At 45.2% G+C, this 54,710-nt stretch overlaps 3 protein-coding genes across 26 annotated transcripts; 2 read left to right on the top strand and 1 right to left on the bottom strand.

Annotated features, from left to right (window-relative positions):
* The first annotated feature begins 2,645 nt into the window (after positions 1 to 2,645).
* On the top strand, positions 2,646 to 12,233 carry LOC127342956 (proline--tRNA ligase, cytoplasmic). Its single transcript, XM_051369021.2, has 12 exons — positions 2,646 to 2,850; positions 2,958 to 3,043; positions 3,527 to 3,619; positions 5,053 to 5,169; positions 5,992 to 6,179; positions 6,972 to 7,038; positions 7,720 to 7,842; positions 7,958 to 8,110; positions 9,840 to 10,124; positions 10,869 to 11,087; positions 11,721 to 11,814; positions 11,946 to 12,233. The coding sequence occupies exons 1-12, from the start codon at positions 2,811 to 2,813 to the stop codon at positions 12,008 to 12,010; spliced, it is 1,530 nt and encodes a 509-aa protein (XP_051224981.1). The 5' UTR covers positions 2,646 to 2,810; the 3' UTR covers positions 12,011 to 12,233.
* Positions 12,234 to 13,826: 1,593 nt separating this feature from the next.
* Positions 13,827 to 16,818, bottom strand: LOC127342955 (uncharacterized). 2 transcript variants are annotated; one of them, XM_051369019.2, is made up of 6 exons: positions 16,521 to 16,818; positions 15,859 to 15,941; positions 15,699 to 15,776; positions 15,276 to 15,326; positions 14,163 to 15,150; positions 13,827 to 13,996 (listed from the first exon to the last, which is right to left on the bottom strand). In XM_051369019.2, the coding sequence occupies exons 1-5, from the start codon at positions 16,636 to 16,638 to the stop codon at positions 14,212 to 14,214; spliced, it is 1,269 nt and encodes a 422-aa protein (XP_051224979.1). In that variant the 5' UTR covers positions 16,639 to 16,818; the 3' UTR covers positions 13,827 to 13,996; positions 14,163 to 14,211. The 2 variants fall into 2 exon arrangements, with proteins under 2 accessions (XP_051224979.1, XP_051224978.1); XM_051369018.2 differs by having other exon boundaries at positions 13,827 to 15,150.
* Positions 16,819 to 45,149: 28,331 nt separating this feature from the next.
* LOC127342952 (glycosyltransferase family 92 protein Os08g0121900-like) lies at positions 45,150 to 51,966 on the top strand. 23 transcript variants are annotated; one of them, XR_007876985.2, is made up of 6 exons: positions 45,150 to 45,421; positions 48,343 to 48,392; positions 48,473 to 48,524; positions 48,638 to 48,722; positions 48,855 to 49,056; positions 50,620 to 51,966. XR_007876985.2 is itself a non-coding variant. In XM_051368998.2 (6 exons), exon 1 carries the CDS (start codon positions 45,867 to 45,869, stop codon positions 47,616 to 47,618), a length of 1,752 nt encoding a protein of 583 aa, XP_051224958.1. In that variant the 5' UTR covers positions 45,428 to 45,866; the 3' UTR covers positions 47,619 to 48,221; positions 48,343 to 48,392; positions 48,473 to 48,524; positions 48,638 to 48,722; positions 48,855 to 49,056; positions 50,620 to 51,966. The 23 variants fall into 23 exon arrangements, 19 of the variants coding, with proteins under 19 accessions (XP_051224958.1, XP_051224964.1, XP_051224963.1 ...); XR_007876983.2 differs by adding an exon at positions 48,150 to 48,221 and having other exon boundaries at positions 48,473 to 48,722; XR_007876984.2 differs by having other exon boundaries at positions 45,156 to 45,421; positions 48,623 to 48,722.
* The last annotated feature ends 2,744 nt before the right edge of the window (positions 51,967 to 54,710 follow it).

Here is a 54,710-nt window from a genome sequence, read left to right as displayed (position 1 = left end):
AGCCGGAGGATCTGGTGCGCCGTCATGAGGCGGTCCAGATCCGCCGCATCTCGTCGCCGGAGTTGGCCGGAGACGGCCGGAGGATTTCAGCGAAGGCGGCGGCGACCACGGCATCGCCAGAGAGTCGAGGAGGGGATTAGGGTTCTGCGCGAGGAAGAGAGAAAGGGGCGAGTGGGACGACCGAGCCCAAGTGTGGCTCGGGTTAGGGTTAACCCGCTAGGCCACCCTGACAAGTGGGCCCAGGGGCAATATAGACTTTTCACATTTTCAAATAAACAAGAAACTTTGGAAATAAATAGAAAATGATTCAGAGCTCTAAAAAAATAATTAAAAATATGAAAATTGATCAGCATAAAATGCTCTATCTGAATAAAATATCAAAGTGAATTTTTGAAGACAACTATGAATAAGTTCAAATTTGAGGATTAAAATAATCATTCAAATCACATATATTATTTTCAATAATGAAAATAAGTCCCTCAATTCATTTGGACTTTAAAAACACCTTGACAATATTTCAAGGTTGTATTTTACTTTAAATAAAGTAATCCCAAATTATTCTTAGTATTAACCTCTCACATGAAATAATAAGACATCGGAAGGGGGGAACAAACCCTAAAACTGGGATCATGCATAATTGCTTCTTTAACCATTGCCCTTATCGGACAATGATGCTATTTTTCAGAAACATAGGACAAGGGTCAGTCCACACCATCCAACTGCAAAACTTTGCAGTGTTCAGGCAAGTTCATCACTTGCTCATGTCATTTGAGTATCTTTATCAAATTACTTGCAAAGTACTATGATTATCACTATTGCATAAAAACCAAAACCACTACTTTCATAACTATGAATATGACTATGTGGTGGGCAATGGAACCATGGATTGTGTTGATATGGTGGAAATTCCATTGCAAGGGTTTATATCCATCTAGGATTAAACAACAAATGTCGTCCAGTGATTCTTGTGCCGTAATACCCGTGTTAACCATAAGATCTGAAATGGGACGGACTAGTCAATCGTATTTCCACCTCTTGTACATCAACGGATGCGCTTACCGTAGCGGTTGCGGCTTGCGGAACAACTTGAGAGTGGGGATCCCACTCTAATTCCCCACGGTAATGTGGTCTACGATGGGTTGCAGCTACCGGCGAAGGAGTTTGGTTCGATCCCAGACTGTTGTCGTGGTCGGGGTCCGTCCTTAAGTGGTGTAAGTGGACCGACGAGGACCTAGGGTCGGGGTTTGCAACAAAGGGTGGGTGTGCGAGGTAGCGGAGGAATATGATTGGCTATGACCTTATACCGGGCCTCACACCATAGGAAGTGTGGACGGGAAAGCTGCCCGGTTGGCACCAAGGTTAAGATCTCTTATGGGTAAAGCAACACACCTCTGCAGAGTGTAAAGAACCGTGACCTGTCACTCCCTGTTCCGGGATATGGAACTGCGAACGCGGCCGGAAAGGAGCTCCATGAAGTTCTAGTAAACCGGTGAAGGCTGACGGACATATCTCTTTGAAATAAAAGCAACCTCTTGAAGAAATGTTTATCAAAACCTGCATTGGTATTAGACTTTCTGGTCTAATATCGTAGCTAGTGCATTAAACACTTCTTATCTATAATGAACTTGTTGAGTACGCTCGTACTCATCCCACTCTTAAATCCCTTGCTTAGATTGTCTGAATCGTCTGGAGGAGGACAACGACAACCCTGAAGGAGCCGAGATCATCGGCTATGAAGAACCAGACCTATCTGGAGGTGTTGAAGGCGTAGACTACCTTATAGTCTACGGAACCGGGGAGGCTTCCGGTGGAGAACAAGCTTAGACCGACAGAGAGTAGTAGTAACCGAGCAGTACGAACTTCTAGTACTTAACTGCTCGTTGAAATAAATGTATAACCTAGTGAAACTTCTATATTGTAAGTTAAGATGGATTCGCCTCGAACCCAGGAGTATCCCTCTTAGGACCCAAGAGGAGCTCCGAGACCATATGTATATTATGCTTTTAATAATAAATGAATGAGTTATGGACCTGCTATGTTCTGTTGTACTACTCTGAGGGATGTAATATTTGCGGAATGGTACTTCGTGAATGTTATATCAACGACTGGCATACTACAACATGAAGTGGTATGCAGGGTCACCACAGAGAGATTTAGGGCATGTACAATAGTGATATCTTAGCAGTGCCACATAGAATAAACGCTGATGTGAAAGAAAAAGAAAGATGAAAAAAGACGTTGTCTTCTCTTAGCTAAGAGATATCTCTTAGCCCAATCTCTCTCACCTCATATTTAGGATGTCTCGGTACCAAAGATAAGACGAAAAATAACTCATTGTACATATCTAGATTACGTGGCAGGATTAAGATAAGATGGTCCATTGCACATGCGTTAGGGACGTAAGTATTATATACTAATAAAAGAAATACTCCCTCCGATTCATATTACTTGATACTAATATAGATGTATCTAGACACATTTTAGTTGTAGATACACTCATTTTAGCATCAAATAATTTAGATTGGAGGGAGTAAAAAAACCCGGCTTGAGTAGAAGAAAAAAATAAAAGATAGAAAAAAACCCGGCTTGAGTAGCAGAAGATAAAAACGGGCGTCTGGATGCCCCACGAATGCAAGAACACCCGGATCCGCCGTTGAAATTGGGTCACCACCTCCACTTAAAACCCTAGCGCGTCGCCCGCAATCGCATCCCCCCAAAGCCCCATATCCCGCCCCTCTCTTCTCTTCACGGTTTCTCCGAGGTTATTTTGGTCGTCTCCTCGTGCTGCAGCGGCTGTTCGGGATCCAGCCATGTCGACCAACAAGGGCGGAGGCGGTGCCGGAGGCGGAGGTACGTTGCTTTCCGTCTTCTTCTAACGCCGTTGGCTGTGCTGGATTCGAGTTTTGATCTTCGGCCTTTGCGTTCTCTGAGCTGGTTTCTTGGTCCGAGGGTTGCAGGGAAGAAGAAGAAGGAGGTGAAGAAGGAGACGAAGCTGGGGATGGCGTACAAGAAGGACGATAACTTCGGGGAGTGGTACTCCGAGGTGCGTTTTCTTGCATCTCTTAATTTTCTTACCGGATTGGCGAAGGTTTACCAAATGATTCTGCGCGCATGGATGTGGAAACAATTAGTTAGGGGCTCATAGTTTCTTCCTCGGGAGAAGTTCTGTGGTGTGAGAAGCTTAAAGTTTGTTAATGGTTAGTACTTCTTTTTTTGCGGGTACAAGGGGATCTCATTAATCAGATAGGGTTGGTATTGACTTTCTTGTTAGCCTGTTGCATTTTTAAATTGTTAGGTCAGTTGTTATTATGGAAGAAAAAGCAGCAAACTTTCAGTATTTGATAGTTCACCTGTGCCCTTGTTACTTAATGTATAGTATGCACACTTATTGCATTTTTGTAGAAACGAAAACAAGAAACGCCAAGGATGTGCTGTGTGCTAGATGGGTGATTAGATTCCCTTCAAACTTCAACTTAATCCCGTTCTTGCTAGGCGCTCATTTGAAGCTTTATTTTTGTTCATCCAGGTTGTTGTTAACAGCGAAATGATTGAGTACTATGACATCTCTGGTTGTTATATCTTGAGGCCTTGGGCGATGGAAATATGGGAATTGCTGAAAGTAAGTTTTCTCAATACCTTCCGCAGTCTGAAATTTATCTAACCAATATATATTTTACTGTTTGTCAGTATTTTCCCTTTACAATTAAATATATCTTATATGTATCCTTTCTTGTGAGTTCTGTGTGTACTAATGTAGATGACAGTATTTGCGGTTCTAAGAAAACCATTACTATTTCTGGAGATGGATTTTGGTTGTCACCTGAAACTTATCTTTTGTTTATGCCTATCTTGCTTTTCTCTTTTCTTTTTGCAATTTCTAAACTTCTGTATATCCAATCAACAACTGATATAATGAGTTGCGAATGCATGGTCTGATTATTAATGCCCCTTTTTAGTTTTATACATGTAAGTTACATTTTTTTCTTTCATTAATGTGTTTTTATTTTCGTGGTGGGCACCTTTTTCTACTGAGATATGTCCTCCCCCTCCTTCCACCCATCCACACACCCTGAACTTAGTGTTGAGCTGGAAGTCTCAACTTAAAAAAGATATAATTTATCCCCTTTCCTTTGACAAAACCAGGATGGTTTTTGCCCTGATGTGTTGTACACGTAGATGAAAATATTTCTGTGAAGCTAAGGTTGGCACATCAAGTCCCCCCTCTTCCCCGCTTATGCCCTTGTTTGCTCAAAGGGTTGATGGCAAGGATTACAAATCGACGAGTCGTCAGGGAACCGACTCAAAGACTAGTCGTGACAAATATAGACTACTGCTCGACTAGTCGACATGTGCTTCAGCAGCGTACTTAGATGGCAACCAGATAGGTGCAGAACCAGCGGAGGGAGGGCGTCACAATGCTTCTAGCCACCTGGCGGCGGATGCTCAGTGGATGCCGGCAGCAGCCTGGTCCAAGGATTAAGAGTCGCTCGACTAGTCTATGAGTCGGTACTTGTGTTCCAACCAAAAACCTCGACTTGTCATGACTAGTTGCGACTGTTCCATGAGTCGGTACCCTAGCGGCTCGTCTCGACTCATCGACTTGTAATCCTTGGCCTGGTCCCAGGTGAGGTGGCTTGTTCTGGAGCAAGCCTGGAGATAGCTAGTGTTCAATGTTTCCATCCCGTGGGCTGAGCGCTTCACTTATTCATTCCCAAATTGAATCGATCGACTCAAATACCACAACTAATCTAGATTAGTCCATGACTAATCGCTCGACCACTCGAGTCGAACTAGCTAGTCAAAAGTCAAGTTAAGACTCATAGACTAGTCCTTAGACTCATAATCCTTTGGTTGACGATGGGTTCTAATAGGTTTTATACCTAAGTGTTGAACTTTAAACTTGGCCCTAAGTTCAGTGGGTAATTGGCACTTATCTTTTGTTTTAATCATCGTGAACCCATACTGTTAGTTTCTATTTCAATTATCAAGTAACACTGACATTATTATATTTTCCCTGTTCCATTTAAGTAACCGCTGTTTGATTTGATGCAGGAATTCTTCGATGCAGAAATAAAAAAGTTGAAGCTGAAACCATATTATTTCCCTTTGTTTGTTACTGAAAATGTTCTGCAGAAGGAGAAAGATCATATTGAGGGCTTTGCACCTGAGGTGTGCCTTTTCTTCCATTTTTTTTCAGGCTGCTCAAATTAATATATTGATTTAACCTGCTGTTTATCCTGTTCAACTACGGCAGTAACTGTTGGAAAGTTAAAAGTTGAAAGAAAAATAAACACTATTACAGTTCCCAAAATGTACCAAAATTTGTCAAGGTATAGCTATGAAGCAAACAAATCACTGTTTTCTTGGACCCTAGCAATCTCGAAAGTTGTGTTTTGCTTGACCTGCCGAATGGTTTATATATGAATTGATGACATAGCATAGAGTCAAAGATATAGGAATAATTTGGAGTATTGCACTGGAATTGGATGTAATATAGTGCGAATAACTCTACTCATTTGTGAAAATTCCGTACTTAATCCGCATGAAGGAAACCTATATGCCCCTGAATCCTTATGATTTATGGGGTCATTGTAGTTAGGGAGGGGCGAAAGGCTGATATTGCATAGTTATAAATTCAATTCAAGCAACTCTTATTGAATGATACTATCTTCTCGAAGAAAAACATAAATGGAATGAACAATATGCTTTGTCAACCTATCCGGACATTGAACCAGTTTTGTGCCAGCCATTTGGTTTGTTGGTGTTGGCAACTGCCTTTTGATGCAAGGTTATAAACCAATAAAATTGCATAATTGTGTGTCAGCCGGCGTGTTATCATCATTTCTGATAGGTTCTAGCCCCTTATGAGGCAGATTTTCGAATATGATTTTAATTAAGTTTCTCTGTGCTTTGGTCCTAATAATCTTGTGCAATATCTATCTATTTCTTGTATTGTTTTATGAACATACTAACCTTTTCACTTGTCTCCAGGTTGCATGGGTTACTAAATCAGGAAAATCTGACTTGGAAGCTCCTATTGCTATCAGACCAACAAGCGAGACTGTCATGTATCCATACTTCTCTAAATGGATAAGAAGCCATCGGGACTTACCTTTGAAGTGTAACCAGTGGTGCAATGTTGTTAGATGGGAGTTTAGCAATCCAACTCCTTTCATAAGGTAGCTCATTGTTTAGTGGCCTATTACATTTGTCTAGGCACTTCTATGAGTCTGCCTTGTTTCTTATAATGCCTGCATGGTCTTAATATTGTGATAGTGCCTAATGCATGCTTGATAGCGTATTTGCAAAATCACAATATTCATTTGTCTGAGGGAAATAATTACAATGGCAAGATGGCTGTTAGGTATTAAGCTTTTCAAGTATTCGATGGGTCAAAGGACACCAATCAGTCTTACCATCAAAATCATGAAATATCTCTGTCAATTTTTTTTCATGTCAACATTGCTAGACCGTCTTAAACAAAAGAACTGAAGGAAGTTTGGAAAGGAGGTTTTGCAACTTCCGGATTTTCACTAAATATTTTATTCTGGCTACTACAATTCCAACGTTTTTTTTTTGCGGGGGAACAATACCGACGTTGTATTTTTGTATGGTATCAATAACACCAACCATTCATGCTATTCATTTTTTCTTGGATCTTGTGTTGCCCGTTTCTTACGTTGTAGCAATTTGCTGCTCATTAACTCAAAATTTTGATGATTTGACATTTTATTTTCCCAATAGATGCATAAACAAAAAACTGCAAATTTCATGCACCTTGTTTCTGCAAAGCTGCGTCATGATGGCTATATCAGCTTGACCTTTCTCCCCCATAAATTTTCATCAGCTGTCTGGATTGAACACTCTGCAACTGCTGAAATTTTATTTGACCTTCTGCAATTGTTTGGGACTGAAAGGCTTGGTTGTTGTTGTTGTTGTTGTTGTTGTTGTTCTGCAATTGTTCTCCTCAGGAGCCGTGAATTTCTCTGGCAAGAAGGGCATACAGTTTTTGCAACTAAAGAGGAAGCAGATGAAGAGGTATTAATTCCAAAAAAGACTGCACTACCCCATATTTACTACACTTTTTAGTTTTAGAAGTTGATTGTTACTTTTGTAGTAATTAATGATGGAATTTGGAAATGACCAAATCGAGGGGTAGTGACGAAATGTGTGTAGATGGTAAATGACCAAATGGAGGGGTACGTAATCGGAAACTGGTCTAAATTTATCCCTGAATTTTATGTACAAACTTTGAATTCTAGAATGACACGTTCAAGAAAGAATGGAGTAACCACTTATCTCAGTATTTTAATTTGGTTCTGTTGTGAACTTGTCATATTGAATTGTTTTGGTGGTTGTATTGTGAAATAGTATTTTTTGGTTGGTTTTATTCATTATGAACTAGGGATGGCTAGTCTGAATCAAAGGGTGTATCAAGTTGTAAGCTATGAATCTTGTGCCATGGAACAACATTTTAACCTCTTGCGTAAATAGCAGAATGCTACACACATAATCTCACTATGATATCTGGATATAGGTGTTCGCCAATTTATTGTTCTGCCCCAAAACTATTTGAAATCAGTTATGTATCAGAGTAATACCTAAACAAATGCTGTACTATGGTATTTGTTCGATGCTGTGTTTGATAAAATAATTTTATGAATTTTACATGTTAAAACATCAAAGGATTGATTAGTCCTTTTTTGACAATGTCATCAGGTCCTCCAAATATTGGAACTCTACCGGAGAATATATGAAGAATTTTTAGCTGTTCCAGTGTCCAAAGGGAGGAAAAGTGAGATGGAAAAGTTTGCTGGTGGACTTTATACAACCAGCGTTGAGGTATTGATATGAAACTGTTTGCTGCATGTAGCTTTCTCAAAGCTGTACTGGTAAGAATACAAGTGATTTCTGTATTTTCCTTTGCTGCAATATTGAAGTCTATCGTTTTCTTCAGGCCTTCATCCCAAACACTGGCCGTGGCATACAGGGTGCAACTTCACATTGCCTTGGTCAAAACTTTGCAAAGATGTTTGATATCACTTTCGAGAATGAAAAGGGTGAAAGGTCAATGGTGTGGCAGAACTCTTGGGCGTACACGACTCGCTCGGTAATTCTTATATTTCTTTTACTTGAAATGGATTTTGTTGGAATTTTAGACTCGGCAGTGTCACTTTCGCATTTTAACTGATATTGTGTTAGTTACTGCTTAGACATCTCGCTGGGTGACGTAAATGTAATAATAACATTATAAGTTTGACGTTAGATTAACAAATGTTGGCAAAATAGATTCATAGTATATAATAGTTGGTTTCCAAGATGAAATGCTATTTTTAAAGGAAGTATGATGTTAACTTTGTCAAGGCTTTTAACACAATGTTAAGTTGGAAGTGGTGATGTGGGGAATACTTGTATACATCTGTATGTGTTTTTCCTGACAAGATACATAGGTTTTTGTATGAACAACAATAAAGCAGGAACCTCTGCAATTCCCTATACTAGAAATCAATTTGCCTAATTAATTAGGTAAAATAAGGCGATAACCAGTACAATGGGTCCTTTCAGGTCAATTACAAATCATAGTGATTGTATTCTGTTTTTATTCTGTACATACTACATAGTTTGCTGAGAACTTAATTTACCATAATCCCAAGCATATCGGAGCTAGCTTTACAGCGTGTTTGCTTGGGGGCGATTAGAACTGGGGAATGGGAGTTGAGGGGGTACGGGACTAGAATTCTCTTGTTTGATTAGAGGGCATGGGAATTTAAGTGGGAAGAGGATTGGGAGTTCACAAACAAATCCCCACCGATCTCATCCCAAGGGGAACCCTGGTAATTGATCGAGATGAGGACAAACGTCCATATTTTATTACCCACCTCCCGATGACAAGAAACGTGTGAAACCAGCAGAAAATGTGCAGTCAATGAACGATGATGACGAGCTCCATTTCTTTCTTTCTGTTGCTACTGGCGTTTATTTGCAATTTGTTGTTCGTCTGTGTGCTAGCAGGCCACAGCAAGAACGAGTTATTTGACTAGCTAGCTATCTAGGCAGCAATCTACTTAGTAATTTTGCTGGCTGGCCGGAGGCTAGCTTTTGCACACGGAGGATCGTTCAAATCTTTTAGGCTGCTCCAAGAGCAGTGTCCTGGCCGGCTAGCTTTTCATACGGAGGATTGTTCAGATTGTTCAGGCTGCTCCAAGAGCTGTGTCCACGCGTACGGCCAAGGCATCGGTGGTTGTCAGCGAGCTCTGCGCGTATGAGGAGCGGTGCTTCTTGCTGCTGGTGGAAGTTTCCATCACCAGCGATGGGACAACACGACAGAACTGATGAAGTTGACCTGCAGGGCTGTACCCACGGCAACACGACGACCGGGCAGGTGGTCAGAGTGGCTGGCGCCGACGCGGCGTAGTCGTGCACTCTTGCAGAGGCTGATGGAGATGGCAAAGGACACAGAGAAGCCATCGAGGGAGTTGACATGACCGAAAATCCAGGTCGATGGGATGGAGAACACAATCTACGAATAGAAAATAACTTCACGTCAATTCTCCTATTAATTCCCACCTCATACCAAACGTGGGGCTTAGACTAATAATCAGCTTCCCAAGCTAACTCCCCCCTTCAAATTCCCACTCCCTTTCCCCGGAGCTGCCTAACTCGTTGTTAGTGCTAGACCAAAGGCTTTGGCAATTGCCATGTGTTGCAAATTTTTGTTACAGTTTCCTTTCTTGCATAGTTTAACACATTGTATAGATTTTGTGGGATTTTCAGTCGCTGAATGTTCTTTATAGTACTGTTTGCATTTCTAATATTTAGCATTTTTGCTCTTCTCACAGATTGGGGTCATGATAATGACTCATGGTGATGACAAGGGCTTAGTGCTGCCACCCAAGGTGGCACCTATCCAGGTCATTGTAATTCCTGTGCCATTTAAAGATGCTGACACAACAGCTATTAAAGGGGCATGTGAGTCGGCCGTTTACAGCTTGAACCAAGCAGGGATTCGAGCAGACTTGGATGCTCGTGAAAACTATTCTCCAGGCTGGAAATATTCTCAATGGGAAATGAAAGGTGTCCCTTTGAGAATTGAGATAGGTCCAAAAGATCTGGCAAACAAGCAGGTAGTAATGTGTCACTTGCCAGCATTCAGTTCATGGATTATTCCGCTAGTGATTGAAAGTACTTGGGCCATTTACTTTTGATCATGCAGATAGTGTGCTTCACAAACTACTCCTGTTTCCATTTTGCGCTGTAGGAATATTCACAATAGTTAGTGCTGTTGCCTTTCATATCCATCATACAATTACTTGCAGCCTTATTAGTGGACATATTCTTTCTCTCTCTCTCTCTCTCTCTCTCTCTCTCTCTCTCTCTCTCTCTCTCTTGTATAATATTCTTTTTTTTGAGAGAGAGATAAATATGCTCCCTTTTGTTTTTCCTATTTGCTCGAAGATGTTGGATATTTGTCTTCTTTAACTTGTTCCTGGATCCTGAGATGTGTATTCAGTCCTAACAAAATCCGATTAAAACTATCATACGCTGGAGGTTGGATTGGACTTAACAGACTGTCGCTGTTCTTTTGTATGGGTGAAATCAAGTAGCTAGTGGATATGTATAACTAGCCAGAAGCACTGTTGCATGATTCCAGGAATTAGTTGCACTTACTGATTTAGATATTATTTTGTCTTGCCTCACTAACCATATGATGGCACCCACAAACTGGCTCATCTTTCCAGGGACTAGATGATCCTTTTAGATTTCTACAGAGTTGTAACAATGACCTCGTAGTCTTTGTTTATTTATCATTTCCTGAACTTCCATATGGCAGATATATGAAGTACTCAATTAATTTTATATCTTTTCAGGTGCGCATTGTCCGGCGAGACAATGGTACAAAGGTCGATATTCCTTCGGCCGACTTGGTAGAGCAGGTTAGAATGTTGCTGGATGGGATTCAAGTAAACTTGTTTGAAACAGCGAAACAAAAGAGGGATGCTTGCATTGCACCCATCAACACTTGGGATGAATTCACAGCAGCTCTCAATGAAAAAAAGTTAATATTGGCTCCATGGTGTGATGAAGAGGTACAAACCTACATTTTTTCCTATACCACCTTCCACCCTGATACTTCTCAATCACGAGTAACTTGGAGTGACTAGCTTGGCACACTTGTTCTTTTTCTAGTGCATATTCTATATCTTTCATTATATTGGAAAACTGGTGGGAGTGATGGGATGTGCACTAACGTCGATAATTGTTTCTGAGACTAGTATAACGTAACTAATGATAAACCTTCATATTCTGAAGCACTCTCTGCAAATAAATAAAAATTCTGAAGCTAATCCATGGAAGGATGTTATTGGGCTGGACTTCACTAATACATAGGCAAAAAAAAAAATCATTTTCTTGCTGGGCTGGGCGGGCCATTGGCATGTGTTTGCCCCAATGTAGCGCCGCCATTGGTTTATACTTGTATACATCCACTTGCCTGGCTCACTTCTTTGGGAATGTTGTTTTCAAATCATAAAAGTATCTAAGAATAAATTTTAACCCCAGGGTGACTTATTTGAGTGGAGGAACTAGCATTTAGCAGACGTACTCAACATTGTTGTGCTTGGCTTCATGAACCACTCACATACTCCTGGGTGCTAGGTGTTCAGAACTCCTTTGCCAAAAAAATATTTCATGTTTATCATACAATTTGTTCCCTTCTACAGGAAGTCGAGAAGGACGTGAAAGCTCGTACAAAAGGCGATCTCGGAGCTGCAAAAACATTGTGCACTCCATTTGATCAGCCAGATCTTCCTTCCGGTATGCTCTATGCAGACAACTAACCGTGCTTTTATTACATTTTGGGTTTCTCTTTTGCTACACTTCAACTGAGGGTTCTATACACTTGGCACTAACAACTGCATGATGTTCTGCGCAACAAAAAAATGCAGGAACCGTGTGCTTTGCTTCCGGAAAGCCTGCTACAAAGTGGTCGTTCTGGGGTCGCAGCTATTGATCTCCGTGACCTGGCATATTACTGTTTTCTTCATCCATTTGTCCTGGCACCGCCGTTTGTCGTATACATGATCTTCCATGGTTTTGTACTTTTGTAGTACTGCTTTCGCAGGTTGCATCATCCATTTTTTCGTATACCTGTATTGCAATATGAATCTAACTGTTTTTCAAAATCTTGCTGTTGTGACAATGCAATGTATTGATCGAAGTAACTTTTATCTGATGATATGTTATGTTTGTTGCTTTTTTTCCTTGACAAAACTTTGCAAGCACATACAGGAAAATTATTTATAATTTAGTTTTTTTAAAACAAAAATAAAGCAATTTGGGCTAAATAGACGTGTTGTGCTTTGCTTAACTTTTTTTTTGAAAAATTAAGGAGAACGATACTAAAGGCAACGTGGGGCTATGCCTACACACCACGGGGCCAAACCCATTCATCCATTTTAAACGTCAGTCCATCAAGACAAAGAAGATGGGGAAACACGAGATAGTTGAATGTAGATGAATAAGCCAACCTTTCAAAAGTTGTGCCATAGCGATGCTGATAATTAACATGAGGGAAGCCTCCTTGTTCGCAGCAGGAGGTAGTTGGCTATGCTGGCCGCAGAGGTGTTAGCCATGCAAATGATGAAGTGGTGCAGTGGTGCTCTGTGGTTGTCGATGAGAGAAGTTATACGACACATGGTGTTTTCCCTGTTCTTGTGGCGTGGAGGAGTTCCGGTCGAAAGCCTAGCCAACGGTGGCCCCCTGTTGGAGAAGTTTGGCGTGGAGCTTTATCTACACTCTTGGGAGGGTTTGGGCTCTCCTGGAAAAAATCTCTAGCTCCGGTTCCCAAGCGGACAATGGAGGCAGCTACGTTGCTCCCTTTTTGGAGGCATCGTCTTGAAAAGCTCTCATTTCGCAGCTGGTGTATGTTTCTTTTGTTGTGAGGACGGTGGATGTGAGGCAAGCGGCCCTGAGTGGATGATGTTGCGCATCAAGGAATTTTGAGTATGACAAAATGTCTCCAAATAAAAAAGTACACTCCAGATTGGACTCCCCCCAGCGAGGGATTTTGAGGTGAGGGTTGTCGGGTTTGATTTGGACCGGATTTAATTCTGAAGCAAACTTTACAATGGGAGAGTTAGGAAATAATGAGTAACACGGTTTCGTGAATAGGGGCTGTGAACGGCGGATGTTTTTTCTTCTTTTGAACACGTCCAGTCGTCTCATTACAGCATGACTTAGGCGAGTAAGTATAAGAGTAATTCCGTATATATATACTCCACGTCCCTTGGTTAGAGAAGTGCTTTGACTAGTGGCTAGGACAAAAAGTAATGCCACACCAACAGTCCTCGATCCTCATAGTTGGTCCGATCATTGCAAAGCCTATGGGGTCCAACTCCCCTTTCAAGCCTTTAAGAGTCTCTCTCTCCTTGAGTTTTATTCAAGTAAGAACGAATCCCACTGGGACAGGGGGAGAGAAATTAAATTTGGTCCACTAGTCTATGGTGAAGTAGATAATCTCTCCTGTTCCCTCCACCATGGTGTGCTTCTCTTATCTTGGCTAGTTGAGGTAGTGTTGCTTTGTGCAGTTCTGACGCTCAGGGGACGCTAATCATTAGTTAAGTGAACACCCTGTCAAATTTTAGGTCAAGGAACGCTTCATGTTTGAGACAGAAAATTTGCAAAGTGAAGCTCTACCAAATATCTAAAAGGCACTTTATTTTCAAGACCACTGCTGCCTGCTGGCACATGGCTTACCACACCAGGGCGCAGAACATTACAGTATACCAAATGTAACAGAAACTACAAGAATATTCCTACTCCAAGAGGGAGATTAATGTAACGTTTCATTAATCGAATTTATATACAAACAAAAATCAAACTTGTACATCAACAGACTAATGCCTAGAAGTATTTTTTTTCTATAGCTGGCACACAAATATTCCTCTTTTGGTTATTATTGTGCTCCTGACGCTCCTCTTCCCACGAGTCTTGAGATCTATGCTTGCGTCCATAGCAATCCAATATAAAGCACAAAGTCAGGAATGCTACTCTCAATCACCAAGCATCTAGTCAATGCTAGATTAACACAAGCTTGCCAGATTTCTTACTACATCGGTACTGCATAGAGAAACAATCCTTACTATCTCTGGAAAGTTTCTCACCTTTTGCATGATCCAAATCAGGGAAGCACCAAACAATTGTAGACAGTAGTCATTCCTCCCACGCTCCAAGAAACTTGTCGACCAACTCCACTGTCTTCGTAGACTCTGGCAGCTGCATGGTCTCCTCTAGAGCCCACGCCTCCTCGATCCTTGAGTCCTGCAGCATCGCATCCCGCACCGCCTCCTGCAGCTTCTGTGAGGGCCGAACCCCATCCAAGGCCATCTCCCGGAGGGTAACAAGCACACTCTTGGTGTCCTCGATCCTGCAGAACCCCGCGACAGCAATATCGTAGGTGGCGTCGTCTGGTCGGCATGAGGAGTCAGGACGGCAAAGCCAGCGGAGAACGGAGGCAGCGTCACGGGCACGGCGCATCGATAGGAGGTTGACAAGGAGCGGGGTGGCAAGGGGCAGAGCCGAGGGACGGACTGGGTGGTGGCGGAGGGTGGTGAGGAGGGCAAAGGCCGGGGTGAGTGTGGGCAGGGAGGCGAGGTGCTCAGCGAGTGGGGAGAATAGAAGGCGTTCTGGGGAGCCGGGCAGGAGGAGCACCGCAGAGAGGAGGCGGCCAGCGGCAGGGACATGGCCCTCGGAGAGGAGACGCGGGATGAGCGACGAGATGGTGTCGAGCTCAAACAGGGAGATGGGTTCAGGAGGGGCTTTAAAGGGTGCTTCCCCTGTGCAGAGGCCACGAAGGGCACGGTGGAGGACGGCTGCGCCGCCATGCTGCGACACGAAACGGAGAGGTGAGCAAGGAAGAACCTTTCGGGCTTGCAGGAGTTGGGCCGGGAGAGAGCCCTTGGACAGTGGGAAATGGCTTCCCTTCTCATTCGAGTGTTGCCGGATCAATGATTGATGCCTCCCATTGAGCAGGGGGGCAGATACATCCTCAGTGTTGAACTCATGCCCACCAATTGTTCTGTCCAGTTTAATCACATCAGCTGGTCCATCCATGCCATCCACCGCTATCATCGCAACAGGCTCGATGCAGTCCTATATGGCATTTGTGATGTGTGGCACAATCTTTAGGTAAATTTTGGTTAATGGTATAAACATACATACACTAGTTACCGAGACAGACAAACAACAAAGATAAATGTGCATGCGATGATCCTCACCTGCACAGTCTTTCCCAAGTATTCCCCTTTCCTCTCCTTGTCAATTAAAGACTGCCATCAACACAAGCAAAAGGTAAAATAAGAAAAGTCAGAACAACTTGTTATGCAGGAACATCAAGTCAGCAACTGTATATTTACAATGTCACACACATTTGACAACCTATTTCTCTTGTATATCCCTGTGGTTAAAGCATACTAAAAATTCCCTTGCATTCTTAATCTACTAGACAATCTAGTACCACACAACTAAAAATCTTTTTCCTTCCTATCAAATGCAAGTATGTCAACGTAAGCATCAACAGAAACATCTCAAGGCTGTTGTGAATGCAAGCATGCCAAATAAATGATGTTGGACATTTCTGTGTCAGTTTGAAACTTGAAAGTGAGAACTTAAATTTTAAAAGGTGAAAATAATTAGCTTACCTGAAAGATCTTTCCGCTGTTGTTTCGGGTGAGTTCAATATCAAGAAACCTCTCACAATTCCCAACATCTAAGTCGACCTGCAAGATAAACAGCCAACACTTAATGAGGTGAGCAAACATTTTAGGCTTTATAGAATTTGATTTGGCCCTGTGTCGGTACCTGACCGCCACTGTCATCTAACACAAACGATTCACCATGTTTGAACGGGGACGTGGTCCCAGCACTGGCGTTAAGGTAAGGATCTGCATATTCAGATAACACAAAGAGAAGATGTGAACCTCATGAAGCCAAACCAAGCAACTGAGCATTCGAGCAAGCATTTTTCCTACAAGGCAAAAGGTACAATCAAGCCCACAGTGCCGCAATGGCACAGGAATCAACAAGGCTACAAGCTTACAACAATGAATCAGGTCAATGATTACAATGGATATTAGAGGATGTTTTGTTCAGATATTTGGTAACTTATCCATGCATCACAAATCTTGATCCCATATTATTGGCCACACGGATAAATGCTAGCCAGTCTTTTGGAACACTGGGCCAGTAGGCCACAATTATTCAGACCTCAAACCTTTACTCCTCGAGCAGCAAAAAATACCCGAAATCGCCACCCCATAGTAGATGGCAGTAGCACCCCAAAATGGTCCTACACTAAGTAGTGTAAGCAGGGGAAGGATTTCCCTTTTGAGAGTCTTAAAACCTCTCTTCTACCAGGTCAGTAACGAAGCAATCTTCTCAAATGAAAAACAGTGTAAATAAAATCTGCTTCTCACGGCAAACCAAGCCAAGCACCACATCACACGGCGGCGGCGAGCACGTACCGATCTTGATGGACGTAATGCCGAGGCCGCACGCCTTCAGGATGACGCCAACGCTGCTGGCCCTGACGCCCTTGCCGAGCCCGCTCACCAGGCCGACGGTGGCCGGCACGTACTTCATCTTGCGGGGAATCTCGGGCCAACCCGCCACCGCCGCCGCCCGAATCCTGCTGCACCCCAAGCCGTGCTGGCGCACTCGTTCTAGGATTTGGTCCCTCTGAGCGCTCGCATGCGGGCGGAGGAAGATTGGACGAGGGGCGCACGGCGGTCTGGGAGCGGCCGGACAAGGAATTGGGGGGGGGGGGGGGGGGGCGGAGCAATGGAGTACTGTTTTTTTTTTAGGTGTTCTTCTTCTTTTCTGTTTATTTACCTGAGTTTGGACTCTTTTTCTTTCTTGGAGACACCGAGCTGTGCGGTGGGCGCACCACGCCGCACACCCCCAGTGGGCGTTTTGGGCCGGCCCACGGTACTCACTACTTTTTTTTCCTTTTTATATTTCTGCCTTTTATGCGTATCTGTTTACATTTTTTTTAAAGTTAAAATAATTTCAAAGCCGAAGTTTCAAATTTTGAAAACATTATTTTCAAAAATGTAATATTTTATATGAACAATTTTTGCATTTGAACATTTTTAAAATATGAACAATTTTCAAATTGAACAATTTTTATATTTTGAATAATTTTTGAATTTCAAAAATTTCATACTTGAACAATTTTTTAGTTTGAACAATTTTTATATTTGAATGATATTTTTACATCTGAACATTTTTCAAAAACATGACTTTTAAAATTTGATTTTTAAAAATGTTTTTAAAAAATATGTACAAATTTTAAGATGAACTTTTTTACGTAATTTTTAAAAAATTTAAAATTTTAAAATAAACGTTTTTTAAATTTGAAAAAAATTAAATTGAATTTTTTTAGGTTTGAACATTTTTTGAATTTGAACATTTTCTAATTCGAACATTTCCCAAATTTGAACATTTTTTAAATTTCAACATTTTTAATGTATTTATATTTTTCGAATCTGAAAATTAAAAGAAACAAAAAAGAAACAAAAAAGAACAAAAACAGAAAACAGAAAACAGAAACAGAAAAGGAGAAAAAAAATGAAAAAAGAGAAAGCTCGCACCTAACTGGGTCAGCCCGTGCCGCGCGCGGGGTGTGCGACGCACCGACCTGATCGGTGTATAGGGTTTGCCTCTCAATCTCCTCCCACTATTCCTGCTCATCCTTTTGTCTGGGCCTAACAGAGCCCGATGCAGTAAACCCAGGCTTGTCTGGCATAGTCATCGGTCTAAAATTTAGGCCCAGGTCCAGCCTATTGAAGGAAAAAAGCCAGCAGGGCCTCGAGCCATGGGCTGGATCTCTTTTCTATTTCGCATATTTGTGAGCCTAAGCTTAGTCCCCATGTATTGTTGGGCTGAACCAAGCCCGGGATTTTAGTTCCGGATTGGCTTCCCATGCGCAGATATGTTTTCTATAGTGAAGTAATATTTATCTTTACAAGATGTTAAAGTATTAAACCTGATATTTGATTCCTCATTTGAATTGTTGTATTTTTCCTCTTCTTTTCTATTTACTACCACTCTTGCACTAAAAATTGTTGGCAACCGTACTAGTGGCAAAACATAAATTAGAGGGTGCATTTGTCCGCGCAGGCTAGCCAAAGCCAAGTTTTTTTCATATGCAAGCAAACAAGCACGGCCATGGCTCACATAGAGGAGTTCACACTACTAGGAAATGCCTTACCGCCGGCGTCCCAAAATGCCTTACCGCCGGCGTTTACGCATTCGCCGGCGATCACCTCGCCGGTGGAAATGTCTTATCGCCGGCGTTTTCCAAATCGCCGGTGGTAACTGCCGCTATCCCCGGCGCTTTCCCCGAATCGCCGGCGGTAATGACTTAGCACAGGCGGTTTGCGACCCGCTGGGGGTAATCTGTGCAGCGGGCGATTTCAATTTCGCCAGTGGGTACAAAGCTTTAGGGGCGCCGGTGGTATTGTTTACAGATTAAAAAATAAAACTCGAAATATACACCGTAATACACACGTAATACACAAGTATACCGTAATACACAATACACAAGATACCGTAATACACAGTAATACACAGAATACACAGCTATATAGAAAGTCCCAAATGTTCATAACATGCATGCATTAATAACACAAGTTTAGATACTAGATAGTTGACCATATGGTTCAAACTCGAAGTAGCACATGTTACGTAAATACATATAAGTCCAAAGATCGATGACCTAGCTAAACAACAATGACATAATAAACTAGAGAGACGGTGGCGGCAAGCATCATCACGATGAAAGGGGTCCTCCACATCTCCCTCCTCTCGTCCCGCTCGAAAGTTGGCGTATCGAGTTTCCGCCTCCTCCAAAGTGGTGTACCCCTTGTAGTCGTTGCCGCCGAAACGGTGGACCTGCCTCCTACAGCCTTCTTCCCACTCGTAGACTCCAGAACCCTGCCGTGATAGACGACATAGTACGTCATCTATGCAAACACGTAAAAAAGAAATGAAAGTTGTTAGTACATTAGTAGAGAGAGATATAACATAGAGTAGTGCAAAGAAAAAGCATGGTAATTTTATGACTAACATTTGCAAAGGACAAAAGTGTTTGAGTCAAGTCGGCTTCGGCGGGAAGGGACGGATGCCCTCGAGCGTGTTGAATGTTCTGTCGTCACATCCATCTTCTAATCGGCCTTCTATCTCGGCCTTAGAAAGTGCGGGACCATAGTGGAACAAGCCACCATTACCGCAGACATCCCTCCGCAGTATTGTGCAAATGGTCCGCCGGATGGCACGGAACTCGCTCTCACGTTTTCATCGGTGGTGTCCGCCATGTTCACGAACATCCGCCGAAGACCGGATGGCAACAAGAGATCGTTCTGAGACCTTACAATCGACCTCATCTGTAGGATGGCAAACCAGGCCTCCATCCCATTGTCATGCGCCGATTGCTTGAGGCAGGGGAACTTGGTTATGTGGTTGCACACATAGCAACCTTTCACTTTCTTCTCATGCTTGATTTTGTCGATGCCAACCTCGGCTATGAAGCCGCTGAGGGCTTTATCAAGTGTAGACTTAAGGTCGGTGAAGTCCTTGTCCGGATCAAGCCCGGAGTCGAGGTAACAGACATGTGAATGATACGGGTGAAAGAGGAGGAGGGTGCAGTACTTGAATCTGCGCAAAATGGAAATAAACCATCATACTCGATCAACTATGAAGGAAATTCATGAAAGAATGTAATAGAGGGTACTCTAGTAACCAAATACTTACTCGCGGAAATATGGTATGGCAAAGCATTTCTTATCCTTGTTTAACACCAAGAAATCCTTGATGTACTTCGCCGTAAACGCTTGTTCGTTCTGGACGACAGTTGGAGTCATGTAGAAGGGGTCCATGATAGCGATGTCCGCTGTGTTCTCCATGGCGATATCGTGCGCCATGCTGAGCGATAGGAGGCGGACCAAGTTTCGGTCGAGCTGTTGCATGTTCAAGATCCTGAAGATGTCTTCATATCGAATGAACATCAAGTCCGCAGGGTATGTGGTGACAAAGCCAAAGCCATTGGGCACCTTGGCCGTCAAAACCGGGTACGAGGGATTTCTATCTCGAAGAAGTAGGTCCTCCTTCATTAGAACAGCATCATGCAAGCTCCTCATATCGGGCGTCACCTGCTGGACAATGTGTGCCGGCAGCATAGGCTGGCCTAGGTGATGCATCTTCCTCCACGGGGTCGGCAACTTGTCATTAACCACTTTCTTGCTTGCGGCAACATCTCCGGACTTCTTCCGCTTCCCCGGCCTTCTTCTTACTGCAACTGGGAGTGGCGTTTTGTTTCATACCCTCCGTGGTCGCACCAAGGAGTGTCCTCGGGGTAAGCCCAACTCGGGGTGGAGCGGTGAAGGCGGTAGGGTCTTCCTGCTCGGGAGTTTCTTGTGAAAGGAACAACTTCTTCTTTAGCGTACGATCGGCGGGTGGCTTGTAAGGAGAAACCCCGTCGCCCTCCATCTCAGCGATGAACGTATCGATTGGAGCTTGATCGATGTCCAACGCGTTGTCGTGCTGACTCTCGGGCTGACTGTTGGGCTGGCTATCGGGCCCAAAAGGACCACCAGCCGGTGGAGGACTCGGGGCAGCCGTCGCATCCTGAGGAGTGACCATGCCATAGCTTGCCTCCGAACCTGAGGCGGCGGTGTTCAGCCGAATTAGGGCTTTCGGCCATAGAAGGATGTGATTCTTGAGGTCCCCGAGAGTGAGCGGGGTTTCCGTTTCCGGGGGTTGATAAGGAGGATGGAGGTCTTGGCATCCCGGTAACGACCGGTTCACGCGAACCCGGCTCACGCTATCATCCATCCTGACGCAGTGGAAAATCCGCTGTGTTGGCAGGATGACACTGCCGCTCGCTACAGCCTTCAACTTGTTGTCCACATTCAGTAGCAAAGTGCAAGGAGTCGCGTTCTCCTGTGAAAACATGTGTAGGTCAGAGAGGCGCGACGACAAAGTAACTAATTTGTAGAGCTTGAGAGACTAAATTAATTACCGTGAGGGCGTCGAGCTCGGCTCGCGTTGAAGGACCGAGGCCAGGCGTGCAGGTGACCGAGGGGCTAATACCGTGGCCCCCTGTGTCCGGCGAATCCTCTCTAGCGCCGACATTGCCGGCGGGTGGAGTCACCAAGTTGGGTGTGCATTGAGCGTGTCTAGTTGGAGACCGGTTGTCCGAGTTGCTGGCGCCTAGGCTGATAACCGGCATCAGTCCCTTTTGGCCGCCGGCGAAGTAATTCTTGATCGACAACACAAGATCAGGGATGATTTCATTGACCCTGGTGGCCACCGCGTCATCGACCTTGCTAGCAACCTCGGCACTGACGCGTTGCTGAACCTCGGCACTGACTCGTTGCTGAACCTCGGCATCGACGCGTTGCTCCATGGTTGTTTCCAAGTCGGCCACCTTTTTCAGAAGAGCCTCGTGCTCCCGGTCCTTCTGCGCCTGCCGCGACTCCTTAGTGCTTGCGGGCACGTCCAAGCCATAGTCGGCAAGCTTGTGACCTCCTCCGGCGCCGGGGACACGGTGGGGCTTGTCCAAAAGCGGTCGCGCCTTCACGGTATTCAGACCCCTGATAAAAGGCGTGTCCCACGGGACTTTGCCCGTCGACGTCTGGGACGAGGAGCCAGCTGATTCGGCGGCTGCTTGTTCCGTCAACTGCCAGAAGTAACATGAACAATTTTAGAATGTAATGGACTTGGTGAGCAGTATCAAATTAATAAGCTGGTAAATTGCTTACCACTGCTTTCTCTAGTGCCATCACCTTCGCGTCGGCGACCAACTCAACTCCCACCACCACATCAGGTTTCGTGACACGTTTCCCACCCAATTCTCGATGGTATCGGGACCTGAGATATGCCCTGAAGAGTGGGTCTTTGTACTTGGCAAAAGGGGGCTCGAGGCCAGCATTTATGTAGGCCTGGTCCTCCTTGTCCCATACTGGCTGCTTGCCTTCGAAGCCACGGCAACCGAGATTGTGGTGACCGATCTCGAGCTCCTCGTTTTCCAAGAATTTATTATACTGCTCCAGCGTCATCCGCGGGAAGTGGCGCTGGATCTCTTCCCAAGTCTCATTGTCACCAAGCATCCCCCTCAGCATGGTTTTATAACCGCTGAGGTTCTTGGAGAACTTAGAGAGGGCTCGTCTGTTCACGATGTTATCCTTGGGATCCTCGTTCCTGTATTCCACAGGGAACTCATACCGTGCGTGCAGCCGCGCAAGGAGTTGGGCCTGCAGATGCTGCTTCTTCTTGGTTCGGAGTTTTGTCTCGTTGACGTCGACGACGTCCCGAAGGATTGCTCCCGCCTGGAGGCCGCACCCTTCGCCACGTGCTTGGGCTCGCAGGAAGACCGGTCTTGGCGTCCACCGCGGTGATTATGTCGCGAGTGGTGCCGACCCCGTTTGGGCGCCGCCGTCTGCTTTCCTCTTGCCCTCGGTAGTAGTATCCGAGCTACCCCCGGCAACGCCACTGTCGGTGGTCTCGTCGGCAGCGGCCCTCTCATCCTCACCATCATTGTCCATCTCATCATCCCCCTCCTCCGAGGACCCGTCATCGCTGCCTGGAAGTTCCTCCAGCTGATCCGAGACCATGAGCCTGTAGTGTTCATCCAACTTCCGCTGAGAAGACCCGTCAACGTCTTCGTTGGGGTCTGCAGAAGACGACATTGCTAGCTACGTGCTTCTGCCATGTATTTGGAACTACTATTAGTCAAAGAAAGAAAACAGGTAGTGTTTTAGGAACATGCTAACAAAGGTAGATGTGACAGCATTAGGCAGCATACACATGCAGATGAAGCAAGATCTTATTAAACTATACCAACAAAAAATTCGGCATGACCTTTGCTAAAAAATGGTCATGCCGGAGTGCGTAAATTCACTTAACGGAAGTTAATCGACATTCCGGCGAAACATTGGCACTCAATGTACCGCAGACACATTTCACACAACTTTTCCTTCCGTACATATGCTCGTGTCTAGCAAATATGTACTTTATCTCAGGCAATTCACACCAAACACCACACCGCCCTCCTTCCAGACATATGCTCGTGTCTAGCAAATAAGCCACTGCACTCAAGGAAATGCCAACTCAGGTGCTAAACAATTCAGAACAAATGTTTGAATGCAATGCAATACTGTTTCAGGAAGCAAGTCATGTAGCTGCAATTGGGGGTAAAATGTTCACTTCATGTATTCAGAACAAATACATGTATGAAAATTCTGTGGACAAAATAGTGCATGCACCAGGAGATCAATACTCTTCAAAAATTCAGAACAAACATAGGGGGTTGTTTAAACTAAACGCCGCACTGTCAGATCAAGCAGTAAGTGTTGTGTAACTCGCTAATGCAGTATGCTTGGCATTAACTGGGTAACACAAAAAGTACTAACTAAAGGCCAATTGTACTTGCATACACAAGATGGCATGTGAGGCTGCAGATATGCATCACTGGAAACTCATGAAATAAGAGACAACTCAAATGAATTATGCTTCAGAAGTAACATAGATAACCACTCTGCTGAACAATGCAGAACAAATGTATGAATGCAGTGCTGTCTCAAGAAAGCAGAGAATATGCGGGGATTGTTTTGACCAAACAGAACACCGTAAGATATTTTGAAAAGTAATCTCTTAGTAAATAACAAGATACATAGGCAATTATTGGTCGAAACATAGTGCTACATGGGCAAATGCACCCATGTTACTATCCTGATTGCGCACTCTCAACAAATTCTCATATTAATCTGGTAGAAAAGGACAGCAACTAAATTCTAGTCACATTGTTTTAGACACAGTTGTGTGCCGAGATAGAATTTTGTTCCAAGAGAAGTTCTTAAACTTTCGCAGCTAAATACTTCAACCTTGGTCACTTAATTTTTAAATAAGTAATTAAATGTACTTCATCATTTCAAAGCTCAATGTGCAGGTCTATACCGATACTTCATCTAAAAAAAGGGTATTCAGGTGTTGGATCATAGGTTTCATATCTCGAATCAAAAAAGGTAAATGGAACCCTATAAATCAACATTTACGAGTATATATCTTGGCACATTAAAGCTAATACGTACAAAGACAAGTAGACATGGTCGATCGATCATTAACCATGAAGAACTTCATGAACTATTAGCAAGATTCAGAATGGAAGAGACTAAGAAAAGGAGCTCATATACAGGGCTCAGATGTTTTGTGCAAAAAAAAAGAAGATTTGAATGTGTTGCGCAAGGGGATCCAGACCTGTACATGATCTACCTGGGGAACAGGGCATATATTCAACCTACCATCATATCAAATCATGTTCAGGAAATCGTACTATGCTCTGGGGCAATATACAACCTGCCATCAGATCACTTCTTTTATTATCATTATGTACTAAATGGGACAAAAGAATATCACAACCACTTCATTTTCATTAAGTACACAATATTGTGAAAGAGCTGCACATTGACAGAAAGGAAGAATAATGCTTCGAGTGCTTAGGTTTCCAAAACAGGGAAAAGTTATGTCACCATGTTTTCTCAATCTACAGGTTTGAACACTGGGTGCAAGTAATTATCATTTACCATCCAATGAAGTAATAACAAATAGGAGGATCATCTAGAATTTACGGCAAGGAGGTTCCGAAATGGGGATTCACTTAACTCAAGCAAGCCTGTACTACCACGGAATCACGACAAATGGGCGGCGGCGGTAGGAAGTGTTCGGGGAGAAGGGGGGTTAGGGGGAGGGGGAGGGAGCGGAGACGAACCTGAGGATCGACGGCGGATCGACTGCGGGGCCTCGCTGACCTCGGCGAGGAAGCTCTTGAGGAGCAGGTCGTCGTCGGCCTCCGACGAGCCCTGGGGATCGACGGCGGATCGACTGCGGCAGGGGGCAGGGGGCAGCAACGGCGGCAGGGGCAGCGACGGCGGCAGGGGCAACGACGGCGGCGGTGGGGGATTTGGGGGAGGCAGTCGCAGCCGCGGGGGAGGGAGGAGGAGGGGGCGGCGCGATTGAGGGCTCCGTCGGCGGGGGAAGTGAGCGGCGCGATTTGGGATTTGGCCAGATTTGGCCGAATGGCTAAGTCATGAAGGAGTTATCCCCGACGATTTGCGCGAAACGCCGGCGGTAAGGTTTCGGTCAATGACAGGTGGGACCCATGGGCTTACCGCGGGCGGAAATGATGTATTCGCCGGGGGTAATGACATCTAGTATTTCTTTTAACAAACCCTGTCATTTAACAAACCTGACTACTACCAGAGTGGTTTCGTTCCTTCCCCCACCCAAGACATCTCAGCTCGAATCCCCACAGGTGCGAATAAACCACCCTTTTTTATATTAACGGCGGCAGGGGATTTGGAGGAGGCACCCTTTTTTCTTTTCTTAAGACCTTTTTTTATTGTTTCTAGTTATTTAGATAAATTGTAAAGTCCTTTGGCAACATCCGATAAAATAAACCAATGAAGGATAAATTGCGAGACATAAATTGATGATTTTAATTCTTGAATGAATTCAAAGTACTTTCGGCGAGATCCGATAAAAAACCAAGACATAAATTTAGGATACACTTGAGAAGGACAAATGGTTGTTCGAGAGATAATTATTATAAATACACAAATGACTTCAAAGTCCCTTCCGCTTGGTCCTTGTGACCCCACCGGTATCGTCGCGACTCCTTGTGTACGGAGGAACACTTGACCTAGGTAGCGTCGTCCTTCTTCTTCTTAGTGTGTAGGTTCTATCGTCTTCATCGGGTTCTTCCATCATTGGATCTCCGACGAGGCCTGATACGTCTCCGACGTATCGATAATTTCTTATGTTCCATGCCACATTATTGATGATATCTACATGTTTTATGCACACTTTATGTCATATTCGTGCATTTTCTGGAACTAACCTATTAACAAGATGCCGAAGTGCCGCTTGTCGCTGTTTTTGGTTTCAGAAATCCTAGTAACGAAATATTCTCGGAATCGGACGAAATCAACGCCCAGGTTCCTATTTTGCCCGGAAGCATCCAGAACACACGAGAACCGCCAGAGAGGGGGCACAGGCCCACCAAACCCTAGGCCGGCGCGGCCAAGGGGGGCCCGCGCCCCCCTATAGTGTCGTCGCCCCTTCGACCTTCTGACGCCGCCTCTTGGCCTATATAAAGCCCCTGGACCTAAAACCTCGATACCGAGAGCCACGATACGGAAAACCTTCCAGAGACGCCGCCGCCGCCAATCCCATCTCGGGGGATTCAGAGATCGCTCCCGCACCCCCGCCGGAGAGGGGAATCATCTCCCGGAGGACTCTACGCCGCCATGGTCGCCTCCGGAGTGATGTGTGAGTAGTCTACCCCTGGACTATGGGTCCATAGCAGTAGCTAGATGGTTGTCTTCTCCGCATTGTGCTTCATTGTCGGATCTTGTGAGCTGCCTAACATGATCAAGATCATCTATCTGTAATTCTATATGTTGCGTTTGTTGGGATCCGATGAATAGAGAATACTTGTTATGTTGATTATCAAAGTTATGTCTATGTGTTGTTTATGATCTTGCATGCTCTCCGTTATTAGTAGATGCTCTGGCCAAGTTGATGCTAGTAACTCCAAGAGGGAGTATTTATGCTCGATAGTGGGTTCATGTCTCCGTGAATGCTGTGGAGTGAGAGAAACCTCTAAGATTATGGATGTGCTGTTGCCACTAGGGATAAAACATTGGTGCTATGTTCGAGGATGTAGTCACTGATTACATTACGCGCAATACTTAATGCAATTGTCTGTTGTTAGCAACTTAATACTGGAGGGGGTTCGGATGATAACCTGAAGGTGGACTTTTTAGGCATAGATGCATGCTGGATAGCGGTCTATGTACTTTGTCGTAATGCCCAATTAAATCTCACAATACTCATCATAATATGTATGTGCATGGTCATGCCCTCTCTATTTGTCAATTACCCAACTGTAATTTGTTCACCCAACATGCTGTTTATCTTATGGGAGAGACACCTCTAGTGAACTGTGGACCCCGGTCCAATTCTCTTTACTGAAATACAATCTATCGCACATACTGTTTCTAAGTTTTTCGCAAACAATCATCTTCCACACTATACATCTAATCCTTTGTTACAGCAAGCCGGTGAGATTGACAACCTCGCTGTTTCGTTGGGGCAAAGTACTTGGTTTGTGTTGTGCAGGTTCCACGTTGGCGCCGGAATCCCTGGTGTTGCGCCGCACTACATCTCGCCGCCATCAACCTTCAACGTGCTTCTTGGCTCCTACTGGTTCGATAAACCTTTGTTTCATACTGAGGGAAAACTTGCTGCTGTACGCATCACACCTTCCTCTTGGGGTTCCCAACGGACGCATGTTGTACGCGTATCAAGCTCTTTTTCTGGCGCCGTTACCGGGGAGATCAAGACACGCTGCAAGGGGAGTCTCCACATCCCAATCTCTTTACTTTGTTTTTGTCTTGCTTAGTTTTATTTACTAGTTTGTTTGCTGCACTAAATCAAAATACAAACAAAATTAGTTGCTAGTTCTATTTTATTTGCTATCTTGTTTGCTATATCAAAAACACAAAAAAATTAGTTACTTGCATTTACTTTATCTAGTTTGCTTTATTTACTACTGCTAAAATGGGTACTCCTGAAAATACTAAGTTGTGTGACTTCACAACCACAAATAATAATGATTTCTTATGCACACCTATTGCTCCACCTGCTACTACAGCAGAATTCTTTGAAATTAAACCTGCTTTACTAAATCTTGTTATGCGAGAGCAATTTTCTGGTGTTAGTTCTGATGATGCTGCTGCCCATCTCAATAATTTTGTTGAACTATGTGAAATGCAAAAATATAAAGATGTAGATGGTGACATTATAAAATTAAAATTGTTCCCTTTCTCATTAAGAGGAAGAGCTAAAGATTGGTTGCTATCTCTGCCTAAGAATAGTATTGATTCATGGACTAAATGCAAGGATGCTTTTATTGGTAGATATTATCCCCTTGCTAAAATTATATCTTTGAGGAGTAGCATAATGAATTTTAAACAATTGGATACTGAGCATGTTGCACAAGCATGGGAAAGAATGAAATCTTTGGTTAAAAATTGCCCAACCCATGGATTGACTACTTGGATGATCATCCAAACCTTTTATGCAGGACTGAATTTTTCTTTGCGGAACCTATTGGATTCAGCTGCTGGAGGTACCTTTATGTCCATCACTCTTGGTGAAGCAACAAAGCTTCTTGATAATATGATGATCAATTACTCTGAATGACACACGGAAAGAGCTCCACAAGGTAAGAAGGTAAATTCTGTCGAAGAAACCTCTTCCTTGAGTGATAAGATTGATGCTATTATGTCTATGCTTGTGAATGATAGGACAAATATTGATCCTAATAATGTTCCGTTAGCTTCATTGGTTGCACAAGAAGAACATGTTGATGCCAACTTCATTAAAAATAATAATTTCAACAACAATGCTTACCGGAACAATTCTAGTAACAACTATTGGCCATATCCTTATAATAATGGCAACGGCTATGGTAATCCTTATGGGAATTCTTACAACAATAATAGGAACACACCCCCTGGACTTGAAGCCATGCTTAAAGAATTTATTAGTACGCAAACTGCTTTTAACAAATCTGTTGAAGAAAAGCTTGGGAAAATTGATATACTTGCTTCTAAAGTCGATAGTCTTGCTGCTGATGTTGATCTCTTGAAATCGAAAGTTATGCCTAATGAAAATCTTCATAATAAAATTACTACTACAGCAAATGCCATCCAAGTTAGAATTAATGAGAATATAAGATTGATGGCTGAATTGCGTGCTAGGTGGGAAAGAGAAGAAAATGAAAAAGAAGATAATATAGCTAAAGTTTGGACTATAACCACCACTAGTAATGCTAATGCTACACAAGTTGCTGCACCTCCTACTAATAATAATAAAAGAATTGGTGTTAGCAATGTTTCCACTTCTAATGCAAAGCGCAAGAGACTGCCTGAAACTGCTAAAACTGCTGAAACTGCCTGTGATAAAACTGCTGAAATTTTTTCCAACATTGGGGATGATGATCCCATTGCTTTAGATTTTAATGGTTTGAATTTTGATGATTGCCACATCTCTGAAGTTATAAAGTTCTTGCAAAAACTTGCTAAAAGTCCCAATGCTAGTGCTATAAATTTGGCTTTCACGCAACATATTACAAATGCTCTCATAAAAGCTAGAGAAGAGAAATTAGAGCGCGAAGCTTCTATTCCTAGAAAGCTAGAGGATGGTTGGGAGCCCATCATTAAGATGAAGGTTAAAGATTTTGATTGTAATGCTTTATGTGATCTTGGTGCAAGTATTTCTGTTATGCCTAAGAAAATTTATAATATGCTTGACTTGCCACCGCTGAAAAATTGTTATTTGGATGTTAATCTTGCTGATCATTCTACAAAGAAACCTTTGGGGAAAGTTGATAATGTTCGCATTACCGTTAACAATAACCTTGTCCCCGTTGATTTTGTTGTCTTGGATATTGAATGCAATGTATCTTGTCCCATTATATTGGGAAGACCTTTTCTTCGAACTGTTGGTGCTATCATTGATATGAAGGAAGGTAATATTAAATATCAATTTCCTCTCAAGAAAGGTATGGAACACTTCCCTAGAAAGAGAATGAAGTTACCTTTTGATTCTATTATTAGAACAAATTATGATGTTGACACTTCGTCTCTTGATAATACTTGATACACACTTTCTGCGCCTAGCTGAAAGGCGTTAAAGAAAAGCGCTTATGGGAGACAACCCATATTTTTACTACAGTACTTTGTTTTTATTTTGTGTCTTGGAATTTGTTTACTACTGTAGCAACCTCTCCTTATCTTAGTTTAGTGTTTTATTGTGCCAAGTAAAGTCGTTGATAGTAAAGTTCATACTAGATTTGGATTACTGCGCAGAAACAGATTTCTTTGCTGTCACGAATCTGGGCAAAATTCTCTGTAGGTAACTCAGAAAATTATGCCAATTTACGTGAGTGATCCTCAGATATGTACGCAACTTTCATTCAATTTGAGCATTTTCATTTGAGCAAGTCTGTTGCCTCGATAAAATTCGTCAATATGAACTGTTCTGTTTTTGACAGATTCTGCCTTTTATTTCGCATTGCCAGTTTTGTTATGTTCGATGGATATTTCGATTCCATTGACTATCAGTAGCTTTGTGCAATGTCCAGAAGTGTTAAGAATGATTATGTCACCTCTGAACATGTATATTTTGATTGTGCACTAACCCTCTAATGAGTTGTTCTAAGTTTGGTGTGGAGGAAGTTTTCAAGGATCAAGAGAGGGAGATGATACAACATGATCAAGGAGAGTGAAAGCTCTAAGCTTGGGGATGCCCCGGTGGTTCACCCCTGCATATATCAAGAAGACTCAAGCGTCTAAGCTTGGGGATGCCCAAGGCATCCCCTTCTTCATCGACAACATTATCAGGTTCCTCCCCTGAAACTATATTTTTATTCCATCACAACTTATGTGCTTTGCTTGGAGCGTCGGTTTGTTTTTGTTTTTGTTTTGTTTGAATAAAATGGATCCTAGCATTCTTTGTGTGGGAGAGAGACACGCTCCGCTGTAGCATATGGACAAGTATGTCCTTAGGCTCTACTCATAATATTCATGGCAAAGTTTCTTCTTCGTTAAATTGTTGTATGGTTGGAAACGGGAAATATTGCATGTGGTAATATATAATAAAATACTTGTAGGACATTTGAGCTTTGATAACTTGATTCTTTGCAAATGTTTTGAGATATTTAGATGGTAAGGCTTGCTGGATAAATGAGTTAAAATTAGTAGTGGATTGTTGTCTTTAAGCTTGTGCCGTACTACAAACTCTATTTAAATAGTTGAAGGCGTAGTTGGACTTGATAGCTTTCCATGTCTGAGAGTCCATCGTAATAACTAAGTTGTGCTGAAGGTCGAGGGAGCTAGCGGGGTACTTGTGCCACCGTGAACGGCCCTCCTTGGAGTAAATTTTAATCATGCTCTTAATGATGAACCTGCTAGTTGTGTGCAATACGCTTGTGAGTTCTTTTTGACTAATGTTAAGCTATGGTTTTTGGCACTTCCACCATCCAAATTTGCTAGCCTCTTCGGTACTGTGCATTGCCTTTTGCTCACATTGAGAATTGTGCATACTTCGCCGGTACATCCAAACCCGTGGGAGAACTTTCTCTTGTTCTCCTACACATAAGCCCATACATCTCCTCAAAACAGCCACCATACCTACCTACCACAGCATTTCCATAGCTGTTCCGAGATATATTGCCATGCAACATCCATTTTTACATTACATGCCATGTTGTCATTTATTATTTATATATTGCTTTGCATGATCATATACAGCTGATGTGTGGTTTACCCATGTTACGCTAGATCGTTGCACATCCTGCTACACTGGCAGAGGCATACAGTTTCATACATCATGTTTCATTCATTATGAGTTATTTGTACCAAAAAGTGTGTTGTCATATTAGGATGTTGCCCCTAAAAATGAAAAGAGCCATGGAGGCCATCAAAAAGAAAAAAAAGGAGAAGAAAGAAAAAAAATGAAAAGAAAGAAAAAAGGGGGAAAAGAAAAAGAAAAAAAAAGAGAATAAAGAAAAAGGGGGCAGCATTACTATCTTTTATCCACACTTGTGCTCATGTTTTAGCACCCGCATTATTCATAGTCATCATTTGTGCTCATGTTTAGCACCTACATTCATATGAGAGAGTTTTCATGTTTTACTAGTATAACTATGTGGGGAATTTACACTATAGAACTTGGGTTGTATATTTCAATGATGAGCCTCCTCAAAAGTGCTCTAGGTCTTCGTGAGCAACCAAGTTGGATGCACCTCCACTAGTTCCATTGGAGAGCTTTCATACACATATAGCTCTATGTGCATCCGTTGCATGGCAATCACTACTCCTTGCATAGCTTCGATCATAAGGCTTCCTCTTGTCTAATGGTCATTTACAGCTTTGCAAGCCTTTCTTCCATTTGGCCTTCCAAACCCCCATTAACGTTCTTTATGCCATAACATCCTGGTGCTAATACCAAATGCTTGCGCTCACCGGTTGAGTAGACTTCGAAACAGTTGATTCATGACGTTCATGTTTATGTTTACTGGACTGAATCCTTCTTATGTTGTGAAAATTTACTTGATGCTTGGAATGAAGGATAGAACTTCTATACTGAATACTTAATACATCTTTAATGAACTTTGTACGGTTGCATGTCTTTAAAGCAATAGTTCATGAAAACTTCTAGCTTGTCTAACTCTTGCATTATCATCTCTTATGTCAATATAGATACTTGCTTTGAATGATTTGATCTCAGCTCATATGCTTTACAAATAGTATGATCAAGGGTATGATGGCATGTCACTCCAGAAATTATCTTTGTTTATCGTTTACCTGCTCGAGACGAGCAGGAACTAAGCTTGGGGATGCTGATACGTCTCCGACGTATCGATAATTTCTTATGTTCCATGCCACATTATTGATGATATCTACATGTTTTATGCACACTTTATGTCACATTCGTGCATTTTCTGGAACTAACCTATTAACAAGATGCCGAAGTGCCGCTTCTTTTTCTGCTTTTTGGTTTCAGAAATCCTAGTAACGAAATATTCTCGGAATCGGACGAAATCAACGCCCAGGTTCCTATTTTGCCCGGAAGCATCCAGAACACACGAGAACCGCCAGAGAGGGGGCACAGGCCCACCAAACCCTAGGCCGGCGCGGCCAAGGGGGGCCCGCGCCCCCCTATAGTGTCGTCGCCCCTTCGACCTTCTGACGCCGCCTCTTGGCCTATATAAAGCCCCTGGACCTAAAACCTCGATACCGAGAGCCACGATACGGAAAACCTTCCAGAGACGCCGCCGCCGCCAATCCCATCTCGGGGGATTCAGGAGATCGCCTCCGGCACCCTGCCGGAGAGGGGAATCATCTCCCGGAGGACTCTACGCCGCCATGGTCGCCTCCGGAGTGATGTGTGAGTAGTCTACCCCTGGACTATGGGTCCATAGCAGTAGCTAGATGGTTGTCTTCTCCCCATTGTGCTTCATTGTCGGATCTTGTGAGCTGCCTAACATGATCAAGATCATCTATCTGTAATTCTATATGTTGCGTTTGTTGGGATCCGATGAATAGAGAATACTTGTTATGTTGATTATCAAAGTTATGTCTATGTGTTGTTTATGATCTTGCATGCTCTCCGTTATTAGTAGATGCTCTGGCCAAGTTGATGCTAGTAACTCCAAGAGGGAGTATTTATGCTCGATAGTGGGTTCATGTCTCCGTGAATCTGGGGGAGTGAGAGAAACCTCTAAGATTATGGATGTGTCTTTGTTGCCACGAGGGATAAAACAGTGGTGCTAGGTTCGAGGAGGTAGTCACTGATTACCGTCCACGCAATACTTAATGCAATTGTCTGTTGTTAGCAACTTAATACCGGAGGGGGTTCGGATGATAACCTGAAGGTGGACTTTTTAGGCATAGATGCATGCTGGATAGCGGTCTATGTACTTTGTCGTAATGCCCAATTAAATCTCACAATACTCATCATAATATGTATGTGCATGGTCATGCCCTCTCTATTTGTCAATTGCCCAACTGTAATTTGTTCACCCAACATGCTGTTTATCTTATGGGAGAGACACCTCTAGTGAACTGTGGACCCCGGTCCAATTCTCTTTATCGAAATACACCCATCGCAATAATGTACTACTGTTTTCTGCAAACAATCATCTTCCACACTATACATCTAATCCTTTGTTACAGCAAGCCGGTGAGATTGACAACCTCGCTGTTTCGTTGGGGCAAAGTACTTGGTTTGTGTTGTGCAGGTTCCACGTTGGCGCCGGAATCCCTGGTGTTGCGCCGCACTACATCTCGCCGCCATCAACCTTCAACGTGCTTCTTGGCTCCTACTGGTTCGATAAACCTTGGTTTCATACTGAGGGAAAACTTGCCGCTGTACGCATCACACCTTCCTCTTGGGGTTCCCAACGGACGCGTGCTGTACGCGTATCAAGGCCGTCGAAGTCTTGCTCGTCGGCAACTCCATCCATTCCGACGAGGGCCCTTTTTCCTCTCCTTACGACAACACGGCTGGGCCTTGACGGGTCAGTTATGAAGAAGCATTACTCGACGTGCTTAGCAAATACCCAAGGCTCATTTTGCGCGGTGGGGTTCTTGGTCTTGGATTTGGGGGGCAGTCGCATGGTGGTGACATACGCATCTTCTTTTGTGACGTCCGTAGCCCATCTGACACGAAACATCGGTAGCTTCTCCCCGACGTAGTCGAGCTCCCAGATTTCCTCGATCCTTCCGTAGTACCTTTTCTTCTCTTCACCCGTGTACGATTCCATCGTCACACCCGAGTTCTGATAGTCGCTTCTGTTGTCTCTCTCCTCTGTGGAGAATGTGTAACCATTGATGTCGTATTTCTGATAAGTCATGAGGTTGGGGGCGGGCCCACAAGACAAGGCTAATATCATTTTGTCTACGCCGCTTGCCATTGGTGGGGGATTGGCATCAATCTGGTCTTTGAACCAGCTCGCGAAAGAGGAGTTGTGCGCTCTAAATACCTCTTCTTCCGTCATCGGCTTGTCAGCCCTGCTCTAGATCATGTTTATGTGCTGATCCACCCAAGGCTCTACCTCGTTCATGTGTTGTAGTGCTACTAAGTGGGCCCTGTTAAAGTCTGTTCTCCTATCATCTTGATCCGCGTCGAGTTCCCTCCCCGCGCCGTTGTGGCCTACTCCCTCGAATCTGCCGAGGTGCTTGTTGGCGGGCAATCCAACCGGATGTGGGTCGTCCTCGTTTAAATAATTCTTGCAGAAAGAGATGCACTCCTCGGTGAGAAAGCCCTGGACGATGCTTCCATCCGGATGTGCCCTGTTACGAACGTATCCTTTGATGAAACCGTTCATTCTTTCTAACGCCATCATTTTGTGAAGGAACGCGGGCCCAAGATCCTCGATATCGTCCACTATATGCACCAGGAGATGGACCATGATGTCAAAGAATGCGGGCGGGAAGTACATCTCCATCTCGCATAGGATGGTGACGATCTCTTTCTGCAGCCTCCCGAGTTTCTTGACGGTTATCGACTTTCGAGTGATGATGTCGAAGACGTTACTCAGGTCAGTCAGCGTCGCACGAACGTGCGGTTCCATTATTGATGCGGGCTAAGCCCGAGGGTGTGCCCAATCTTCACGGTTTGACCCGGGTGAGTGTGATTGCGGAGGGGGATTCACGGGGAAGTGGATGAACGCGAAGAACACGATACAAACACACGCACACACACAAATCGGTTATCCTCGTTGGCCCGAACCACCAACCGATAGAATCGCGAGAGAAAGACCAAAGGTAGAATCTCTTGCAAAAGATCGACAAATCCAAATAGAATTCCAAAGAGTAAAAGACCAACTAAGAATAGAGTTGCAAAGCAAGAGATTCTCAATTGATAGAATTACTAGAATAGAAAAGATCCGGATAAGGAGGGATACAATAGATGGATCATCTAAGGTGGGGGTTTCCCAAATCCACTAAGGGATAATAGAGGCATAAGCCAATTCATCTAAACATCATCCCTCCCTCATGAAGGTGGGGGTAGGTGTCTATTTATAGGCAAGGGGATGAAGGGGTAAGTTACAAGCCAAAGGGGGCTGAGATCTGGCTGAGGTTCGATGGGGCGGAAGTTCCGGCCGTCGGGGGCGGAAGTTCCGGTCCTGGGCGGAAGTTCCGGCCATTAGGGGCGGAAGTTCCGGCCACAACTCTGCTGTGCGAGCATCTTCAGTCTTGGCAGCATCTGGGCGGAAGTTCCGGCGATGTTGGGCGGAAGTTCCGGCCTGGAGCGTCCAGCGCTTCTTCCTCCTTCTCTTCCATGCTTCCGTGACATCGGCCTTGCGTCCTCGGGTCTCCATGGCATCCTCTCTTCTCCCCGTACTTGTCGTCGAGTTCCTATCATCAAGATATGACGGGGTATGAAGTAGTATATCATCCCAAATAGGCGATTCGAGGCACGCGTAAAGGAGAAGATTCACCTTAGCGTGCCGTCTTGGCGATGAAGCACATGATGCGGTGAAGACCGAAGGTCGCCCCGTATCATCTCCCCCCACTTGAAAAAGAGTCGTCCTCGACGATAAATCTTCATGAATGTATAGAGGAGGTAGATGACACAACCGCTTGAATGTCGCTTCGCTTGTCAAGCGCCCTATCAATAGCACAAGAAAAGCCAAACAACACTCAAAGCATAGCCAATGTTCCACGGGTTTAGCAATAGAGCGCAAGTAGAAGGAGGTCACCTTAGCAAGATGTCGGTGTGCTCTCATGGAGAGATCTTGGGTCGTCGAAGTATGTGGGCGGAACCACTCATTGACGCTCATCCACAAGTCACGTGTACCTTCACTCATTGACCACTCTGATACCATATGATGCGGGCTAAGCCCGAGGGTGTGCCCAATCTTCACGGTTTGACCCGGGTGAGTGTGATTGCGGAGGGGGATTCGCGGGGAAGTGGATGAACGCGAAGAACACGATACAAACACACGCACACACACAAATCGGTTATCCTCGTTGGCCCGAACCACCAACCGATAGAATCGCGAGAGAAAGACCAAAGGTAGAATCTCTTGCAAAAGATCGACAAATCCAAATAGAATTCCAAAGAGTAAAAGACCAACTAAGAATAGAGTTGCAAAGCAAGAGATTCTCAATTGATAGAATTACTAGAATGGAAAAGATCCGGATAAGGAGGGATACAATAGATGGATCATCTAAGGTGGGGGTTTCCCAAATCCACTAAGGGATAATAGAGGCATAAGCCAATTCATCTAAACATCATCCCTCCCTCATGAAGGTGGGGGTAGGTGTCTATTTATAGGCAAGGGGATGAAGGGGTAAGTTACAAGCCAAAGGGGGCTGAGATCTGGCTGAGGTTCGATGGGGCGGAAGTTCCGGCCGTCCGGGGCGGAAGTTCCGGTCCTGGGCGGAAGTTCCGGCCATTAGGGGCGGAAGTTCCGGCCACAGCTCTGCTGTGCGAGCATCTTCAGTCTTGGCAGCATCTGGGCGGAAGTTCCGGCGATGTTGGGCGGAAGTTTCGGCCTGGAGCGTCCAGCGCTTCTTCCTCCTTCTCTTCCATGCTTCCGTGACATCGGCCTTGCGTCCTCGGGTCTCCATGGCATCCTCTCTTCTCCCCGTACTTGTCGTCGAGTTCCTATCATCAAGATATGACGGGGTATGAAGTAGTATATCGTCCCAAATAGGCGATTCGAGGCAAAGCGTAAAGGAGAAGATTCACCTTAGCGTGCCGTCTTGGCGATGAAGCACATGATGCGGTGAAGACCGAAGGTCGCCCCGTATCAATTATCCCTCGGATAGCAACCGGAAGTATCTGCGTCATCATGACATGACAGTCATGAGACTTCATCCCGCTGAAGATTTTTTTCGTCGGGTCCAGCCATCTGCGTATCAGCCCCGCGTAGCCTAGGGGAAATTTGACTTCTAGTAGGCACTTGAAGAATTGTTCGAGCTCATCGGGATTTAGAGTGAAGCAGGAGGGGCGAGGAGTTTCGCGCTGCTTGGCCACCCTTTTGCGTTTGCGACCATCTGTTTCCTCCTCCTCGGTTTCCTGGTCAACCTGGGCGAAATGAATCTCTTTTCTGATATCAAGGGCCATCAGGTCGTGTCTTGCTTTCGACCCGTCTTTGGTCCTCTCCGGCATGTTGAGCACAGTGCCAAGCAAGCTCTCGCACACGTTCTTTGTGATATGCATGACATCAAGGCTATGAGGCGTACCGAGGATCTTCCAGTACGGCAAGTCCAAAAACACGGACCTCCTTTTCCATACCCCCAAGAGCGGCCCGGGTTCCTTTTTCTTTCTCTTGTCTCCTTTCTTCCACTTCTGCATCTTTATCTTACCCGCCGGAGGGCAGTCTTTCCAGTTTTTCAACAGAGTATCTATCTCTTCGCCGCTTCTCCTAGGTGGAGGTCCCTCGACCTCATCCTTCCCATTGAACAGGTCTCCACGCTTCCTCCACGAGTCATTCTTGGAAAGCCACATTCGATGCCTCATGTAGACGGTTTTTGAAGACCCGGGATCCTTACCCAGCTGTAAAAACGGCGTCTTTTCCATGCACCTCACACATGCCTTGTGTCCGTGGCACACCTGGCACGCGATATATCCGTATCCAAGATAGTCCTGCACCGTCGTCAACAATGCGGCTTTCATACGGAAAGTTTCTTGTCCGTAGGCGTCCCAAGTTTCTATCCCTTCCTCCCACAGAGTGACTAGCTCCTCCTTCAATAGCTCCAGACATACAAAGCTGATATCGCTCCTCGGCTGCGTCGGCCCTTGGATTAGCATACTCATGTGTATGTACTTCTTCTTCGTGCATAGCCATGGAGGGAGGTTGTACATCCATACAAACACGGGCCAGGTGTGTGCTTGCTGCTTTGGTTCCCAAACGGATTGAGTCCGTCGGTGCTCGCACCCAACCCGATGTTCCTTGGTTCTTTCCCGAATTCTTCGTAATACTCATCGTCTAATGTTTTCCACCGGCTTGCATCCGAAGGGTGTGTTAGCACCGGGTTTTCAACCCGTTCCACATCACGCATCACCGCCTCCTTTCTTTCCGCGTGCCGCCGCATGAGCTTTGCTTCCTTGGGGTCCACGAAGTACCGTCGCAGACGGGCGTGAGCGGGAAGTACCACACAACTTTTCGAGGAGATTTTCTTGTCCCTCTCTTGTATCAAGATTCACCACATCAGGCATGTATCGAGATTGGCATGCTCGTTCCGATATATTACGCAGCTCACCGATGCATGCGTGGTATTTCGGTGCGGTAAATCGAGAGGGCACACGATTTTCTTGGCCTCCTGTAGGCTACCGGCACACGTGTTATCTTTAGGAAAGTGGATCTTCAAGTATCCGAAGAGTTCGTCCACGCTTGTGTCCGTCCATTTGTGCTTTGCCTTCATCTCCATAATATCGAGAGCGTATCTCGTACGGCTCTCCTCCGTCCCACGAGCTGCATCGTACAACGGAGTTCTCGAGTCTACCTCGAGTTGATCCAGCTTAGCCTTCCGTCTACCAGCGATTTTGGGGTCGGTCGATGTGTTGCCGAGAAGAAGTTCCCGAACATGACGGTCTCCGCACGGCCGCGGTTAGCGGGGTATTTCTACTCATGTCCTCGTCGGCCGCATGTTCTTCCCGACCTTCTTGATCACCATCAACGTGTGCGCCATCCTCTTCAACCTCCTCTCCATTGTCGTGTGGGGCATCCTCTCCATCACCTTCGTTATCATCATCTCCACCATCATCATCTCCATCATCATCACCATCGATATCATCATCTCCATCATCACTCATCCACTGAGTATGCCCCTCCATGAAACTATACCTGAGCAGGTGTTGATTCACTATGCCTGAGAAGGGGTCAAACAACGATCCTAGCTTGCATCTTCGACAAGGACACATTATATCCTTTCGCTTATTTCGATACATGTCGGCCGTCGCGCGTTCCACGTATCTATCCACGACGCTTTCCCTCATCGCGATGACCATCGCCGCCTACAAGACAAGATAATTGATTACACCGCCGTCTCGATTTTCACGGAAAAAATTCGGCATGACCTTTGCTAAATATTGTCATGCTGGAGTTCCAAAATTCGCCGGAACGGAAGTTAATCAACATTCCGGCAAAACATTGGCAACTCAATGTTCCTGCACGCGTAAACAAATGCAAAACAATGCATTTACATATATGGACCACCTTTTGCCACCACTAGTACTAGTGATATAACCGCGAATTTTCACCAACATATGAACATTCCACTCATTTAGTTATGTACCTATTAGTTGTCGCGATGTCCAAAAGCACCCGAGAGACGCCACACGTCGACTTTAATGCTTGAGAGATCTAGAGATCTAAGAAATGGAGAGATCTAGCTAGATCTAGTGGAAAAGGTGGTGGGAGGAGATAGATCTAGATCTAGATTATGCAAATCATGCTAGAGGGGCTAGGTAGTGCATGATTTGCTCAAATACATCATATTTTATTGGTTCAAATAGCTAAAATGGGTGGGGGAATGAGCTAACTAGTGCTTGGGTTGATTTGCCATCACATATGAGTGTGTGTGGGTGGTGGTAGGTGGCTGGTCGTCCTAAATGGACATGCCCAGGTTACCGCCGGCGCCTACAACACAAAATGCCAGCGGTAGGGCACGTTACCGCCGGCGCCTACAACATAAAACGCCGGCGGTAAGTTAAGGCCAGGTGGCCCACCCTGGCTCGGCAATACCGCCGGCATCTACTGCGCGCGTTCGCCGGCGGTAGAGCCCAGTATCCCTGGCGCTTTGGGCCCAATACGCCGGCGGTAAGGCTAGGCCCAAATGGGACCCCGCGGCCCATTGCACCCCCGGCGCCTCAATTTTCGTTTCGCCGGCGGTAAAGGAGCTACCCCCGGCGCCGTCCTACGTGTTCGTCGGCGGTACTGTTAGGCCCCCCTGGAAGGTATTACCGCCGGCATCTTCAGCTCGTATTTGCCGGTGGTAAGGAGTGCGGCTATAAGCCTTTCCCTAGTAGTGTCAAAGACATGTACATATGCCGCAAGCCCATCTGTGTGGAGCGCCCCGGCAGCACAAGTGCAACACACTACTGATGTAGTCTAATCGACATCCCACTTTGCGGCGAATCTAATGGGCAAGCGAGTTCATCTAGTACTTTGCCAAAAAAGAATAGAGTCTGCCTAATGCTCCCTTCGTTACAGATTATAAGGCCTGAGTATGTAAGGGTATTTTACCCTTATCCATTATTTTGGTAACTATGACACCGTGCTAGAGTATTTGGTCTAATACATGTCTACAAGTTTATTTCCAGGTATTAGCCAAAGAGGTATAATGATGTATCAATGGAACAAGAAGGCAATAGGAGACCTCCCAATCCGATGAAAAATCAACAAGGGAGTTTCTGCCTCGGCCGGTCTGTGGCCCGGTCAACCGGCCGTGGCACCGCCGCCGATCCGGTCACTGGCCCGGTCGACCGGGTGGTGGACCGGGCACCCCGGCGCCCAACCGGACCCCACGCCGGAGCCATCCGGGAGGAGTCCAAAATGCCAAAACGCCCGCCCGGTCAGGATCCGGTCACCGCCCCAGTTTGGACCGGCTGGTCTTGTCCGTGGCCCGGTCTGACCGGGCCATGCGCCGGCCGGTCCGGTCCCTGGTCCGGTTGACCGGGTTTCTCGGGGAAAAGCTGAGGTGGCAAGTCATCAACGGCCACATTTCAAGTGACACTATATATACCCCTTCTTCTACCTCTGAAGGGGTAGGCACTACACTACAAACTGTTCTTGAGCTCTCTCTCTCATACTCCATTGTTAGAAACACCAAAAGCCTCAGATCTCCCTCCTCCTCCACCCAAACTCAAATCCCTCCGGGGAAATGATAGAGGAGGACCCGATCTACTGTTCTACCAAGCCAAATATCATTCCCCCTTGTATTCATCAAGAAACTTGCTCTCTAGGATTCCTTGGAAACCCTAGGTGGGCAAGAGTGGTCTGGAAGCATCCGGGCTGTGGATTTGCTCCTGACAAGATTGTGAAGGTTTGGAGGCTACCTCAAAGTCTACCACAAGTGAGTGAGCTATTCCTTCGTGGGATAGGCTCCGGAGAATAAGGTGAGCCTTCGTGGCGTGGGGAATCCTTCATGGGACCTCCACCCATCCAAACGTGACGTACCTTCTTGCAAAGGAAGGAAACACGGGAATAAACCCTCGTCTCCACGTGCTATCGGTTATCTCTAACCGAACTCCTTATTTGCGATATAACTGCCTGTGAGAGCCTTCGTGCTCGAGTTACTTGTAACGTCATATAGGTTGTCTCACCTAGTTTGCATTAAGCTCACCTTTATATTCCGCAAAGCCTAATATTGCAAAGAAAGAATTAAAATCTGTAGAAACCTATTCACCCCCTCTAGGTTTACCATCTCTGAACTTTCAATTGGTATCAGAGCTTGGACTCTTTTTAAGGGCCTCGCAGCCTTAAGAATGAGATGGATAAACTATTCGAGGGTCTGGATGATGATTCTAACCTTTCGTTAAGGAGATGAAATCCAGATTCTTGGCATATGATGCTGAGAAAAAGAAAAAGGAGGATGAAGTCCAAAGCCAAATGGCACAAATGACTGCCATGCTTAAGAGCCTGACTAGTGGAACTTCTAGTGGGACTTCAGTTCCTCCGGAAGGTTTCCATCAAGTCAATCATGACTATCCCAAAAACACTTCACCCATGCCTCATATAAACCATAGTGGGAATGTTCCCCATTTTGATGGAACTCACTTTCCTTTTTGGAAATCTTCTATGGAATCTCATATTCGCAGCTGCAGTGTGGAGTTATGGGAGATCATTGTTGATGGATACCGAAAGCCACAAGATCCCGCTCGGTTGACCTCCACCGAATTCTACAACCGTCAACTCAATGACTCCGCCCGTGACAAGATTAGGAGTGGCATCAACCGCAAGCTCCTTGATCAAGTCAATGACATTGACTCCGCTAAAGAGTTGTGGGATCGAATCGTAGTCCTCCAAGAGGGAACCGATTTGATCCAATCAGCTCTTTACGAGTCCGCAAAGCAAGAGGCCACTATGTTCATAATTCGAGAAGGAGAATCCGTGGCCGATGCCTATGCAAGGCTTGGTGCTCTTAGAGTGAAAGTCAAGGGACTTGGATGTGAGAAATACAATGTCGACTTTGAGATGAATGAAGCATTCATTAAGTCCAAGGTCATTGCCATGATTGCCGTCAAGCAACATGACACCAATCTTGCACTCAACTTGCAAATCATCACCAAGAGTGCCGATCTGAACGCCGATGACCTTGTCTCCTATGTGGCTGCCAATGAGAACATGGCCAAGACAGGAGAAAGGCTCATGGTAATGAACCGTGTTGATGAAGCCTCACACAAACATGAAGCCTCACACAACCTTGCCCTCAAGGCTAGAGATGTCTATGAAAGAGAAGAAGTCTATGAAATTGAAGAAGATGAAGAGATGACTTCAGCTAGTGACATCGCTACAGACTTTGCTTTCTTTGCCAAGAAGTACAAGACAAAGTTTCCAATGCTCCTCAATGAGAAGAAGAAGAAGAAGAGAACCTGCTACAACTGTGATGAAGATAGCCACTTTACAAAATGAGTGCCCTTATGAGAAAAGGGTAGACAAACCAAAGTTTGTCAAAGGGATCAAGCCAAGGTTGAAGCCAAACCCAATCAATAATCGATACAAGAAGAACAAGGGAAGAGCCTTTGTTGGTGTCGAGTACATGTCCGATGAAGAAGAGGAAGATGAGGAGAAGGAGGCCGGAGTGGCCGGTTTGGCTTTCTCCAACCCCGGGTCACTCTTCACATATGACTACACCAAGGATTACTCCACGGAGAATGATGGTGGTTCTTCCTTCATGGCAAGAACAACTCAAGATGATGACTCCGATGACTCTCCCTCCTCTACAATCGTTTGATCTTGTCTAATGGCAAGAGAAACAAAGGTAATGGAATCCCCACCTTCCTTATCTAGTGTTCTTGATGATGGAACTGAAAATCAAGAAGAGTTAGCTATGCTTAAGGAACTTTACAAAGTTAGATGCACCCTTCGTGATGAAGCTCTTGTCAAGTTTGATTTCTTGATGGACTCCATCAAAGAAAAGGATGAGTCCATTGAGGAATTAGAATATCATTTGAATGATAAAGAACGGAGATTCGATCTCTTAAGACAAGAGCTAAAAACCAAAAGTAACTCCTTCTCTTTTCTGACATGGTGTAGCACTCAGCGAGCGCAAATAGGCAAATGAAGTTTCTGTGGAGTCTATTCATTTGAAACATGGAGAATACGTCTTAAAATCTCCGGAAGAACACGTCCACGGGGTGTTTATAGACAAAGCCTAGGCCCTTAGGAACCTTGACGACAAAACGCGGGTATGTTGAAGATGACATATTAAGAAAACACCTTTCTTCTGCTAGAATGATATCATGTAGACTGTTCATATCACCGGGCAGCGTTAGGTACTTTCCCACGGGGGTGCCAAACGGGCGCGCCGGCGCCTCGCACCACGTTGGACTTCATCCGCGGGCCCCTCCCGTTAGTGAGACATGGCGCCGATCGCGTGTTTCAAGACGCGTAATCGCGGTCGTCGCTGGAAACCGAGGTAGCGAGGAGGCTAGACACCATACGAACACCCACACAGCGGTGGCCCAACACCGTACGGACGTGCTTTACCGGCACCACATGCCGGTGCTGATGGAGTACCGCCTGCCGCACGGCTGAAACATGTCCGTCGCCGGCTACGCGGTGTCGCTGCCTCCTCCGGACGGACCGGAGCTGCGCTCGCTCTCGAGGAGCAGCGCCGCCTCCGGAGTGGGCACCGACGAGCCCGAATTGGCGCCGCGTGTTCCAGCAGGAGTTGGTGGTTCAACCGCACAGGCCGCCTGAGTTGGTGGTTCGGCCGCGACGTCGACGAGACGGTCACGGCGTATGGCTACCGGCCGTGGAGGCACGATGAAGAAGGAGGTGAAGATGGAGGCACACGGGAGGTGGAGCTGTGGTCTACCAAGGGCTCCAGCAACTTCGTCGACCTTGCCGTTGTTCCTCCTTCTCCACCACCAGCGCGAAAAGAGGAGGAGGACGACTCGGAGTCTCCGACAACGGCTGCGACGACGCAGAAAGCTTCAACTACAACGCCTTCAACTACCGCTAGTTTATTTGTTGTATTCGCCGTCTTTTGTACAAACTCGGTAGAAATCGAATGAAACCCTTCATTGTTTTGTTTTACGATGTTTCACTTTTATTGGAGTCTCCGGTATGGGGTGCGTCGGTGTGGGAAACCTTCCCTAGATGGAGGAAGGCGCAGCTGGTCCATTTTTCGCCGTCCGGATGAAGAAATGGCACGCCGGAGACCTGTTCGCGGAGACGAGTGGAGATGCTCTTATATGGGCTGGATTCGTTGCTCTCTGTTGAGACAGCAAAGGAACGCATGGGGTAACCGGGTAAGGTGGGGACGAGAGCAGCGGCCGGTCGATCGAGGACGGACGGCATCGGGCAGCGTCTGACGTTTGCTCCCTAGCTCTGAGGCTTGGCACGGAGACACGGAGTCCACCGCAACCCCACAACACACACACTCTTCTCTCTCCTTCGTCGACGAGGTACTCGCGGCCGTCCAAGCTCCCGGGCGGGGCCGGCGAGCGGAGGCTGCCGCCGCGGCAGCTTCACCGGCAAGATCGAGCCCAAGAAGCTCGGCCTCGCGCTCCTCACCTACGTCTCCCTCGCCAAGCTCTTCGCCTGTATTCGGTGCGTACCCCGATCTTCCATTAGCTTTCCTTTCCGATCTAGCTTAATTTGAGCTGCTCCTCTCCTTTGCTTTAATGGATGTATCCTTCCCTTCCACGAATACGAGTTGGAGCGTATCCTTCCACTCCACGAATACGAGATCGAGATCGAGCCGGGGGCTTCGTTGCGTCAAAGTAACGCGACCGATTCGATTTCCAATTGATTTGAACCGACCCGAATTTGGACGGGTTTCGTTGCGTGGAAGTAAAGCAACCAATTCGATTTCGATTCCAATTCCAATTCAGATGTCCATATATTCGCAGAATTCCGGGAACCAGATCCAAACTCTGTCTCAGATTCCCCGAGCAACACAGCCCACGAAAACTCCCCGCGCGCGAGCGAAAACGCCCAGCTTTCCTCGAGCCGCCGCCGCCCGCCGCCGTTCGCAAAGCCGCCGCCCGCCGCCATGCCGAGTCGTCGCCGCCGCAACCGCAACCGCGTCCTCTCCTGCGTCGGCGCAGCTTCGGTGGGTGCGCTGCTCTTTTTCGGCGCCCAGAGCAGCATCGGCCTTGGCGGCGCTACTTGGTCGCACCACCAGGACCAGCTCTTCCGGTCGCCGGGGCCACCGCCGCCGGAAACCCTAATGTCGATGCCGCGCCAGACGTCAGAGGCCGATCTGTCCTTCGCAAGGCGCCTACTGCCCACCCGCCGCCACTCCCCGCCGCAACTCCGGGAGGATGCCGTCCTCCTCCCGGACCGGGAGGTTCTCGTCCTGTCCGCTGACCCTGCCGTGGGGAACGCCATGTGCGTCTTCCAGGGTGGGGCGTCCTCCCCGGCGCGCGCGCTCGGGAGGCTGCCGGGGCCCGGGCGCCACGCCTACCTCTGCCCCCTGCCTGGCTCAGAGCAGCCGCTCCAACCACCACCCCTGCTGCTTTCATCTTCCTCTTACTCCTCCTCCGCTGCTCCCCCTGCGACTGCCCCCGCCCCTGCCCCTGCCGCTGATTTCCGCAAGTTGCTCAATTGGAACGACAGTCTGGTCTTTGATTCCGCCCCTGTCCCTGGAGGCGATCTTCTCCTCTTCGCCAAGGGCACGAACCACCGCCAAGGGGTCATCAACACTGCCACTTCCAACATCCAGTGCATCTACAGCAGAGACTCCGATGGCATGGTGGCCTCCTCCCCCGCCACCACTTCAGCCCAGCAGGTGATCAGGTGCCCCCCTCCACCGGCTCCTTTAAGTTCCAGCAACCTCCATGTCACAGTAGCCCTCAACGGCCAGGAGCCTTTACCCTCACTTGCCACCTACAGTCCACAAAACACTGCCCTGCCTGTGACACGTGAAAGGAAATCGATCTGTGCCTGCACCATGGTTCGAAATGTCGCCAAGTTTCTGCCTGAGTGGGTGAGGTACCATGCAGCAGTGGGTGTTCAGAAGTTCTTTCTATACGACAATGCAAGCGAGGATGACCTAGCAGGGCAGGTCTCTAGTTTGAACTCTGCTGGCATTGATATCTCCACCGTGGCCTGGCCCTGGACCAAAACGCAGGAAGCAGGGCTTTCTCATTGCGCAGCCTTGAATCAACCTTCCTGTGAATGGATGGCATTCACGGACGTAGATGAATTCATGTTTTCACCAAACTGGAACGAGGTCGACAAGCCTTCGAAATCGTTGCTTGAGTCAGTTGTTTCCGTTGATCCGGAGGTTGGCCAAATATTCCTCCCCTGCTACGATTTTGGTCCCTCTGGCCAAACAGCACATCCGCAGGAAGGGGTGTGCCAAGGCTACACCTGCCGGCTGACGAGAGCTGAGCGTCACAAATCATTGGTCCGCCTTGACGCGGTGGCAGATTCGCTTGCAAATTCTGTACACCATTTTACACTAAAGCCTGGTTTCCAGAAAATGTGGACTACTTTGGCTCGCATAAACCACTACAAGTATCAAGCTTGGACAGAATTCAAATCGAAGTTCAAACGACGCGTGTCAGCATACGTGGCAGATTGGACAGATCCCGTTAACCTGCAATCCCATGACCGGGCCCCCGGTCTGGGAGTTGATCCTGTTGAACCAGCTGGCTGGGCGGAGAGCTTTTGCGAGCTTAAGGATTATACTATGAAGAAACTAAGTGAGAAGTGGTTCGGAATTGGGTCTGGAGGCCGTGGAGCAATAACAGAGTTCAACTCTAACGGTGACATTGCTCCCTCCCCCTCTCTTCCATAGCTTATAGTCGTAATATAAAATAACTAAAGCTAGTATATATAAAACACTCAACTTGCCAAAAAAAAATAGCCCTTAACTTGATTAGTACATTTTTACATAGAACCAAGGCATGCCATTTTTATTGTTTATATCTGCATATTATAAATGTCATTACTAACGGCCATTCACTGTCAGACAGTAATCTGCACTTGTTTTCTTCAAATTGAGCTAGTTTAGGATTTCTGGCCAATGATGATATATTCTGGTTTAGCTGTTGCAATTTGACCTCTGCAGCAGTATGCACTGATGCACCATATTTACCTTTTGGTTTTATTGTTTTTTGGCACCTGATGCTCTTTTTGCTGAAAGTGTAAAATCCACAAGGCAGACACATCAGGAATTTGTTTCTCTTTCGACTTTACTTGGTTCAAATGATTAAAAGCAATCAATCTGAGGCGGATCAAATTTTTGCATGGTCTCTTCGACTCAAATGATATATATGAATTAATCTAAGGCCTTCTTTTTTGCTGGATGTTCTTTTCTGGTGCAAAGGATATGTGCATGAATCCATCTGAAACTCATCGGCTGGTAGAGCCTTGTGCAGAATAAAATCTGAGGCCAGAGGTAGCTTAGCTCTTTTTGTTTCACTTTTGTTGTTTGGGGTTCAGTGCTTCATTCTCTTGTTTTTCTTTTGACTGCACGGTAGTTTCTGGTTTTGCATGAGGTTATTATTATTTTTTTACAGGTTATTGGCATGCTTCTGTTCGGTTTGCGTCACCTGTTCTTCTGGTGCAGGTACGGTACATTTGGGAGTTTGAGTGTTCAGTTTTTGTTCTTATACTGGGTTTTTGATCTCTTGACTCATTATTTTGCAGTTTGTAGTTTAGTGGGCGCCAGTGGCTGCTGCTGCCGAATATCGATATTTTGGTGAGCTATTTCTTTCTCTAGATGTCTTGGTTGTTCTTCAATATTTTATGATCGGAGTTTTTTTGCGGTTTCTGATGGATTACAATTTCCCCCCTGAGATCCCACCATCCAAGGAGCTCCAGACGCGTGCTAGAAGGACCTTGCCATTGCTCGTCTTTCCTGGTTGACTGCAGGGATCTTCTCTGGTTGTTCGGTTAGGTTTGCAACTGACTTTTCTCCAATCTTTCTGGGAGAATTACACATTCTTTTCTTCCCTATTTCTCTGATTTGTTATTTCTGCAGTTTTTGTTCTTATTCTGGTTTTTGATCTCTTGACTCATTATTTTGCAGTTGTAGTTTGGTGGGCGCCAGTGGCTGCTGCTGCCGAATATCGATATTTTGGTGGGCTATTTCTTTTTCTAGATATCTTGGTTGTTCTTCAATATTTTATGGTTGGAGTTTTTTGCGGTTTCTGACAGATTACAATTTTCCCCGAGATCCCACCATCCAAGGAGCTCGTGCTAAAAGGATCTCGCCCTTCTCTTGTGTCGAGGTAATTTTGCAACTGCCCTTCTCTTGTGTTATTGCTGAAAACTTGCGCATGTTTTAAGATCACCCTGCTTTTTTTTCTTAAGTGATCCAAGTCTTTGAAGGTACTTGAGTTTATGGGTTTAACTAAGTTGTGGTTATCAGATCACCTAGGTGCTTCACAGTGCACATTTAGTTACTTTTAAGCATGTTCTGAGTTGCGGGACACACTACATGTGCGTTATTGTTTCAGAGTGCACAATTAGTTGCTTTTTTGAGCATGTTCCAACTTGCTGGATGCACAACATGTCATTTTACAGTGTGCATTTAGTTGCTTTTTAGCGTGCTACAAGTTTCTGCACACACTATATGTAGTTGTTTTGCAGTGAATATGTAGTTGCTTTAACCAGGGATTAGTTGCTTGTCCCATTTTTATTAAGTTTCTTTATTGTTCCCTCTTAAGTTGCCTTTTCATGCATTAGTTACAGGAGGAACTGACATTAGTGGAAGAACTGACATTTGTTGCAGGTCACCATATAGCTAGGATGAGTTGTAGTTTGAGGGTTATCCCTATGGATGAGTTCAGCCCGACAACGCACAACTAGATTAATTGCGGGTAGAACTGACATTATTTGCAGGCATCCTATAGGATGGCTGATTTGCAGTTGAGGGGTATCCTATAGATGAGTTTAGCCCGACAACACAAAACTCGATTAGTTGTAGTCAGAACTGACATTAGTTGCAGGAAAAAACGACTTTAGTTGGAGGCATCCAATAGGATGAGTTGCACTTGAGGGGTATTTATGGATGAGTTTACCCCAACAACACTGAACTAGATTAGTTGCTTGTAGAATTGACTAGATTAATTGGAGTTTTTTGTGGTTTCTGACGGATTACAATTTCCCCCCGAGATCCCACCATCCAAGGAGCCAGACGCGTGCTAAAAGGGCCTCGCCATTGCTCGTCTTTCCTGGTTGCCTGGCAGGATATGCAACTACCTTTTCTTCGGCAACAGGGCATGGAGACTGCAGGGATATCTTCTCTGGTTGTTTGGTTAGGTTTGCAACTGAGTTTTGTCCAATCTTTCTGGGAGAATTACACATTCTTTTCTTCCCTATTTCTCTGATTTGTTATTTCTGCTGTTTGATTTCTTGGTTGATTGTGATTGGGGGACCCATGCTTTCTACTTGCTGGAGTAGGGGTACTCTAGTTCTTTGATCTTATCTCGGCTAAGCTGTATGCCGCAGCATGTAATAGCGCTTGTGAACCTTGTGGCTTCATTAATTTAAAGTCGGGCATTTCATTTCTGTTATCTAAAAAAAACAATCTTAAAAAGGTTAATTTCACTTCTCTGGGCGATTTGTTTTATGCTTTCCCTCCTTTTGTCGATTATGGTAATTCAGTTGTCCACCTAAAAAACTTATACTCTATGCCAGTAGTTCAGACAAGCATTTTATGACCTTTCTTTTGTTGTCCGTGAGGTCGTAATTTGATATTGTGCACTATCCCTCTATTGGTCCCACAATATGTTATGTTATATATGTATTTAGAGCTTTGTCTCCTTTTGCTTACAAACTGTTTTATGTAGGTTTGGGCCATACTTCTGCCAGCCAATTATTGCCAGGCTAGGAGAAAATGATCAGCCATTTATATGTACCATGGATTTGTATTGGTGCCAAGTATGTATTAGTTCTCGTCTTTCTGCGACTTTTTTCCTTTGTTACTTCTCAAAAGTCCAATTGATTTGAATTTGTCTGTGTGCTAATGGTTCGTTCACATACTTCGATCTACCATGTGCATGTGTATCGTAGTTATCAGTATTCAGCTTAGGGTTAGTCATAATCCTCAGATATATTTAATCCTGGGTCGAGATTGATTTCTTGTCAAGATTCATCCATTTGCTCCCTATTTCTAATAAGGTACACCAAGAACTGAACAGCGGTCAGTTGTAACTGTAAGATGTATGGAGAGTGCCTTCCCTGAGAAAACATGAATATTGAACCAAGTATTTCAGGAAAACCAAACTAGGGCATAAAAAGCACTAAGAACAAAGAAATCACTTAATTTTGGCCTATATATTACTACGTAGATGATTTGGAAGGGTTCTCTTGTTTTAGGGTTAGCTATGAGCTGGCAAAAGATTTTGTGGTTTCTGGTACTGTTTGAGAATCAGTATATGGTGCTTGTGAGTCCATGTATAAACCAGACATGGTTCGTTTACTTGATTGAGAAATGCCATCCAGAGTGCCATAGTAATTTCCGTTATGTGGTTTTGCACTTTAAATATGACAAATTCTTTGTTCAAATTTTTATTTGGTAAATGAACCCGAAGAACTATTTGAGACAATCTCACAAGCATTGTTGTCTTCTGTTGATCCTGATTGCCTGAGTGGCTGGGGAGGTTATGTTCTCATTGTGTAAGTTCCACATGTATCTTAAACTCTTACTGTATGCATATTATTATACCAAAAATACACATGTGAGTATGTGAGCATCTTTCTGCTAACTGAATACTTACCAACTTATTATGTAATTCATTATTTGGGCAGTTGCTGTGCCAAAGTGCACCCCTTAAAATGCTAACCCATTCAAAACGTGTTTGATATTTGACCATCAGGTTTGTTGAACCAACACTGCTTTGTTATTATGCACAATAACTTTAGTAATTGTGCTTGTGAGCTCAGAGAAGAAGGTGCTTTGTCAGTTCATTTGAAGTTGTTCCTTACATTCTGAAACTTTATTTTCCTGGTTGCAGAACGCCCACTGAAGTTCAGGAGAGAGTGCTCAAGGGAAGGATGGTTCGCAGCACCTGTAGCCCTAGATCACATAGAAGATTATTCCGTCATTCGACCTAAAACCTGCGGGAGGTCCATTTATTTCAGAAAGTAAAGAACCTTTAGCATGGAACATATATATGATTTCTGATTCTGTTCTCTGTCCTACAACTTGGAAACATGCCTTACTTGGAAACATGCCACTGAAGGCATGTGTGCCTGTGTATGTACTTTGTTGCATGCGTCCTTGCAAAAATTGGCTGGAAGAATTTCGTCTGAGGTGGCTTTTGTTAGACGTGTGATGGTACTGCACCTGATCATTGCACATGATATGTCCTTGTACTAAGGTTGCCACTCTATGATAGTTTGTTAAATTAGACCAATTAAGGTCGTAACTAGTAAGACGATATGTCAGTAGGCTCCAAAACTGGCAAAATTGCTTTTGATTGCACCGATTCTGATGACCTAACTTAGGCATGTCGTGGCAACTTTGTACTCCCTCCGGTTCATATTAATTGACTCTAATATGGATGTATCTAGACACATTTTAGTTCTAGATACATCCATATTGAAGTCAATTAATATGGATCGGAGGGAGTATATGAAAGAAAAACACTTTTTTTTTTGTTACGGAGTAGATAGTTGTAACGATCACTTTCCTTATCCCATTTTGCGACATAGAAAATGAAATCTCCCACACGAACGGAGATCTTTGTTTGCATCAGCAGATCGGTGTTTTGGCTCGTGCCGGGAGTCAAACAAACCAATGCCTGCATGAATGTCAAACATAAAGGCTAAACTGTAAAAACAAGATGATATGTAATAGTCAGTCTTAGTCGGCTGACATGTACAACCGTGCCCATATCACTGCTTGATCAACTCCTACAGGATTTTTACACGGCACGCAGAACACTTCCATTGCGCTTTCATATCTCGTTTCCCATGGTAGTGCTAGAGAAGGGAGGCGAAGGCCCAGGAGCTGCAGAGCTCGTGAGCGCCAGCGGCAGAGAGGCGTTTCTCCGTCCGGCTGAGCTTGATCTCATTGGCATGGTCGGTGTGGAGGCGCCTCTGCCTGCCGTGCGGGCCGGCGTGTCACTGTTGGCGCAGGCCGAGCAGGAGCCGACGCAGCTGTTCCGGTGCCACTACTGCCGGCGCCAGTTCTACAGCTCGCAGGCGCTCGGTGGGCACCAGAACGCGCACAAGCGTGAGCGCACGCTCGCAAGGCGCCACGCCGGCGTGCTGCTGGCACTGGAATGGGACGAGCGCGCGTTCGCCATTCACGGCGAGGCGGCACCGAACGACCTTCGGAGGTTGTTGCGTGCATCGAACGTCTGCAGGACGACGGCGGCGGTGGCCGGCAAGGACGAAGGGGAGCGGCGCTGGATTGGTGGCCGAAGTGTTGCGCACTATGGTGATGGAGATAAAGAGCTGCCAAAGCTTGACTTGACGCTGAAGCTGTAACCGCGGTCCATAGGTACGCATGGAGGCATACGCGTGTGTACCGTGTAGTTAGTTTTCGTTGCTAGAACACTTGTGAGGTCTTCTCAATACTGCAATATTTGCTACTCCCTTCGATCCATAATCCTCGTACGTAATGGATCGGAGGGAGCATAAAAAATACTACAGATTTTTACAACAACCTACATAAGTCTAGATATTCGAAGTTAAAAATATCTACGGGTTTTCTAGCTTTTTTCCAACTCACAATTACCTTGGAGCTCGCTCACGTCCGAAGCCGTTAGATTGTATGTAATCCGTGCGTCATGTGAGTTACACATTGATTGCAACTGTGTTGCAGGTTGCAACTGAGCAAACCGAGAATTAAGATAAATTATGGTCGGTCCAACACTAGTACTTTCCCTGTACATTCAGATAGCCGGGGGGCCATTTGGGATCAACTTTGGGACGCAGGGCGAGACCTGGACATGGCAGCCGTCGGGGTGCTACCGATGAATATACTCCTCTCGTCCTGTGAATATGTCGGAACTTTATCTAAATTCGAACGTATCTAGACACTATTTAGCAGTACATTTAAATTTAAATTTTGATAAACTTCTGACATGTTTCATGGGACGGAAAGAGTATATTCAGATGGGTGAAGACCTGGAGTTGGACCGTACAACCTTAGTGTGCATGGGGCAGACACGACTAGCTCGAGGGCCGACTCTAGACAATGGTGAGGAATGTGGTGATTCTTACTACAGAATACCCCCAATTATGTCACTCTAGCCGCGAAGTGTCAAACTGCCCCCATATCGAAGGTAGTTTGGGAGCTTCCCAACTGTAGGTATAAGCCGCAACATCAGTTAAAGCATTGGCATGTTACAGAGGAGGAGCACTGTGTTCTCTGTCCAGGAAGAGTCTTTGAGGATCGTATTCATATATTCTTTGAATGTAATTTCAGTGTTAGAATATGGAATTATCTGCAAATTGAATGGGATGGCAATGATGATATGGAACAAGTGTTAGCAGGGGCCAGGAAGAGCTTCTCCAAACCTTTTTTCATGGAAGTGATAATTTTGGCATGTTGGAATATCTGGTTGCTCAGAAATGGGAGGATCTTTAATGATGAAGTCTGCTCTTTCACTAAGTGGAAGGGGAAATTCATTCATGATATATCTCTGCTGCAACATAGGATTAAAGTGAAGCACAAGGATAGGTTACTCTCCTGGATTAGGTCTCTGCCTTAGAGCTTTTTTCCAGTAGTGACCTTTGGTGTATATAATCTTTCTTTATTTTTTCCTCATCCTTTGTACATAGTTTTGTTTTAATATAATAAATTACTGTGGGGCTTTTTGCCTCACAGTCTTGGGTTTCAAAAAAAAAAACATCAGTTGTGGGCCCCACTAGAACCACATGTTAGTGACTAGGGCACTCCCACCTCATCCTCTACCTCCCCACACCT

The sequence above is a fragment of the Lolium perenne genome, chromosome 3, assembly GCF_019359855.2.
Source record: "Lolium perenne isolate Kyuss_39 chromosome 3, Kyuss_2.0, whole genome shotgun sequence".
In the NCBI taxonomy this organism is placed as follows: domain Eukaryota; kingdom Viridiplantae; phylum Streptophyta; class Magnoliopsida; order Poales; family Poaceae; genus Lolium; species Lolium perenne.
This window is presented reverse-complemented; position numbering and strand designations above follow the sequence as displayed.

What these genes read in the sequence shown, in the direction of transcription:
- LOC127342956 (XM_051369021.2), top strand. Translation starts at nt 2,811, where the DNA reads ATGTCGACCAACAAGGGCGGAGGCGGTGCCGGAGGCGGAG. An exon ending in TCGGGGAGTGGTACTCCGAG is followed by an intron (nt 3,044 to 3,526) that starts GTGCGTTTTCTT and finishes TTGTTCATCCAG; the next exon opens with GTTGTTGTTAACAGCGAAAT. An exon ending in TTTATACAACCAGCGTTGAG is followed by an intron (nt 7,843 to 7,957) that starts GTATTGATATGA and finishes CGTTTTCTTCAG; the next exon opens with GCCTTCATCCCAAACACTGG.
- LOC127342955 (XM_051369018.2), bottom strand. Translation starts at nt 16,638, where the DNA reads ATGAAGTACGTGCCGGCCACCGTCGGCCTGGTGAGCGGGCTCGGCAAG. An exon ending in TAGATGACAGTGGCGGTCAG is followed by an intron (nt 15,777 to 15,858) that starts GTACCGACACAG and finishes TTTATCTTGCAG; the next exon opens with GTCGACTTAGATGTTGGGAA. An exon ending in ACTTGGGAAAGACTGTGCAG is followed by an intron (nt 15,151 to 15,275) that starts GTGAGGATCATC and finishes AATGCCATATAG; the next exon opens with GACTGCATCGAGCCTGTTGC.
- LOC127342952 (XM_051368998.2), top strand. Translation starts at nt 45,867, where the DNA reads ATGCCGAGTCGTCGCCGCCGCAACCGCAACCGCGTCCTCTCCTGCGTC.